The sequence below is a fragment of the Cyphomyrmex costatus genome, unplaced genomic scaffold (assembly GCF_001594065.2).
Source record: "Cyphomyrmex costatus isolate MS0001 unplaced genomic scaffold, Ccosl1.0 scaffold21, whole genome shotgun sequence".
In the NCBI taxonomy this organism is placed as follows: Eukaryota; Metazoa; Arthropoda; class Insecta; order Hymenoptera; family Formicidae; genus Cyphomyrmex; species Cyphomyrmex costatus.
Window position 1 is genome coordinate 697,448 of NW_017276147.1, and position 71,438 is coordinate 768,885.

Consider the following 71,438-nt stretch of genomic DNA (forward strand, 5'->3'; position numbering starts at 1 on the left):
GAAAGTATACGTACCGATTTCCAGGTACAGGAGAGTGCCGGATCTGCGAGACAAAACTATGTCTTTTTTCTTTTTTTTACAATTTTCTGCAAAACGAAGCAAAAATGAGTAAATCTCTCATTTTTCTTACAATTAGTTTATCAATCCCCTCTCGAACACGCTTCCAAAGTTTGGCCATTTAAATTCGAGACAGTCTACAATATATTCCACAAAAATTGAATTTTTCCAGAAATTCCAAGTTCAGTGTTGGATCGTCCCTGAATTACTGTTTAAACAAAATTTTACTATGAAAAACATTTTATGTGCTTTCACCTTGCAGCCTAAATTTGCAGCTCAATCACTTCACAGACGAAATGCTGCGCTCCTTATATTTTTTCCCAGATAATTCTTGAAACCTACGAATGCCTACGAATAAATGTTCGTCGCGGCCCTCTCGTTTTCGGAGATGTGTATTGCTCGCTCGCTCGCAATTTTCGTGATATATATATGTACAAGGCGTATTCATACAATATTCTGAATATTTCATCGGCATTTGCGTATTCTGTGATAATTCTTTTACTGTTCCGGAACTGTTCAGCACACTGGGAACATGAATCAAACTTTCGATCTATGAATACTCAATATTAGTTGAGCTAAAATTAAAGCACGGTTATGATAAAATTCATTCACATAGGGACACAGTCTAAAGTATTAAAAATAAAGATAAATAAAAATAAAGTGAAAAAATAAAGATAATAATGAGAAGATAAGAGCGTGCTGGTTTCTTATTTTCTAGATTCTCTGATGAAAAGTTTCTTACATTGTTTGTCAAATCTTTCAAACAATATGAATATATTTTCTTCTTATATTAAACGATATCTTAAAATTTATGTAAAATTAAGATCTGAAAAAAGTAAATCGTAATTTTAGAATTAATGTGTTTTTTATAAATATATATAGGTAATTAAAAAATTATTTATTTTCATTCCAATTCTCAAAAGATAAAATAAGTATAAGAACCAAGTATAACATTCTTTCAAAATCTATAATGTTTATTTAAGACGCTGTAATACAGTATTTGTAAATTTAAATACTGAGTATTTAAATATTGTACAAAACAGTTTCTTATAATAAATCAAATAGTACAGGACGGATATTGATGATAAATGATGATTCCTTCTGTTTCCACAAACGTTTAAACGTTCAATTTATCGACTTATTTTCTTCATTGGATCCCCTCATTAAGTACGCACTTCTGCAAATTATTTCAATACAATTTAACAATCTAATTGACGAACAGTATAACAAATTATGAAAGAAAATGAGAACATACATTTCAAATCGAGTGTACTTTTTTCTAGAATATCCTGGATCAATTTTGAAAACGGAAATAAGTCTACCAGATCACGGTAGACAAAAAACTAAGGGCTCTCGAAGCGAATAAGATCGGATACGTCTGGATGTGGACAGATGCCGCACGTCGCCCAAGGATCTTCCAGCTCCCAAAGATCCGGCGGCAGGTGCTCGCGACCTGGTGGTGGTCCACGTGGTGGACTTAGTGGATACTGTTCCACATCGAAGAATCTCTCCAGTTCCTCTGGATCGAATGTGGGATACTCATAAGGTGCCTCGCGTCTTGGTACGTCGCGCATCGTGGCTTTTATTCTGGACACAATTGGCACGTCCTCTTCCTCTTCCCAAGATATATCGCCCTCACGTAAGAACTCCTCCTCGAACGGCACATCAAAGCGCAGATCCTCCGGTAACGGCTCCTGAGCTAGCCTCTCGAATTCCCGTTTGGTTCGGCGAGCTGCCTCACGTGCTCTGATTCCGGCCATGCTCCTTTGGGCGAATTCGCGTGCCGCCACGACAGATGGATGTTCTCGACCGTATTCGACACGGAACATCTCGCTCTCGATGTCAGGAACTCTGTATTAAATATTGATAATTTTTCCAACTAACTGATATGTAAAAATGATGAAACTTCATCGGAAAGCTCTTCTCTTGTTTCTCGCTCAGCAATTTGTTATTTATTGGTGTTACATACATATATAACAATGCGAAGAAAAGGAAAAGTTCTAATGTTATTCTAAAATTTATTCATTTAAAAACAAGTAAATTTGCAATACATCATGGCTTTATAGATACGTGAATTATAATTTTTTTCTTATTATTATAATTATAATTTCGTTCTTTCTTGTATTAAATGGTTAAATTTTATTGATTTTGAATTTTTATTTATATTTTAATACTTAATTAATTAACTTTCGATTGTAACGTGACTGAAAATATTTGCATATTGATCAAATAACATGTTTTGACTTAGAAAACTTTAACTCTTTATTTTCTTTCTTTTTTCTGATATTCTTACTTGTAAATGTATCTAGGTCTTTCTTCCTCTGTGAGTCTTACGGCGTTACCGCCGACATTCGCTACAGACATCACAAAGTCTCGTCTCGCTTGCTGCAAGTCCTCCAACTTGCCCTGCACTGTGACCGCTTCAGCAGCATCTTGCTCATCGAGAGTCTCACTACCAAACAATGTCCACGATTCACAAGTCATTTAAACATTGCAATTATTAATCTGAGAAATGAACGGATTAAAAAAAAGTTCTTTGAAATTATTTATTTCACGAACAATGAAATTCCCAATTTCGTCATAAAATAGTTGTGGATTCATAAAGTTTACTGTAACGTGCTCCTATTAGAAAATTCAGGAGTTTTAAATACACGATATCGGTTTACACGTTGAAGTAACATCTTTTTTTATATTTTCTTTGCTTTAAAGACAAAAAGGAGTAAAGGAGATCCACAACTTTCCAACTTCCATGTCGATTTCTTTCGATCTAGTTTTATTCATCTACTTTTCCAGTATATCATCATCCGGATAATTTCAAGTTTCACCTGATCACTTGAATCGAGCGATTCGCCACTTCAGATGTCGCCGCCTCAACGCCGACCGCAGGTGGTTGAGGGATGCTGACGATAGTGGTACGATTCTCGTTCACCGATCTCGGGGGTATCACGATGCTATCAATTGGGCCCTCGCCTACCGGCTCGGCTTGGATGACCTGAGCATTCATAGATCTCGCTAAATCTCTGGTTCTCTCTGGGATAACCGGAAGCGGTTCCGGCGCTCTTCTCTCTGATATCATTCGTCTTTCTGGCCTTCTCACTGGTCTAGGAGGCGAAATCGGCGGGGACACTGTTGGAGCGCGTCTGGTAGGTGGTAGTCTCTCTCTACCAAATCTACAGATGTCAGAAAATTGTAAAATATATTTACAATGCGTTTTAGGAAAAAATTTTGTATTATACTTAAGAAGTGACGTTCAGCATGCAAAATGTTTTAGAGATTCCCGGCTGAAATAATGTAACAAAGCTGTATATAATTTTCGAAGTTTACCTAGGATCACCACCGATCGGTGCAGCAGTCCTTCTTGGCCTCCTTCGTGGCATGGATTCTTCTCGTTTACGTTCAAATTCTTGCTTGAACTTTTCCGCATGCTTTACTCGGGCCATCATCGCCTTTGTCATAGTTGGTCTGGCAAAATCGACTCTTCTTGGCTCGGCTGGAGTATATTGCCGCCTTCTGGTAGGATCTATCAAGGCCGGCTGTGGTTGTCGTCCTGTTTCCTTCTGTTCATACTCTTTCACTATAGTGGCACTCCTTGCCTGTCGTAGTGCCTGCGTCTTTGTCAGACCAGGTTGAATTCGTAATTTTCGGCTCGCCATCGTTGATTGTTGTTAATATTAGGTGATTCTTGACATTAATGATTTAGATATAAATATATATATATATATATGTGTGTATGTATCATTAATATTATATTATTATAAAATATATATATATACACACAAACAATATTTTTATAATAAAATAATATTAAGTTTGTTTTAAAATTTTATTACAATATATAGTGATACAAATAAGACTGTTTTCACTTTTACCATCTAAAAATCTAATAAAAAATTCTGTTACTGAAATATAGATGCTTTCCATTTAGTGACACAAGATTTGACATCATTCTATCCTTTTTGACATTCTAATAAGTAACAAAAATAGAATAACACATGTATCGATTTGCATCACCATGGAAGATACAATCCTTTGTACTTGATTTTTTAAAATAAAAATATTAAAATATTTTTGCACTTAGATTGGTACACGCATCGACATAATGTCTTTATGAGAAATATGATATTGCGTTTACATTTTTATAACACTTTGCACTACGACTGCTTATTTAATGCTGTTCAGGAAAATGATACAAAATATGATTTAGGTTGAATAACTATTGAAACAGCATTTAGAAACCTTGTAAAAATATTTCTAGAGTCTCCAAAAGGTAAACTTCTCTGATTAGCGCGACGATTTTTCTTGGCGCTCAAATAATGGATCCAGTATTTTTTCATGTTGCGAAAGTTTACGATACGTTAACGGTCCATGCCGACAAGAATAACCGGCGCTTAATTAAGGCCGGATTGATCAATTTGTCATTCTGTACAGGAATTTTGTATTATGACAGGCCTGGAAGATTTATGTGATTTAGCATAAAGAAATCACTGGTGACAGACGCGGCAGCTTTTGTTTCGTTTTCGCAAAACGCATCTCTTAATCGAATTGACCTCGAACGTATCTCTGAAGTTGGCATAAATAAAAGAATCTTCTTGCTTTATGCGATTTTTATACTAAAATAAAATTTATTTATAGTGATATATATTATATAATATTAAAAAATATTTTATAATATTAAAGAATAAAAATAATGACTCTTCACAATTAAAATTAAAAAATTAAAAAAGACGTGCAATTAGTGCGCATTAACAAATCAAATGTAGCGAATTTAATAAAAATAAAAAATTAAATTACGTGTTTCGGCTTATTTTTATTGAATTTAATATATTTGTTTTCTTCTTTTTTTAATTGCACTTATTTTTAATCCATAAATATTAGCTGCACCATAAAAATTAAAAAATAAAAGACTCTAATAAGCTTTTTTAATTTTTTGAATATAACATGTTTAATACGAGAGGAGCTTCGTTCAATCGAACGTCATTACAATTGTATTGAATTATGTTAGCTTACATTCTTTTACATTATTTGGTAACTCATTGTTAGTGCAATACAATACATACACCCCGTCAGCCGTTATAAATATATTTATATTTGTTAATATATATATAAATTAACAAACTTATTTACGAAAAATATTATATCTGAAAATACTAGCAAAATCTATAAAATACATAACTATATAGTATTTTCGTATCTATTCGTATACGATATTTTTCAAAAATACGGCCTCTGATCCAACATTACCAGATTCTCACCGCATAGAAAAAGTGGGGACAACATATGAATTGAGAAGATCTGTAAATTGTCTCGTTTCTGGAAGCTTTTTAGTTTCATTTTAAAAAATTTTAATAAATATTTACAAATTATAATTAAAAATTAACGAATATAATAATATAAAATATATGATCTGAACAATATATATATATATAGAGAGGAGTTTGCGCCAGAATTAATTAGAGTAATAACTTTCGTACATTTCGACTCTCGTTTTGAGCCATCTTCAGCAATTAGATATCTTTTTTTTTGCCTCAGGACTTTTTTTCAGGTATAATTTTCTACGCCAAGCGAGGTTTATTTTTATTTCTAAACATGCATATACGAAATAACTTTTTTTAGTAATAATCGTCTAACAAAAGTAACAAACACCAAATAAAATATTTTGAAGATCATTCAGATCATGGCCTAACATGTGTGTGTCAAGATCAAGATCACACATCGGAATAGATCGCCTATTGTAAACCAAAATTATTTATCAAAATCTTTTTATGTGAGAACTAAAGATTAAAAACAGGATAATATATGCAATAAATAAACAATTGTATAAAGCATTTAAATATTTATTTTATTTTTTTTTACTATTGCTAAGATAATATTAATATTATCACAGAAATAGATTTACATATACAAGGTGAATAAAAAATCCCGCATCGGTGAAATATCCCATTTTAGAAAATGAATGTAATCCTGACCTGATTTTGGCAACGCCACCCAAAATTAAACAAATGTGATCAAAGTAAGTAGATCTTTTTTTAAACCCTACAACTTTTATCTGAATCATTTTTCCTAAAAATGATTTGTTTTCGAGATATTTCACCGATCCGAAACTTTTTATTCACCCTATATATACTGTACAATATTTACAATAAATACAATTTTAAAATGCATCACTTAATAATCGGCGGCGTTACTAGCCAGATAATCGCGACGTCCGATATTAGACGCCTGCTTGTTTTGCACAGCCTCCAATTTCGGACACTCTGTGATCCTATGTCCGAGTCCACCACAATAACTGCATCCGCGTTCGTCTGCAATAAAACAAGAAAGATATTTTTAGGTTTACAAGAAACAACAACATAAATTCATGATGAAAAAAAATGAAGAAAAAAAAATATAACATTCGCTATCCTACCTCCCAGATTAAGATATTTTTCATTCTCAGAGCAAAGTTCCAGCAAGAATGGTGGCACCTTTTGCTTTGCTTCCATTAGTAGATGTTTAAGATCGAGTAGTACTGATTCATCGGTTGCTTTATTAATGAAAGTCGTTGCTATACCAGTACGTCCGGAACGGCCAGTTCGTCCTATCCTATGCACTAAAAATTATAAAATTACGTCAATATCTTATCTCATGTTTTTTTTTGTTCAAAATTACTATTTTTCATTTATCACATATATATTACCGTAATTTTCTACGTCGTCCGGCATATCGTAATTAATAACATGTTGCACCTCGGCAAAATCGAGACCCTTTGATGCAACATCTGTCGCAACAAGTACATCCTTTCGACCCGCGCGAAACGCTTCCACCGAACGTGATCTTTCTTCCTGATCTGAAAAAATAAAATAAAATGAATGAATATATTTAATTTATATTACTATTTTAATTATGAAGAATTAACGCCATTGATCAATAATCTTGTGATAATTTTACATCAATATATTAAAGTTGAATAAAATGTAATTTATTTGAAATATCGTACCTATTCCTCCATGGATCGCAACAGCTTCCACTCCTTTTATGAGCAGATATTCATGGATGGCATCCACATCGCGTTTCTTCTCTGCAAATATTAAGACTGGTGGTGGAGTTTTCTGAAGACATTCTAAGAGATAAACAATCTTAGCTTCTTGCTTGACATATTCCACCTCTTGTATTACGTTCATTGAAGCTGCACCAGCACGGCCAACATTTATGGTTACAGGTTTCACCAATGCTGAACGCGCAAAATTTTGAATTCTTTTCGGCATAGTAGCTGAGAATAAAAGCGTTTGTCTCTGACCCTGTAAATTATTTTTATTAATTTTAATAAACATTTGATTTTCTGCCTTATATAAGATGCATGAGAAAATACAAAGTAATAGTTACCTTGAAAAATGAAAATATTGTTCGAACATCTTCTTCAAATCCCATATCTATCATGCGATCTGCTTCGTCCATGCAAAGGTAACGGCATACACTTAAAGTAACCATCTTTTTATGTAACATATCCATCAATCGTCCCGGTGTCGCTACCATTATATGTACACCTCTACGAATAATAATAAAAAATAAGTTGCAACATATTAAAGATAAAAATATGGAAAATGAACAATAATCACTAACTTGTTGATTACAGCTAACGATTCCGAAACTGGCACACCTCCAATTGCTAAGCAGCAGCGTATCTCTGGACAGTCCGTTTGTCTTAAGCTATTGGTATAGTGCCGAATTATGTCATAAGTTTGCTTAGCCAATTCTCTTGAAGGACATATTATCAAACCTATGAATCAGAAAATATTAATAGCGATGTACATATATTTATTAATCTATATTGTAAATAATTACCATACGGTCCTTCCTTTTTAATAAACGGCATTTCTATTTCCTGTTCCAGACAAAATTCAATGATAGGTAAAACAAACACCAATGTTTTACCACTACCAGTAGAAGCTATACCAATCATGTCACGACCAGACAATCTGCGAATATTTAACATTTGTATCATCGATTGAATGTATTGCGTAATTAATTATAACATCAATTGGAAACTCACACTGTGGGTATTCCTTGGACTTGAATTGGAGTTGGCTTGACGATACCCTTCTGTTCCAATCCATATAAGATTCCTTTATGAAATTTCATTTCCTTAAAAGTTTTCAAGGGTGGCGGTACTTCATCACCTTCCACAAGTATTCTGAGCTTCCTACGTACTCTCTCGTGACGCATCTCACCAAGATTAAGTATCATTCTTGGTGGTTGCCAATTGGTCTTGATAGAATCCTTATATTGAATGCCCTTAGCTAATTCAGCCACGCCCATTAAAGCTTTATTCTCAGCCACACTTTCTAGGATTTTCTCCTCCTCCTTCAATTGTTTTTCCATGGCACTTTCCTTCTTGGCTGTAACAGAATTTTATGAATAAATCTTAATTAAATTGTAACATATTTTCATTGTTTATCAAAATGCTATTCATAGAGATTTTGTACCTTCAGCTAATTTCTTTAATTCTGTGTGCTGATCAAGAAGAGAGATATTCGATTTTCTTCCCCAGACTTGTCCATCGTCATTGTCAGCATCATCTTTCTCATTCTCACTACTACTCTTCCCTATGCCATTAGTAGCTTCTTCTTTTAATTGTCCGAGTTTACCCAATTTCATGAGCAATTGCTTTTTACGATTCTTAACAGGTACATATGGTTCGTAATCATCATCCGTATCCGAAGAACTATCTTCTTCTTCTTTCCTTCTATATTTCTGCTTATTCAAAACAAATTAATATATCGTATAAAGAAATATACATTATACAATAAAACATTTTAAAAATACTGGAAGAAATTAAAGGAGACTTAATTACATTGTAAAATGCATATATTATAAAATTAAAAATCGAATCTGTAAACAAACATCTCTACATTAACTAACCTTTATTGGAGGTTCGTTGTTATCTCGATTATCCTGATTCATTGTAGAAATATTCTTGACTACAATGGATTTATTAGAAAAAGACTACTGCGATTTATTACAATAATAGAATTTAAAGAATTAATTATTTGTATATTAATTATTTGTATTCTATTATTATTCTATAGCTGCGTTCGGCAATACAAATCTGAGGTGTCGGAGTTGCTCTCAGGCTGGAGTCACATTGAGCGGAAATTACAGCGGAACGGAACAGTGAAACCAATCAGAACTCTACAATCATTCCGCTACTTTACTTTCTGCGATTATGATTGGTCTCGCTGTTCCGTTCCGCTGTAGATTTTCGCTCAATGGTCGCGTTCAGCGGGCTCAACAGTTGAGTGAGCGCTCACTATTATTGGTGTATTCTTTTAGATCATCCAATCAGAATTTTTAATCTAGAAGAATGCACCAGTAGTAGTGAGCGCTCACTCAACATTGTTGAACATATCGAAATGATAATTGGCGAGATTTTATTACTAGTCCATTTTTCAAGCAAATCAATATATTAATGTTATTCACATCTCATATATCAATGTCTCAATGTGTCTTACTTTTTTAATGTATTTGATATTTAATATTTATTTAATATGACTGCAATATCTACTAAAATTTTCCTATAATAATGTAGGTCGTAATTTCATTTTTATATTTATTGAAGATGATCCAACAATTACATACCCGTCTTTTTAATATCCAAACACCAAGAGTTAGGACAAATAATGCATGTATTAATATTATTTCCTCGTCATCCATTATCTAAAAACATAAATGGTAAATATTTAACATTAAAAATTATCAATATTAATTGGAAATAGATTAAATGAGATCTTTGTGCTTGCTTAATAATATTTCTTGTGAATTTATACAATTTTCAGTTCAAATTAATATTTTGCATTCTATTGCAAAAAATATCACCTCAGATGGGAATCAAATTCGGATTTTTCTTTTGCTGAGAGGATATCCTCACAATTAAAAGTAACATAGGCCTTAAAATAATTTATAAATTTTAAGATACTTTATATCAGGATCAAATTATTAATATATTTATATATATAATAAGTAAAATTTGTAAATATCGTTAATAATTTTATTAACTGTTCTATCCATATATATATAAATTTGAGATTATCTTTCATTGCGAAAGTCATAAAACAGATATAAGACAGACATTAAATGCCAGTAATACTTTCTATAACCATGCATTGCGTTGAATATAATATTTGGTTAAAAATAAATAATTACCTTGCATATAGAATAATTATTCTGAAAGATCGTCTTCGCCACGGTCTCTTTAGGCCTTTGCACTTAAAAAAGCGTTTAACCGTAACGTAAACTTTACCTTTTGTTGTTTGCTTAACGGAAATTAAACCGGAATGGAACAGTGATGGCTCCCACAGACAGAACACAGAACGCGAAAACGCTTGCCGCGCGGCGGAAGTTGGTACGATAACCAATCAATATCTTACCGGCAAGACGTTGATTGGCTATCGCAGCAACTTCCGCCGCGGGAGCCATGAAACCAATCACAATCGCAGAAAGGAAAGTAGAGTAATGATTGCAGAGATCTGATTGGTCTCACTGTTCCGTTCCGGTGTAATTGTGGTTACAGCCGTTACCGGTAAAATGCCTTTCATGTGTCCTCTCTCAGGTTTCTCTTTGCCCACGGAGCAAGGACTAATAGCGTTTTCTCTTGGCTGCACCAGTGCAACACTCAGCTGAACTTTTGCACTAGTTCATCTTTCTTCCTTTTCTCTCCAGGAGAAGGGAAAAGGAAAAAAGATGAATTGCACCAGTGTAGGGTGCAATCACCCTACACTGGTGCAGCCAAGAGAAAACGCTATAATAAAAACGAAGAAAATGAATAACAGGAATTCTAACCTAAACAGTAATGAACTTTAGCGATTAATATATCGATTTGCAGGGCAGAATGACTCTTTTACTTGTTAAATTCGTTTATTTCGCGCATTAGCGCTTGAAATAAATCTGATTTCATCAGATTGAAGCTAAGAAACTATACTGAATAATTATTCAACCTACAATTTGTATGTTTTTTATCACACATGATCGTGTAAAATAATTTTTGTTACATTTCGCTGACTATAAGTTGAAGTAAAATAAAAAGAAAAAAATGTCTGCGAGTGCGGAACGTCCGTCTTCGATGCTCTTTCAGGACAGTCAATATAACTGGACGGACGATCTACCAGTTTGCAAACAGTCCGGTATGTTTTTCTTTGTTATTCTAACATTATTGTGATTAAATATTTAACCATGACTATAGAAATAACAATAACTAACATTTTCAATATAAAACTAATTTTTGAAAGAGAACATTATTTTTATTATTAATACTTGTCATCTTTGGAATTATTATGAATAATAATCTATAAACTATGACTTAATTTTATTATACAAAAAATACATTTAATTATATTGCATTTATGTTTTGATACTTTATCTAAAAGGATTCCATTAGAGAGCACACAATGCAATAGCATATTCATATTAGTCTGTACACAGTAACTTTTCACTGCTTTACCAATATTTTAATTTAAATTGGCTAATTAGCAATATATACTATAAAAACTCTTTCCTTTATTACATAAAGATTAATAACTATAAAAATTATTATATTTAATTAATGATAAGTATTTTAGTTACACATCAAATCAAATAATAATTATATCAAACTTTATATAGTAGAATTATTAAAATGTGATAGAGTGGATTTTATATGATATTCCAGGAGTAGGTTTTTCTACGAATCAAATCTATCGAGAAGATGGATATCGACAAGAGGAACATCCATTTGAGGATCGTAGTTTTCATTGTAAATATGATGACTCTACATTCCTTTATGCTGTATTTGATGGTCATGAAGGTACTAAGGCAGCCAACTTTGCTATGCAAAGGATGGCTGCAGAGATCTTGCTTGGACAATTAAATGACAAATCAACGGACGAGGAAGTAAAGGAAGTTCTTCGGTAACAATTTCATTGATATGTAAAAAATTTAAATAAATAATTGAATAAACGTTTCAAACAACTTTAACATATATTTTGCTGAAATAATTTTAGTTTATCTTTTGTTGGATAAACTAATGTGTTACAGTTGCAACCAGAGATCTTCTATATGTAAAATATTTATTCTACAGACAAGCATTCATAGCAGTTGAGAAAGGATATCAGGAATCAATTGGTGATTTATTAGCAGAACGAGCTAGTCTGCAGTTTGATATACCTGATGGACTGACTCCTTATGAAACTTATCAAAAGTTTCCAGACTTGGTTAGTCATAATATTAAAATTACAGCTGTAATTTTTAATGTATTATTATAATTTATTTTTTGTAGGTTGATAAGTTAAATGCGCTAAATTGCGAGCTATCAGCTGGAACTAGTGCTGTGGTTGCTTTAGTCTACAGAGGGAAGCTTTACGTCGCAAATGTTGGAGATAGTAGAGCATTGTTATGCAAAACAGATAGCAATCAAGTTTTACGAGTAGTACAATTAAGCTTAGATCATGACTTGAGAAATGAAGATGAACTTTTGCGATTATCTCAACTAGGTTTGGATGTTGAATCAATCAGACAAGGTAAGTTTGACATACTTTATTCATTGGACATTTACTTTAATAAAAAAGGATTCTGATAAATAGAAGTATATATGGCAGGATCTCATCTTGGAAATCAGGAAAATACACGTTGCCTTGGTAATTATCTTGTTAAGGGAGGATACAGAGAGTTCGACGAACTAACAGCTTCTATGGCAGAGCCGATTATTGCCGAACCAGAAATCCACGGAAGTATCGAGCTCGACGAATCTTGTAGATTTTTATTACTTATGTCACGTGGCCTGTATAAATCATTAGAAGAAGCGACTGGAACAGATCAAGTCAATAAGGAATTAGCTTTGATAGCCGTCGAGCAGGTAGTTAACCTAAAGCCTAAATAAATCTTGATATAAATCTTAATTGAACAGTCAGTTAAAATTTTCTATAAATTTATTTTACAATATTTAGTTTCGAGTACAATCGACTTTAACTGGAGTCGCTCAGGCGGTAGTTGACAAGGTCGTAAGAATTCATCATGATATAAACATGAGCAACACACAGAATACCATGACCACTGGCAAGCGTGACGACATAACTCTTTTAGTGCGGAACTTTAACTTCCCTCTACCACATGCACTAAAGAGTCCGACGAGTCGACCCGATCAATCAGTCAGATTTAATCCCATGGTGCAAACTGCGCCAATTAATGTGCCGGATAATGAGGACTTATCGAGCACCAGCACAGGTGTTACAGATGAGAATGCCGATACATCGACAACTGAAACGTCAACGACATCAGATTTGTATTCGCCTGGTGCTAGAGTGGCTGAGCGAAATGCTAGAATTAAGCCTTATGTAGATTTTTCTGAATATTATGAGAACGTTGAAAAGAGAAGGAAAGAAGGAACTCTACCAGAAGATATAGACTTTTGACATTTTGTTTATTTTAAATGATCAAAAATATATTCAAATACTTCATTTATATAAATTATATATCAATAATTGAGATCAGCACATTATGACAGTGTTAATATATATGAATGTTCCTATCACAGCAATATAACTTTAAGATTGTATTTATATTTATTAACCAAAATATAAAATTTATTAATTTTCTAACACAGTATTATTGTATTCTTATCATCAAAATTTATTATCAGAATAGGACTTGGACATATATTACACGACTTGTATCTACATATCACAAGTATTACAAATATTTCGTTGGATTAGATTTCAAGCGCTCGAATGCAGCCTTTTCGAGACATTCTCTGTGATCTGGATGCGCTATTTGGATCAGTGCATTCGCCCTTTGTCGTAAAGTTTTACCGAAAAGATCTGCCACTCCGTGTTCCGTAACTATATAATGCGCGTGAGCTCTTGTTACCACTACTCCAGCCCCTGTATAAAAGACACATTACATATAATATCATAGATTTATTAAATAAATAAAACATTTATCTCTCTCAAAACATTCGTTTGCTGATCTCATACCAAGTTTCAGCACCGGTTGTATTTTACTCTCCCCTTGGCTGGTAACCGAGGGGAACGCGACAATAGCTTTTCCAAGGCCGTCTTGACTGATCGCTGCGCCTCGAAGAAAATCCAGTTGACCGCCGAAACCAGAATATATTTTACAACCCAAACTATCCGAGCACACCTGGCCAGTGAGGTCCATCTCGATACAAGAGTTAATAGCCGTCATTTTCGGCTGCATGGAGACAACTCGGGGATCGTTCACATAATTGATCGCTAGCATCTCTAGCATTGCGATAATTACAATTACAAAAGAACGCGGAAACATCCTTTTCCAAAGCCATCAAGGTAAACCAATTGATCATAATTACCGACGACCGGATTGTTGTGTAGGAAATCGTATAATCTTTTCGTGCCGACAGCGAAGGAGCTTACTATGCGTCCTCTGTGCTTGGTCTTACACCTATTCGTGATGTTACCATGCTGGACCAAGTCGACCATTGCATCGCAAATGTTTTCAGAATGTACGCCTAGGTCTTTGTGATTGATCAAAGCGCAGAGCACTGCGTCAGGGATGCAGCCGATGCCGAGCTGCAATGTTGCTCCATCTTCAATCAAACGTTGCGCGATAATTTTACCTATCTCTTGCTCAAGATCGTTAGGTGGTGGACAAGCTACGCAAGGCAGAGGACAGTCATATCTCACCGCCCAATCAAAATGACTCGAATGTATCACTGTGTCACCATACGACCTCGGCATGTGCTCATTTACTTGCGCTGAAAAAGAATACTTTCTTAATAATCTTAAATATTTATTTAAAGATATTAATATTATATCAACATACACAGGGTGCTCCAAATTTAAATGGTCAAACTTTAAGGACTTTTTTCCCTCAATTTAACAATTTCCTACACGCCCCCAAAGTTTAGCGAAACACTATATATTAGAATAGGTTTGTCTTGTTGTCATTATTATGATTATTATTGTCAACATCATAATTATTATTAATTCAAAACAAACCGATAAGAACTTTGCTTGTGCAAATAGCGGCACGGGTACAATCCGCGCTCACACCGAGCGAGCAGAATCCACGCGCGTCAGGCATGCTCACATGGATTAGCGCAATATCTGGCATAATCCTTTTTTCAAAGAACAATCTCGGTGCCTCGTGTAGAAATACCGGGATACAATCCGCTCGTCCCTCATTTATTGCCTCCCTAAGAGAAGCGCCCACATACAGACTGATGGATCTAAAGTGCTCTTAAATATCGTTGCAGATATCATTATGTGTTTCTCACTTCTCAGGCATTGTGTTATCAATAGGATTAATTAATGTAAATACTGTACTCTCAAATTCCGGATTGGCGAATGGTGTATCTCCTTCAAGACTCATATGTACTAATCTCACTCCACGCAAATTATTACACACTCCATGCTCGGTCATGGCACGCACTAATTCCGTTGGCGTAGCCGCACCACCTTGTATGAAAACTAAATGCTCTGGGAAAGAAAATAGTTTTTTTATAACAAACTTATCTATCTTGCAATAGCATTTATAACAATATTGAAAAGAAAAGTTTCAAATTACTATAGGTTTTATTCAGACAGAATTAAAAAAAATTGGAATTATGTTAAAAATTAAAACAATGTTCAAGAATTCAATGAATCTAAATAATTTCTGTATAATAAAATAAATATTGATCTCTACTAAAATGTAATGCGTATAAGTACCTGAATTTATGATTTTGACTGCATCTTCCACGCAAACCCATTTTGGACATCGTTTTAAAGGTTGGGAAGGTTCCCTCAAGCTTTGCAAGTATCGCCATCCGCATAATTGGAAAGGTTTCGCGTGCTGAATTTTTCCAAATACTGATCTTAGATTTCGGAACATTTTCTCATCGTCTTAGAACCGATAAGGCTAGATCTCCAAGCTCTCGTTAATAACACGACAAAATGTTATATAAAAATTGGTTTGAAACATAATCTAAAAAATCTCGCTGTTCACAAATGTCTAGCAAAGCGAATTCATTGACATTTTTATAAATCACTATTTGAACATATGATTGGCGGCGTTCGATTTTGCGACAACTTCACAATCCATAAACGAATTACTGATGTGAATGTCGCGTATTTAATTTGAATATAAACATACGCAAATATAATTTCATTATTTTATTTTTTAATGTAAAAAATATACAGGAGAGATATAATAAAGTACTAACGGTAGATCGAAGTTCTAATCATATAATTTGTTCCTGCGTACTATTTCAACTTTTTCACATTACAATGTGTGATAACACGAAAAATTATACAAAGGAACGTTGACAATTTAATATAAAAATGTTTTACATCTAGAAACGGCATTTAAGAGTTGTGCCATTTTCTATTTAAATCGTGTTCCAAGGCACAAGAACACGTTTTTTTCGCGATATAAAATACACGTGACTTAAATCTTATATTGATATATCTATGTATATATATGGAAACGAGGTGCAACTTCGCATTACAAATTCTTACATACATAATGATACAATTTAGCGCATTTTTCGGTCTAGTACATGTTCCTCTCTCTCTTTTTCCCTTATTCTAGAAGGCCGGTAAATTCTTCTAGTAAGAGAGCACATACAATGTCATACATCATATAAGAAGACACTTCGCGACACTTTGATGGCTGTTGTGCGTGGTTAAAATACACAGGAGACCGATTGTAAAATGCTATTAAATAAGTTTCCTACATTATATGTTTTTAAATTTATGGAGCGGGCATCACTTTTAGGCGTTCGAACGCGGCTTTCTCGAGCGTTTCTCTGTGATCGGGATGAGCCACCTGAATTAATTCATATGCACGTTGCTGAAGACTCTTACCAAATAGACTGGCAATTCCCTGCTCTGTTACTACGTATCGTACCACTGCTCTGTTGGTGACTACTCCAGCACCTGTTAGCATAGCATGATTGATTACAATTTATTTTATTTTGCAGCTATTAAACCTAACTAAGGTTAAACATTCACGTTTTAATTAATAAGGTGATTTTATTTACTTACCTGAGGATAGAACTGGTTGTATTTTACTTTGGCCTTTAGAGGTGACTGATTGAAGCGCTATAATCGGTTTTCCTTGTCGGTCTTCGCTCATCGCGGCACCCGTGATAAAATCTAGCTGTCCACCGAAACCGGAATACATTCTCGTACCAATACTGTCCGCACAGATCTGACCGGTGATATCCACTTCGATACACGAATTAATGGCCGTCATCTTCGGTTGTTTGGCAACCATTCTGGGATCATTGACGTAATCCACCGCCAGCATCTCTGTAAGAGACAAAAACTATCAAATATGTCATTTCGAAAACTAACAATAATTATAAACGAAAGACGAACCAACCTATGAAAGGATTGTTGTCCATAAAGTCATAGAGCTTCTCCGAACCCACGCAAAATGAGCCGACAATTCGGCCCTGGTGTAACGTCTTCTTATTGTTCGTGATGCAGCCCTTATTCACAAGATCAACTACACCATCGCTGAACATCTCACTGTGAATACCCAAGTCCTTGTGATTACCTAGTAACGACAATACAGCGTCAGGTATGCTGCCAATACCCAGCTGCAACGTAGCACCGTTCACCACCAAATTCTCAGCGATATATTTGCCGATCATCTGTTCAGCCTTGGAAGGCGCCTTCACCGGATGAACAGGCAGCGGTTTGTGATGTTCCACGGCAAAATCCAAATGACTTTCGTGAATGAGAGCGTCGCCGAAGGTCCTAGGCATGTATTTATTGACTAAACCTGCGAAAAATTTAAATTTCCTTTAAATTCTGTTATCAAAAGAGACTAATCTTGTAAAATGTTCCGAGATTTACCTACGACACGTTTGGAATGACTCACAGCGGACCGAGCACAGTCTATACTGGTGCCGAAGGAGCAGTAACCCTTTTCATCCGGAGGAGATACATGAATAAGAGAGATGTCAGGCTTTAGATAGCCCTCTTTGAAGAGACGCGGAATCTCGTGCAGGAAAATGGGAATGCAGTCGGCGTTGCCTGCGTTCACCGCGGGTCGCACGTTACCACCGATGAATAAGCTAATGGATCTAAAATGCTCTAAACATATGTAAAATGCATTAGATTTCTAAAAATAAATTTATTACACAAAGATTTTATTCTTAAAGTCTTTGAATTAATTCAGATTTTTTTCAGCAAAAATCTAATTTCTTTTTCTAAACTTTTTTTTGAAGTTAATTGTTAAAAATTCCTCATCTCTCTTAAAAATAAAAGTATATTTATAAATTTCAAAAGACATTTAAAAAAAAACTAAAATTTTACGTACAAACTTGTTCAGGCAAAAAATTATGCAAAGTAGAGTTAAAAGAGACAAAAGTCAGCCGTGCAGAGTCAGCTGTGCGGCGCAAAAGTATGAAGAACAAAACAACGCGTTAAATGCGAGTTGTTATTGAGATATTACAAGGAAAATAGCAAGAGATTACGTATGTGCACGAATGTAACATACTTGCGTTTTCTGGCTTAGCAAACGGGGCTGGTCCCTCGAGATGCATGTGATATAAACGGACATTTCTTACATCACAGCGTACCCCATAGTCGGTCATCGCTCTCAGTAATTCAACGGGTGTCGCCGCGGCGCCCTGAACATACACCATCTGATCTGCAAATAAAACAAAATTGAGAAACATTCTTTCTATGCGCAAGTTCCATCAAAGCAAAATTCATCGAAATTAAATCGGCACTGATGTGAAATCGAATAGTAAGATTTTGTAATCTATTTTTTCGCATTACGGTATTTAAACGCAACTTTTCATGCCCTAAAACTGTATCAGAGTAATGACATTTCTTATCATTTTTCCATTTTGCACTTTAATTTTATCTTATCATATGTATATAAATTTCGATGAACAATTTAATATTTATATGGATAAGATTTGCATTTACGTAATTTAACATTATATGGTTTTATCGTAATGCAATTTGTAATAAGAATTTATCGGTACATTTTTGCAGTAAATCTTATGATGAACGACACAATCAATCTTTTTCAGGATATTATAACATATGTGTGTATTATACTATTGACAAATGTTATTGCAATATAGCCTTTGTAATCATATTCAATTACAAAGGTTAACAAAGAAAAAAATTATTCTACGCTAAACTGATATGAAGCTAACTAAACGTTCCAGAACTTTTGTACTTTGGATTCCAACACAGATTATAGTACGTTATAGTTTAATATTTACACGCCGCGGTTTATCGTAATAATGACAAATCTCTTAGTAAATATTTAAGTGTTATATATTTATCAGATTGATTACTGATCTATTTTCTATAGCTGTGTGAACTAATATAAATTTTTTTAGAATTTAAATAAAATATTGTAGGTATATCTATACGATATATTTTTTTGATTAAAGCAAGAAAAAGTTCTAGTATATAATCTAATGCATAAATTAAGAAACAGATTTTATTTTATTAAATCCAAGTATGTCTAGAATATTAGTAACAATTTTTGTAGGGTATTACTTATCGAGACTGCAAACCGAGCTGCAAACTAATTGACAATTCTACACACATTCCACTATTATGAAATATTAATTTTATCTATAGTATGAAAAAGTATGTCTATTACCAAATTGACTTTTTAATAATAAACAGATATTCGACAGAAGTTTTTATCACACATATCTTATCGAAATTCTTGTTAAGTATAGGAATATGAATTCCTATATTTACTTTAAAATGCATCGGCATTATATTATTCAATGTGTTTATAAAAAATACGATTCATTCATTCAATACATACATAATTCATTGAATTAATTTAAAAAACAGTTTTAAATTCAGACAGTCTTTAAAGATACATAATAATGCAAATATTATTACAAGAGGGAATTTTTAATTTTCCCGTACAATAAGTAATATTATTATACTTTGATCTCAAGTCTTATCAGTTATTATATACGTATATATCGGTAATATGTTTTACGCCTATGACTCTCGTACCTACGTCATATAACTACAATACATAGACGTGTTTTCTTATTGAGAGATACCGTTAATAATCCTGAAAATTCTAGATATTGAGATAGATTTAAGAGACTACAAAAATAAATTCATATAAAATGCATTTCTTTAAAATGTAGATAAAACGAGCATGATCGCACGGAAAGAGAATCGATATATAGATTACTGCACATATTGTTTACGTTACGGATAATCTGATTTACTAACGGTAAAATGCTAGTTAACGAAACTTTGGTTGACGATTGCAGGCTATTTTTAAACAAGAACTCTCGACTTTGATATTTATATATACATATAAATGCATATTTGCATATTTGCATATTTGCATATTAAAGTCAATATTGGTAATGGTAATTCATTTTTCTAGTATCATTTACACAATTGTCAATGTTTTTTTTTCATCGATTGAAAAATGAAAATGTGTTTATAAAACAAATAAAAGAACTGTGAGAATCATTTATAAATCACAAATATAAAATTTACAGAACTCATACGATTTAAATTATACACGGCATGGGAATAAATTAGAAATAGCAGTGAAAGTGTCAAGAACACCTTACGATAGAATAATTACATCATTTTAGACTATAAAGAATAAAAAAAAATAATGTACCGTGAATGTAATTCTAGAAACAAGCTCTGTACGGTTTACATTTATATCATTTGCATTATGGATATATATTTATACGAACTTTTTTATACATATATAAATTGCGAAATTATTTATGGACAAAATAGAGAATAAAATTAATTTTTCAATATTTTTACACAAGCAAATATATTACGAGTCAAATAAATACTAATAAATAAAGCTCTCGATGTTAAAACAAGAAAACGATAAAGTATAAAAGGGCAATTCGAGAGTCATTGATAATTATAAATAAAAAGTATCACATATAAAAATTTAGAAATATAATTAAGAAAAACTCAAAATGCATACATAACATTTTTCGACTCTTGGATTGAGCCTCCTTCAGATGTGAAACTTTATATTTCTAAATTTTTATACGTGATACTTTTTATTTATAATTATCAATGCATCTCGAATTGCCCTTTACTTTATCCTTTTATTATTACGAGTCAAGTTATTAATAATGGTAATGAACTATTTTTATATTATGATTGCTCAACATCGATCATCAGTAGTGTTTTCTTTATCTGCAGATATGTAAATGCTTCGTTTACGTCCTAACAAACTATCATTTTCTCAATAACTGGCATACCAAATCGATTTTATCGCAAATGCTTGAAAAATTTACGTAAGCACACTTCATATAAGCAACGTTAGCATTATTTTGTTCCAATTTTTATAATATATGAAACATGAATGAATATTGATATTCACTAATATAACAAAAATGTGATTTAGTTTTGAGAGTTTCGCAAGAGACGAAAATATATATTTTGATTAAGGTATTTATTATCTTGTTTAAATAAAAAAATCAGTTTTTGAAAAAAAATCCTCTCAAAACTAAATCACACAATTAATATAAGTTATTTAATTGGAAATACATAATATAGATAATCTATCTTATCTAAAATTTTCCTAATTAAATTTTAAGGATAATTTTTACTTTTCTACATAAATTTACTATATATAAATTTAAATGTTTACACATATTTGACTTATCAATATATGTATAAACATTTATTATATAAAAGAAATCTAAAGAGACATTCTGTCTAAAGTCTTATTGTTATCACAGCGCGCTTAGAAAATAATTCTTTTATGTTTTCTTAATTGTTATTGAACGTTAATTTACATAAAACACAAACAGATGTATACGATGAATATTAATCTTAATCTTAGTTTGCAAAGGAAACTAGTATCGAACGTAAGAAAATTAAAAATTACAACAATACAACACAATTATGAAAAAATAATTACATTACAGTTAGTCCATAGATGCGTTTATCTGTATTGTCTAGGCTAAGGTCGTATCAAAAATAATGCCGCGAATTCAAGGCGAAATGCTAAGAATATCTCGAGTTGGTACCAGCAATAGATTATCTCATAAGTAGGGACCTGTCATGGCGCAAAATTTGGCCAAACACAAATACGTGTAACATATCGAGCGATCAAATTTTACGGAGAGATAATATAGAAAAATTTATGCCGAATACGCTTGTGCTAACCTAAAAATATACAAGTCAATTTTGATTACTTACTCGAGTATCTGTGATGGAATTTAAAGTAATCTAGCTAGACGCATATGCGTTTTACAAAAATTATATAATGATAATTACAAATCATTTAAAACTCAAACGAGTACGATATGAAACGTTCTACATATATTTACTTTAAAAATTGATCTATATGTATAAGAACCGTAATGTTTAATTGTTTCGTTCATAATAGAATTTCTATAAACAAAAGTTTAAAAATACAAATATTTGTAAAGTTTAAATCACGTGATAACCTTCGCGGTGTATTACTGTCAATCTAATAGCATATGTTGCCTACAGTTTAATCCAATCACGAGGACGATAAGCGGCTCGTTAGGAAGGAAGTCCAATATATGTATATAATAGGCAGCTCTTGAAAATCGACGCTCAACTGCATATATTGTACATTCCGATCATCCATTCAGTTCTAGAATATCTCAGTCTAAAATATCTCAGGCTATTATATACCTCACTCTTGAATATTCGGAAGAACAATATGGACAAACAATATGGAAAGATTTGACATTAAAAAATAAATTTTATCAAAGTAAAGAAATAGCTGATATTGCACAACATGTCATAAGTGTCACGTAATCACAACTATTTTATAATTGAAAATTATAGAGTATTAATTTGCAATAAAAAAAAAAGTTCCAGATTAAAATATTTCTAAAACCTGTTAGCAGATGACGAACGCAGATCTATACGTCATCGAGACTGCATTTGAATACTTTATTATAACTGCGTCAACATTTCGTATGCCGTAAGCAAATCACTGTCTCAATTTTTACTCAGTCTCATCTATGATATAGGATGCTTTTTATATGGTAATACAAAGCAATCCAAAGGTCATTCCATCCTCCTTGATATTCCATGAATGATAAAGATAAAACGATACTAGTGTCGATCTATGCCACTAAATGGAAAACACCCATATAGAAAGAAAGTCGTCATTATAGAATCAGTTTTAGAAATAGAGTGGTGATCCAAGATTCGATTAATCGAGCCGAGAAATCCATACGACGCGCCTTTTTCGAGGTCAGCAAGGGATGAAAAATAATCGATTACCTGAGTCTAGTTCGGCCTGTTCGATGGCCTCGTCGGCGGTCTTCAGCCAACAGGGTTCCTTGCCGGGGATTGGCATCGAGGGTTCGTTCGCATATGTAAAGAAGGTCTTCCTCGTGGCATGCTGGAGGCAGGGCCGCGACGCGGACGTCATCGTCGCGAGTGCCCTTGTTAGGCTAGTGATTCGTTTAAGGGCCGCCATCACTTCGTCTCCGGTTACGTCGTCTACTGGTTGTCACCGTTGGTGCAATCGCTCCCGCGGGCACACCGTACACTCGACTGGTACTCGACTAACTCAGGACTTAACTCGCAAGCGCGTCGAGTGAGCATCAAGAACCCCTGACCCCTCCTATCCATACACCTCCGTGGGAAACGCGACGGCCACTACTCTACTGCCGCGGTGCCGCGCGCAATTCAATAAATGACAGATCGCATAGAGCTGAAACGTGAACGACGCGTAAACGGCGTAAACTACTAAACTGAATGCAGCGCCAGATTTGCGAGCCACACGCATGAATATAGCGCCGTATCGCTAGCCATATGAACGTAGGCGTCACGAGTTTCGGCTCTCGTTTTCTTGCACTTCTCGCTCTCGCCGGTACTGGGCTATGTTCGGAATCATCATCTGAGTGCACTCAGGTGTCGTGTTATCCTTGTTTATCATTCGTGAACAAGTCTGAGTGCATCCGTATGACGATTCTAAACGCACCCCTGGTTAAGTAGTTTAGCACTTACGGCTAACTTCGCAGCGTTGTTTTTTGCACGTCTCATTATCTAATACACACATATATATGTATATGATATACTATCAATACTGAAAAACTAATGTTAACAATAAGATAAGAAGCTTATTGTGGAACAAAAAATGTCAATGTTAGAAATGATATATATGTATGAAATATATAATACGTAAATTAATTAATTAATATTATTAATTGTTATAATATTTATTTGTTTTAAAATATTTAATGTCCATTTGATTCATGCAGAATGCAATCTGTTCCACTCATTTTAATGCAGCAGCGTACAAAGAATTGTCATGAATGCAATTTCTCTTAGGATATTCACTATAAAATATAGAAAAGAAAATTAAAATCTGATGCAGTGCCTACGCTGAATTATAAAATCATCAATATGCCAATGGTGTACAAGTGTATAAGTTTCTTTGCAGTGGTTAAGGAGTATTAGAAGGAGATTTTATTACATTTCAACTTTATAGCCAAGAAGGGGAGTATATTATTATTGTATATAATTTTTTATTGACTACTGCGTTGCATTTTGCCGAGCGGTAGACACAATATAAAATTTAATAATTTGTTCACTCTCAGGTCATATAATAATAAAATCTGCAATAATACTGCGACAATGATACTGCTTGAAGAGTGAATTTAAGAAACTGATCCAACTTCAAGGCGCTCATTAAATTTGTGTAAGCAAATTACATCACCAATCATGTTTATTTGCTCAGCAAACAAGCTAGTTACTTTGTCAACTTTTTTTCCATTATGCAATATTCGCAAAATGCTTATTTCTTGGAAATGTTACAGAAAATTGTGCATCTCTCTCTTGCGACAGCCATATAAATTGCTTCGTAAACTTTCCAATTGTATTCTGAGAGTCGTTTATAATTTATATTATCATTTTATGTGGAATGATCGATAAAAGTGCCTAATCGTCAAATTAAAGGTTCCGCTAGATAAAGAAATAAAACTGATTTTACGTACATTTTGTAATTTATATTATCGTGAAAAATATTTTTTCAAATTTGTTGTTATCTGAATTAATTCGAAATGCATGCTCGCGTGATAAATCGTCGATACCGCGATGCGATTACAATGCAGACGCGCAATCGTCATAGAGCGCATTGAAGAAACCGCCATTTTCGTCACTTGACGAATAATCAGGAGAAACGTCGAGGAATCGTATGGACCGATCCCTTCATTCGTGGACCTTACGAATAATTGCATCGATGTTCCTCTTAATTTTCCATGCCTCTCTTTCATATGAAATAATTGACATTTCCTTGAACTTGGTTCGAAGGAAACGTTCAACGATTCACTCAGTCCGAGCCACGTGATTGCACGTGCCTCGTCTTCCATCCTTTTCTCATTTCCCCCACCTCCGCGACTATTATTCTTTCTCATTTCTAAAGCATATATTTATGTCGTCTTTCACGATTTATTCTAAGGGACGCGACTCATTATAAAACACAAGACTGGGAGACGTCAAAATTTCGAGCCCTCCTCCCGCAATTTCAGTGTATTTATCTTTCTTCTTTCTTTCCCCCCTTCTGCAGTCACGTCAATCCGTCCTTCTTTCTCTCGAGACGCAGCCAAGCAGCGAAGCAGTATCTTCTGCTGTTCGTCGGAGTGAACAGTGGTGGATCGGATAACGCGCGAGTGTGAAACGTTCTGAGAAGAAGTCTCCACCAAGATGTATTCCAAAACCATCAGCAATCATCAGGCGAACAAGGAGCACGTGCTCGCCGTGTCCCGGGATTTCGTCGCGCAGCCTCGTCTCAGTAAGTATCCACGTCGTCAGTGACGCTCGGGTACATAAGGCATCCGCGATTGGGCGTAGCATCTGATCGAGTCCCCAACCTGCGGTCAGCTGATCTCACTTGAAATTCTGCATCTCGCCAATTTCTCGCACGTAATCCCGAAAGATTAGATCGCCCGTCGATCTCCCTCAGAGGAGTTTGCGAACCTGCGAAGAGGACAGGGTGGAGGACGGTTCCTCGAGGACGCTCGCGGGTTTTATCGTTCTCGAAGTTCTCGAGCTGCCAGTGTCATGTGACTATGAGTAACAACTCGTGTTTGCTTGAGCGGCCTTCGTAGCTGTGTACTTTTAATTGCTCCTTTTAAGCTTTTGAAAAGTCTGGAGTCTGAAGACAGTTCTTTGATCTGTCTGAGGATATAAGAAAATAATTTACCAAATTGTTGTTTTCTTTAACTCAAAGGTACTTAAATGCTCTGTGATATTTTCACCTATGGGCGTAACTTTATTAGTACTGACAGTATCCATGAAATTATGATATAGTACAGTATGGAGATGTAGGTAGAATTATTCTTAAAAAAATTTTAGTTTATTAATATAATCAAAATGTTTATTGCCATATTTACGTTGTATTTTTATTTATTGCACTTATATAAATTTATATACAAGTATCAATTTATACATCAATTTTATATATTCAAGATAAATATAAAGTTAATAATAATTTTGTTTTTTTCTTCTAGCTTATAAAACAGTATCTGGAGTAAATGGTCCATTAGTGATATTGGATGAAGTGAAATTTCCAAAGTTTGCTGAAATCGTACAATTGAAGCTCGCCGATGGCTCTCTACGTTCCGGTCAAGTTTTGGAAGTTTCTGGCTCCAAAGCAGTGGTCCAAGTTTTTGAGGGCACATCTGGTATTGATGCAAAGAACACTCACTGCGAATTCACCGGTGACATCCTACGGACTCCTGTGTCCGAGGACATGTTGGGCCGTGTCTTCAATGGCTCGGGAAAACCGATTGACAAGGGACCGCCAATTCTTGCAGAGGATTTTTTGGACATTCAAGGACAGCCTATTAATCCGTGGTCTCGCATCTATCCAGAGGAAATGATTCAAACTGGAATATCAGCCATCGACGTTATGAACTCTATCGCTCGCGGTCAGAAGATTCCTATCTTTTCTGCTGCTGGTTTGCCGCATAACGAAGTATATCTTTTTATTATTTGCTTTTAATTATTTGCACAGGAATATATATATATATATATCCTAAAATTGAATTCAGTTTTCTTATGATACAAATTTTGTGACTTTGACATTCTGAATCAAGAAGATTTCACCCTTTAATTCTTACTTTATAGATTGCCGCGCAAATCTGTCGTCAAGCAGGTCTCGTAAAATTGCCCGGTAAATCGGTTCTTGATTCTCACGAGGACAACTTTGCCATCGTGTTCGCGGCTATGGGTGTCAACATGGAGACTGCACGTTTCTTCAAACAGGACTTCGAGGAGAATGGCTCTATGGAGAATGTGTGCTTGTTTTTGAATCTGGCTAACGATCCGACAATCGAGAGAATCATCACGCCTCGTCTCGCCCTAACGGCGGCCGAATTTTTGGCCTATCAATGCGAGAAACACGTGCTGGTTATTCTCACAGACATGTCCTCGTATGCTGAGGCGTTGCGTGAGGTCTCGGCCGCTCGTGAAGAGGTACCAGGTAGACGTGGTTTCCCTGGCTATATGTACACTGATCTCGCCACTATATACGAGCGTGCTGGTCGTGTGGAAGGACGCAACGGCTCCATCACGCAGATCCCAATTCTCACTATGCCGAACGATGATATCACTCATCCAATTCCCGATCTTACTGGATATATCACTGAGGGCCAGATCTACGTCGATCGTCAGCTGTACAATAGGCAAATCTATCCACCCGTGAATGTGTTGCCATCTTTGTCACGTCTCATGAAGTCCGCCATTGGCGAGGGTATGACGCGAAAGGATCACTCCGATGTGTCCAACCAATTGGTGAGTCGTCGTAAATTAGGAAAAAAATTATAAGCATATGTTAGTATATGAAATACAATTATAATGTACTTTTTCTCTTACAGTTCTCTTTTCTATAAGTATTCTATAGATATTTTTCCATAATTATTTTTTTATAATTCTAAATGTATCTTTCAGTATGCGTGTTACGCCATTGGAAAAGACGTCCAGGCGATGAAAGCCGTCGTAGGAGAAGAGGCGCTGACGCCAGACGATCTATTATACTTGGAATTTCTATCCAAGTTTGAGAAAAATTTTATCTCGCAGGGCAGCTACGAAAATCGCACGGTCTTTGAATCGTTGGACATCGGCTGGCAGCTTTTGCGAATCTTCCCCAAAGAAATGCTTAAGCGAATCCCAGCCAGCACCCTCGCGGAATTTTATCCGAGAGATTCCCGTCATTAATCGTTTTATTTGCCTTATGCGTAAGCTTATTTTAATGGAATTGCGCGTACAAATCCGATTTATCTTCTCTTCGACATTAAAATACTCCTGTATCTACAAGAAAGATTGATGTAACGTGATAAGGAAATGATTAAAGAAAATAGTTTGACGGTGTGTATACGTTATCGAAGCATAAAAGAAAATAAGGAGTAACGCGCTTTTGTTGCAGGCTAAAAAATATTAACGTTACAAGCTTACAGGATTGTATATCGTTTTTGATGTTGTGCAATGAGAGTATAAAATGGATAGTAATGATATTAATATATAAAGTAAATTGAAAAATTGCAAACAATTTATGAGCTTGCATAAAAGTTGTAAATTGCAGATTTGAGACATAATATGTTATCTCTATCATGAAAATAATAAACACTGGATATAATATTGTTTTAATATTTGAGGGTGTGTTTTACTTCAGAGCTATTGCTCACTCACGCCAAGCGGTTATTGTAAAGTGTAATATATTTTTCAGTATTAACGTAGATGAAAAGCATAGAGAAATTCATGATCACGTTGTATTTGTGCGTTCCCAACATTCCACAGCGAAATTCACATATATAAGATTCTTTGCTTTAAACCAGTCTGAAGGAGAGATGTTTAACACAATGTACAGTTATCTGTAGAGAATGTTTTGAGCGAAATATCATCATGTATCGTCTTGTAAAAGACAGAACTGTATATGTTAGAAATAGAGAATTAAAGGAGAATTGTTGTCTTTGAAGCGCCGTTTATTTAATTTTTTTTACAATACCAAAATTTCCTTGTTTTATATACATTCGTAATTTGTGAGCATTGTTTTTTTGAATTACAAATTTTGGCGGAGTAGTATTCAGAGTGAAATTTAAAAGCGTTCAGATCGGAACTTAAAAGTTTCAGAAAAGCATCTTTAACAATAACTATAATTTAACAATAACTACAATTCTCGTTTAATATTGTCTCGTTATCGATTAAAATCGAGCAAAAGAGAAATTATAAAAAAAATATCTAAATTAATAATGAGAAAGGATAAATTTTAATTTTTTTAGATTTAAATTTGCCGCCTAAACTACGATGAAAAATGGAACTTGTGTACCATATTACAGCACTATTTTTTGAAAACGCTAATTGGTTATCCGGATATTGGATAGCCAATTGGCGAAAACCTGTATGGGCATAGGTGTAAATCCTATAGCTTATTCACCAAGCAAATGAACATAATTGGTTGGTACTTGTAGATCCAACCAATCATATTCAATCGCTCAGTAAGCATGCCTAGCCGCTTTGCCATCTTGAATTCGCCCAATTGATTGAATTTGAAATGATTTGAAAGAGATCTTATTTTCAATCTTGTTTACCGGTTCGCGCCATTCTATCATTGGCAATAAATAATGGAATAAGCGAGCTGATTTTCAAATATAATGAGTGCTTGAATTTATGAGATGGTAATAATTTATAGAATACTTCTATTTTATTTACTTATTAACGTGCTATTTCTGAAAATTTCGATTCAGTATATAGGAAATAGGGTTATGTGAACTATGTTATATGTTTGCAACTTGTAATTTGTTGTTGATAAAACAATTTAGAATGAAAGAAAGAAAGCTAAGTGTGTCTATATATCCAATCAATTAAATTAAAGTATCCAGTCATCTGATCAAAATCCATATTTTTTAATGACTTGATAAAATTGTTAAGTAACAATTGATGAAGTAGATCATATATTTGCATCTTATACTTATATATCTTTCTTTGTATATATGCAAGATTCGATCATCGGCTCCTAGTCAAAGAGGAAAACGGCCTTTGCTCTTGGATATACCACATGACATTGTAGAATTATCTCATTCTGAAAATTGTATACAAGAGTCAAAAAGAAGAACTACCAAGAATGTCAAAGATATACAAATACCTGAACGCAAAGCTGTTCCTCTTTCTGATAATGGTATCTGCACGATGCAAAAAATAGTATCCGAGCATGTAAGTTTATTTATAAACTATATTATAAGTTACAATCTTTATTTTATACCTTTATTAATTTTATTGCTGTAATAAAGTAACATATGATATTGATTAGGAAGAGAGAGTAAGAAAACTTCTCAGTAAACCCTTTCAAATACCAATACCTGGTTACAAATTATCTGGACGAGTTCTTGGATTACGTCTGCCAGGACCACGTAGACCATTACATGATCCTAACGAAGCCAATGCCTTAATTGTTTATTCACCACCAGAATTATCAGAACATGATAGACTGAAAGTAGATCTGTATGTATTAATATATTTCTAAATATATGCATATATATATATATATATATATATACTTTTCATAGTATAGTGTTATTGCAGTTTATGTTTAAAACTATATATTTTAAGATCAAGTTATGTGTATTTAATTTTTGCAGATGCAAGCAGCTTGTACACGTAGTTGTAGATCCTATATTGTGCAATGTATTACGACCGCATCAGCGTGAAGGTGTAAAATTTATGTATGAATGTGTAACAGGGAAACGTATAGACAATGCATATGGCTGCATCATGGCAGATGAAATGGGTCTTGGTAAAACACTACAATGTATAACTTTGTTATGGACATTGTTGAAGCAGGGTAAAGTGTTTAAAGTTATTGATAAAATTAGAAAATAGAGGGAATGATATAATCGAAAAATATTTGTGTTGTGTATAGGTCCAGAGGCTAAACCGCTAATAGACAAAGCAATTATAGTTGCGCCTAGCTCTTTGGTGAAGAATTGGTACAATGAAATTAATAAATGGTTGAATAATATGGTCAACACTCTTGCTATAGATGGAGGGAAGAAAGCAGACATTGACACTCAACTCATCCGTTTTATGAAAACTTATGGCAGATGCGTAACTCCCATTCTCATTATAAGTTATGAAACATTTCGTTTACATGCACACGTCCTGCATCAAGATGAAGTAGGCCTTGTATTATGTGATGAAGGTCACCGCTTAAAGAATTCTGAAAACCAGACGTATCAATCCTTGATGGGTTTGAAAGCTAAAAGAAGGGTGTTACTTAGTGGAACGCCCATACAAAATGATCTTTTGGAATACTTTTCCCTCGTACACTTTGTTAATCAAGGATTATTAGGAACTGCACAGGTTTAATAACATTTATCATTGTCTATTATCATATTATATTAGCATATTATTATTTTAATACACATTATGTGTAAACATACATTACTGAAACTATTCTTTCAGGAATTTCGAAGGAAATATGAGACGCCCATATTACGTGGCCAAGACGCGGCTGCAACAGACGCAGAACGTAAACTCGCTCAAGAGCGTTTATCTGATTTAGTATCCATTGTTAATAAATGTCTGATTAGACGTACTAGCGCTTTACTTTCGAAATATTTACCACTAAAATACGAACTCGTGGTATGCATAAAAATGGGAGAGCTGCAAACACGGCTGTATAAGAATTTTATACAAAGCGATAGTATAAAAAGATCTATGGAAGGTGTGGGTTTAAGTCACTTTAAATAACAATCTTTAAAATATAAAAAATAATGCCTCAACAGTATTATATAATGGGGATTTATGAAATATATATATTTTATTTCTTATATAGAGAATGATAATCCAAAGAAAACTGGCAGTCTATCTGCTTTAGCTGCCATAACTCTTTTAAAGAAGCTATGCAATCATCCTGACTTGATATATGATAAAATCATGGAAAAGGCAGATGGATTCGAAAAAGCTGCATTATTGTTACCACCAAAATACTCTACAAAGTAAGATTACATAAGATTAAGTAAGAATGTGTGTGCATCACTTAATAAACGAGAAATCTTTGTTTTAGAGAGCTAATGCCAGAATTGTCGGGCAAACTGATGGTTCTAGATTGTCTTCTAGCGTCTATTAAAACTACAACCAACGACAAAATAGTACTTGTATCCAATTACACGCAGACTCTCGATTTGTTTGAGAAACTGTGCCATAAACGTTCCTATAATTATGTGAGGCTTGACGGGTCGATGACGATTAAGAAAAGAGCGAAAGTAGTCGACAATTTTAACAGTAGCAACAGCAACGATTTCATCTTTATGCTCAGTTCGAAAGCTGGTGGATGTGGGTTAAATCTTATAGGTGCAAATCGTCTCGTCATGTTCGATCCAGATTGGAATCCTGCAAACGATGACCAAGCGATGGCCAGAGTGTGGAGAGACGGTCAGAAGAAACCATGCTTCGTTTATCGCTTTCTTTCTGTTAGTATTAGAATAATAGTATTTTTATCAAACAATAAGTAATGAAAATATTTTCTTAGTAATATAAAAGTTGTATACTTATTTATAAATTGAATCAATAATACATATAAAGCAATATAATATGTTTTATTTGTATTTCCAGACTGGAACGATAGAAGAGAAAATTTTTCAGAGACAAGCCCATAAAAAAGCATTGAGTTCCACGGTGGTTGATCAAGAGGACGACGTGGCGAGACATTTTACCATAAATGATTTGCGCGATTTATTCAAATTGGAGGAGAATACTGTTTCTGATACACATGCAAAGTATAAAATCGCTAAAACTTATTTTAAAATTGTATATAAATCTGGAAGAGTAATACTATTATTCTTATTTAGATTCAAATGCAAACGTTGTATTAATGGCATCGAGGTGAAAGGTCCTTCAGAGCAATCCGATTGCAATTCCGATCTGTCTGACTGGCGACATTCGCATAATTCACGGCATTTACCGGATATACCGTTACGACAATGTTGGGCTAGCGGTATTTCGTTTGTTTTTCATCATCGTTCCCATGAACAAGTAAAATGATTCTTGTCTAATGACAATTTGTTATTGTTTGTTTCAAAATTTTACATGTAATTATTAGAATTAGATATTGATAAGAACATTAATAAGAAATATTGTAACTGCAACAAATTAGCTTGTTACGAAATTTATTTAAAAATAGTTTTTCTTTCTTAAAGATAAAAACGTAACAACCTGGAATTTTACTTTAATACATATATTTTTTTATTACACGCTTATTGTGTGTGTAATTCAGTTGGTTTTGTAAAAGATCGCAAAATATGTTTTGCAAAAACGCAGTTGCAATTTATATCAATATAAATGTGCCTTGCATTTTGTATAAATAAGTTAGTTGTGTTTATAGAAAAAGATAAATTTTGGATAAAAATAAGGAATGTGTGTATTTGTGGTATCTCTCTCCAAATGTAAATATAAACTTTGAAACAATACAATACTTAACGCGTTACAATAAGAAATATTTCATTTATGTATAATTAAAAATATTTTTATTATAAATATTTGTGTAATATATATATTTTTACCAAAGTGAATAAAAGAGTGAATATAAAATGTTCACAATAATTTTAAAGGAAATTTGTTGAAAATTGATATAGAAAAAGATATATTTTCGATCATTTAATAAAATTAATTATTCTCTAAAGTTGTGAATTTTTAATTTTTAAGTTTATGATTTCCACAAATATAAAATGTTTAAAAATATTCAAATAAATAAACATAATTATAAAAAATAAACTCTTGATACGGAGTGTCAATTGATTATTATTGCTATTTAAAATTTGAGATACCCTAAAAGGATAAATTGATACGTGGTTGGATCTATAATATTTACAGATATCCTTCGAAGCAAAATTCGTGTTTCAGTATATTTTCCTTGTAAATTCAATCGATTGTATTTCGATCGATTATATTTCTCTCTTTATCAATTTTATATTCTCTGATAATCTTGTTATGTACGTTTTAATTTAATCTAATCAAATAAGAAACAGACTTTTTTAATCGTTCGGATAACGCTGCATTTACTAATCGTTGTAAAAACAAAATCGTTTGAAGAACATGCTCGCGTAACATAATCATGTGCAAGTATCGAAAAATGATGTCAGCGATAAGCTGGTTGTACGATTGTAACATAATCTTTCATTATCATTCCCCATGCTCGTTTCGCAAGGCCCGTGGATCCCGTGATTGTGCGCGCTCGGGAGATACGCCGAGTCACGCACCTGCGTTTTACGAGGCCGAATGTTTTCGGAACGCGCAATAGATCGCGTCCACGCCTTTTTGCAGCAGTTCCGTATGCAGGACAACACAGCGGTATCGAGGAATTCTGTCTCGCGCGGTGAGAGATCGGCCGCGCTGCTTGGGTTGGGGACCGTGAGAATCATGAGAAAGAGGTAGAATTGAGGCGGGACGGGACGGGGCAAGACGGGTCGAGGCTGGTCGAGGACGCGGGAGGCGAGCGGGGGGGCGGGGCGCGACCACGTGATCGACGGACGCGGCAGGCGATTGGCCGAGCTGCGCGTCGCTTTCCCTCCTGACCTGCTGCTCGTTTGTTCCGCCACCGCCGCCATCCGACGGTTTCCGCAACGGGCGTCTGGCTAGGAGGCTCAGAATAGTTCCAGATGTGGCCATGTTTAGTTTCGATCTCCGAAGTTTTGCGCTCATCGTCATATAAACCGCTACATTTTTATACTGACTGCTGAAAGAGTAAATAATACGCATCTGTCCGACCGATCTCGTACTCTTCGTCTTTGCCTGCGACTCATTTATTCGCTGCATCCACATGCTGTTTTAACGCCCTTGCTGAGAGATCCGAACGACGCAGAGACGCGAACGAAAGAAAGACGAAGAGAGAGAGAAAGAGACATTTTGTTTGTCGTCGCGTTTGACCGTCGTTCCGCCGATCTCGTTCCGAGACGGAACGTCGGAGCGACGCGAATCCGTGACACCTTTGGATTCTCCAACTCCAAGAGAACGCGAGATTTTTCGTTCTCCTTCGTCCCGTATATGTTCTTCAATCTCTCGGCAAGAGTCGCGAAACATTGCGAAAAAAAATCCGCTCCGTCGTTCCCTATCTCTGTTGCTCTCGGGGATACTAAAAACGTTCGTCGTTATTTGGAGAAAGAGAGAGAGAGAGAAAGGAAAGAAAGAGAACCAACGTTATTGTCGTAAAAGAGAATCGTGCCTTCGTACGGTTAAAATCGCAGAAGTGAAAGCATCGTTAAATTTTCGGGGAAAGGGGTGAAAAAAAAGACTTCTCGCCCGAGAGAAAGAGCCGCTTTCTTCTTCTTTCTCTCGATCCCCTCCTCCTCTTCCTCCGCTCTTCTTCCCTTCTTTTCGTCTCATTTTCCGGCGAGTTTTCGAGTACGCAAGCGCGAGCGCGTTCTCATTTTCAGCGCGTCGCACTTCCGTTTCGGGCACGTCGCGCGCGCAACGACGTCACACTCAGGCACACAAAACGGACGACGGCGGGGGGCAAGGCAGACAGGCAGGCGAGCAAGGCAGAAAGAGAGAGAGAGAGAGAGAGAGACAGGGTGGGTAGGTAAAAAGATAATCGCTTCGGGAGAGAGAGACGCCCACGACGATCGCTGGGTCAGCCGTATGCCACGTCAGCCAGAATGACGTCGTTCTCGCGACTGCGAGAAAAGGAGGCTCGTGCGATCTGACGGTACTCCAATTTTCCACGCGCGACACATTGATCCAGAGAGAGAGAGAGAGAGAGAGAAAGAGAAAGAGAGGGCCACGCGAGGGGGCGAAACGATATCGCTAGTGAAAACAAAAAAATAAAGGGAGATCGGTATCATCCCGTCTTCGATGAGAGGGCGACAGAGAAAGGGAGGAAACCGAGGGTAGGAAAGCCAGCCGAGAAAAGTGTACAGTATATCCGCGTTTATTCAGTTCGAATAAGGAGAGAGAGGCTCGCTCTTTAAAAAAAAAAAAAAAACACAAGTCCGCCGAGCCTGTCAATAATATTCGCGAAAAGTCTTTTGTGATGAAAATGCATAACAAAGCGAGCCCCCTGTAGAGACAGAGAAAAAGGGAAGAGAGAACGCATTATATAAGTGTCCGCGGTGACACACAAAGTATCGTTTTTGAAAAAGAGAGAGAGAGAAAGAGAGAAAGATAGAGATAGAGATACGACGGAGAAAGGGAGAAAGAAAGACAAAATAGTTTCTTTTCCAGTTTCATATGTGGAGCGCTTATTAAGCTCTCCCAAATGCTAGCATTCGGTCGACGCGATTATATTCCGTCAGAGCAAAGACCTGTCGAGTGTGGTCGGGCAAATCGATCGTATGATCCGCCGATCGGACGGCCGCAGTGCTGATATATAGGAATTTCGGTACTTCACTCCGGGGTACCACCGAGAGCGCATACGCACAGATCGAGACTCGATCTGCGAAAATGGCAGTAGAGAGTGTTTCCGCGGCTGAGACTCTGATCCAAAGGTTTGCCACCTAAACTATATACTATTCCGTACTCTTCCGCGCGGTTAAAATATATTCTCATTTTAATTCGACCGCCGAATGTGGGCTACATTACGTACATAGAAGCGAAGGAAAATTTCTCGCGAGTGACATTGTAATCATCGTTCACACATACACACACACACACACACACACCTGTCCATACACACGTATACCCTACAATCACGTATCTCCGTCTCACCCCCCCCCCCCCCCCCCCCTCCACCCTCCCTCTGTAGTGACGCATTCCCTCTCCTCTATTTTCGTTCCGCCAGAGCGCGACGAAAAAACGAGCGATATCGTTCAATTTCGACGCATCTCATGTTTCCTCTTCCGTAGAAAATATGCTTCGCATCGCGTCTCGTTTATACCGCAGCCTTCGTAGCTTTCTTCCTCCCGATTGAAAAACAGCATCCGCAGATCTATTCTTGAATCTATGTCTCTCGTACGAAAAAAAAAAAAAAAAAACATCTACTCTCTAAATTCTTTTAACGTCGAATTTCACTCTTGCCAGTGTAAAAAATTGAGCCAGTCTCCTGAAGAAGAGTGACTCGATTTTCAATCCCCAAGAATGAGATTTCATTCTTCAAGAGTGACAATTCGCTCTAAACGATTCAGAGAGTACGTGATTATGTACATACATTGTAGGAGTTTCGTGTGCGATATTTTTCAGGAGCAAGGCCCCTTTACCGATCGCTCCATTTCCTCTCTCGGGATACCACGAATCGATTTCGAGTGAAGAAGCGGGGTGGACAGGAGGTCAAGGCCGTTCCTGTAATTCTCGTTGAAATGGCGGCGTAATTATTCTCGAGAGTCGATTGCGATCCCGCGGGTGTCCCGGCGGATTATTTTCAGAATTGGGTCGGAGTGCAGTTCTGACGAAATAGAGGGAGGGGAGGGGAGGGAAGGGGAGAGAGAAGATACGAGGGAGAATCGCGTTGCGGCGAACCCCGGCTTATTTTTATTTATAGAAGATACACCGGCGATTGTAAAACTGACAGTAATATTTTGATTCATTCGGAATATCAACGTAAAAATAAAATAAATATCCTAAATTTCCAATCTCTCTCGGAAAGTAAATGTGCGCAGTTTTTTTGTAGTAGAAATGATTTAATCAATACGAAACTGAGTTTATTCGAACCAATTCCGATTCGTGAATAATACCCGTTTCCAATGTAGTTAAACTTTAATCTCAATTCACAATTGACTCTTTATCTTTTTCTAATTCTAAGAGTTCGAAAAAAAATGAAGCGTAAGTTGAATTGAGATTAAAGTTAATCTAATCTGATAGAAACAGAGGCATAAATCCAAGTTGAGACTGTAAACGCTTAGAAATTACGGATCGATCGTTTCCGGGTCACTTCCGGTCAACCGCTTAGATTCTTCAGCTTTTTTTCACTCTTTACAAAAGATCGATTACACTCGCTCATACAATGACGGTATAAGTAGAATAAAAGGAGAAACCCATTAAATTTTTCCTCCTACGACACATGCAATATATCAAGTGTCTCGAATGTATCGCATTTTAGGTTTTTATGAAATTTCTATAATTTTTCTGATTATAGTCTTATTTTTTAGTAAAAATGTGGGACCGATCTGGTTATGAATATTAAACCGTATGGCAGTAAAAGATAATTCGGTTGAGAACGTCATTACAAGTATATGTAAGTTTATAATTAGAATTTCATAGAAAGAACGATTTTGATGAAGTATCTAAAAATTTAGCTGGATACATATCTGAAAATAATTTTTGGAAGGAAAAATTACATCAAAATAAATTACATATAGGAAACTCAAGCATGGTGAGCAACGCTGCGATATATGTATCAGTCTTAACATAATTATTTTGATGGACAAAATTATTTTCAGATCTAGCAAAATTTTTAGATATTTTCTGTTATTACAAGAGCGATTGTTATTCCAAGGGAACTTTATTTTATCGATTTGCGATCATCGAGGCGTTCAAAATCAATTTGAATTTTGATTAAAGAGAAATCGCGCGCGGTCAATTATGCAAAATTGAAGGAAAAAACGGCCTTGTCCGTTCTATGGAAAAGATCATCTCAAAATTCATAAATGAAGACGGAGAAAGAGAGCGATAGATCCGAGTCACTCTATATACACATGCTCTTCCAAGCCAGAACAATCGAACACTCGTCCAAAGACCTTTAGTTTCTACCCCCTTAACACACACGAGACACGTCCATACGTAAATACGCACGCAACACTCAGCAGGCAGAAACAGATAAAGACACAGAGAAACTCTTCAATGAACGAGAATCGACACGCGAAGAGCTTTTGGGCGTAATATCTCTTTTGGCGTCATCCACTTTAATGTCACCCTTAAATCGACAATATTGCAACGACGACAATGTTTAAAATGTGGTGGTTCCTTCGACGGTTACGTCACTATAACTATATGATTATGACAATTCGTCGTAATGATAATGATGAAAATGATGATGATCTGATGACAATAATGATCTGATGATAATGCAGATGATAATGATGATGAATTGATGATAACCCGATGAGAGCGGTAAGGCAACTCCAATCTTCTATTTCCGTTTGGTAATCATGCTCCTGCGTGACAACCTATATACATTTCGGTAATCGATCGATGGGATAAATTTTTTTAATTGGAAATAAGTTTAATGTCTCATTTCTACCAATGTAGAATAACTTTAATTCGAGTTTATTATTTTACTCTTTATCCTTTTCTAATTCTTACAAATAGGAGAAGTAAAAAGTAAATTATATCTAGACAAAATTAAAATACGTTGAAACTCAACGAATAAGAAACAGTCAAAACAATCTTTTCAAATAATTGCTTTCTTAAAAAATGCTTTTTAAATCATTTAATGTGAATTATGTATATATTATATATACGTATTGCAAACAACACTTGCATATATATCATATTCGTAGTCTTACCTGTTTTTTCAAGTCCGGACGAATTTCAACGTGTAGTTTTCAATGACTACAAATATAATATATATGCAAGTACATATGTAGATATATACATAACTCACTTTTAATTATTTAAAACGTTAAAGATCGAGCTTCGATCGTTATGGCCAGTATCCATATTCTATTTCTTATTTGTTGAGTTTCAAATATACGGTCCAATAAGATTCCTATATTGTTTAAAATACATTGGTAGCTAGAAATGGGCTTAAGAGAAGAATGTCGGGAAGCGATTTAATCTCCGGTAAGTTCGACCTTCGGAAAACATGTGAAAAAGACCTTGTGCCAATTGACATCCGCAAGTCTTCGTGGACTATTTATAAACATTCTAACGTATTTGTTTTTCGAATTTTTCAGATTTATTAATATCCGATTTCCAAATTCGAGCAGCGGACTTTTCACGCCTTTTCACGTTCTTTACGATATTTCCGCAAGAACGCGTGTTCGTTCCCCCGCTAATAAAGCGAATTGCTTTTCCTTTGTTTTTTCTCGCAGAGTCTCAATCATGTAACTTCTTCTCTATAGTACAAACATGAAAAGTGAACATTTTTACGTATGTATGTACATATATATACACACATAAGAAAAAAGGTAAAAGAATTTTTTGCTATTTATTTGCGCTAATTTTCTTTATGGCTTATTTAAGTATAAAAACACACTGATAGACAGACACAGTAATATGTACTGTTATCCCAGCTCATTTGAGAAATTTTAAATAGAATGTATCGAAAAGACCAAATGTGAAATTTTTTTTTGTCGATACATTGTTGTGTAAACATAAATGTAACATATTTGCAGTGTGTATAATACAGCCGAAGTATTAGCGGTATTTTGGTGTACGTAAATATACCGATGAATATCAAATTTAAGAAACACGCGATAATACATTGGATAATACAAATGACATCATAACGCCTTTTACACGACAAGAGCTGAACATGGTTTGACCTGAAAGGCGAGAAACCTCGGTATGTTTGGTTTTCTATTATGTTTGCGAAAAAATCATCAGGATTTTATTGCCTACCAAAAGACCTCGTTCAAAAGTTTCTCTCGAGTGCACTCAGGTATTATTTTACCCTTGTTTAAGTTGAGGAGCAAGAATAAAATGGTATCTGAATGCATCTTGAGTGAAATTTCTGAACGCAGCTGTATAGGATGCGTTTTCTACTCAATCGATCACAAGGGTGCGTTCAGGAATTATGCTCAGATAACTCTTGGGTGCAGTTTTGATATAATATATGTAACGTAAACTATAGCCTAGAGTTATCTAGGCGTAATTCCTGAACACAACCCAAGTAACCTGTTTCTAAACTTTAATTTCGGTTTAACTTTTTTAGTTCTAATTCTTAGAACAAGTAAAAGATGAAGACTGAGTGGAAAACGCGTTATAAAAATTATATACACGTGTTATAAAAATTAAAGAATTTTTTCGTAATTATAATAGAAAGCCGAAATCTCGTCCTTCAGATTCGGAAGGTGAAAGGGAAAAGCAATGGCTGCGTTTATCATAGAAAACTAATTAGTTAGCATACTTGATTCTTTAATAATTAATTCCTACACATATGTCTAAATTTAGCATAGAATCGTATAAGGCGTGTAACATATTTCTGTAAAACTTATATAAGAATTTTTAAATGCTTATACTTTTATACGATATCTTTACAGACAGTTTCTTACTAACCGTAAAATTTTACAAAAAATCCTAGATATTTCATAACAATCGTACATATTTACTAATAATCGTATCTTACGATACATATGCATAAAATTAGAATACTAGTCATAAGTTCTTACAAGTTTTATGAGAACAAATTATACGAGTCTTACAATTCTGCTTAGAATTGACTCATTAGATCAAGTGAGGACTAAAAGCAAGAACCAATCGTATTAAATAATGACTAAGCGCAAATTGATTAGCGCTCCTCAGATTCTGTGTACATTGTAATGTACATTAAAGACATTACATTTAATTTTATCAACATCATCTGAGATCTGATGTCGATAATAAATGTATATATGTGTTTAAAGAATAGTCAAAATTCTGAAAAAAAAATCAATTATTTAGTATGAATTATTTATTAAAGTACGCGTGAATTCAATTAAAAAATTTCATTTTAATATAGTTTCAAAAAATCTGAAGAGGTTTTATTTGCTGAACGTAGCCAAGGAGAAAAGCAGCTTTGCAACTGTTGTAAAAATCTTTCATATGGTCTTATCTTTAGTTCCTCATCGGATCTAAATGTATTAAACCAATCATATCAAAAAATTGTCCAAAAGTTTCAAAATCTAGATTTTTTTTCTGCTAAACGCAATTTGCTAAATTAGCGCGATTGTGGACAAGAGGAACAGATAACACAGTGAATCATTTTATCTCTAGCATTGGCAAACGAGTATGTAATGATTCACTGTGTCTCTCATTGGGGAAACCATTATCTCTTATTAGCGGACACAGTATATTGATCGAAAACACTTCCGCGAAAATTAGACTCGTACATATAAAATTCTTTCGTTTCTTCTTTCATGTGTCTGTACACGGCTGGAGTGTATGCGTGCGTGTTTACAGCAGATAGCCGTGACTCTCAGCCGTCATCTTTGGTAGTCGCACGCGCACCTGCTCGTTTTCCCGCCGGATCTCGTCCATCGATCGGTTTCTACGTCATCCGAATGTGCAACCCCTGTCTCGCGCCATAAGCCGTCCCCTTCTCGTTGTTCTTCTGGCTCTCCGTTAACGCGGTGTGAATCGATGTTTTCGGCACGGTCAGTAGCTACGGTGCCGCCACGTTACAGACCGTGCAATCTGGATTTTCCCCCTGCAGGAGAGAGCGTCTCCTTCGCGATACGTATATAGTCTGTCGACCTGTTCAATGACTGCTTGCGCTATCAATTTGACCTTGGCGACAATCGCGAGTCCGTCTTCATGAATTTGCCTCGGCGTCATTTTTAGCTCGCCGCGGCGCACGCAGGCACGCACGCACGCACGCACGAAACGCACGCACAACAACAACCACCACCATCACCACCATCACCATACACTCGTGATAGATTCCGAGACAGGCTATTATGAATTATGATGAGGTGATAACATAAATCGAGAGATGCGCTTTCTTGTAGAAATTTATGAGCACCGTCATTTCCGATGAGAAATGTTCGCGTGCGATCTATCACAATTTTCATGCCGATTAATTTTCGAAACGATCGAAAAATGCGTTTCGTCAATGTGCTTCGATGTACATAACGCCGAAATGTATTTTGAGTAACAAACGTCATCAGATCTTGCTCATTTTCGTCATGTATTAGCAGTAATGTATGAACGATACACTAACGAATTAAAATGAAAACGCAAATATATATATCTTATCCTGTTCAAGTTTATGTTATTTAATAATTTTTCGTGCACGAAGGAAGTCACAATTGTGTCGTAATTACCGTGTATATCTATATATTGCAGAAACATATATATTTCATTAAAATAATTCGTCATTTTACGTATAAAGTATTCTATTATTTCATATACAAGGAAGGATAATATTCCTCAGAAACATTAAAAATAGAAATTCTGCAATTAAAACGCTGAAGTGAATAAATATTCTATTCTATTTTAGAAACTCTGCAATTGTCATCGTTGCAATTTCTATTGAATTAGAACATCTTGTCTTAATTAAAAAGTTTATAGCTATATGATTATACACAATTTAATTATTTTACTCTTCATGTATTGTATTAAAAAATATAAATGTCTATTTAAACAAATATGATGTATAAGAAGTAAACTAGTTATTATTAATGCGATAAATAATACTTGAAGAGTAGTTTACGAATCTCAAGGATTACTTATACGAAAAGCATCTGTATTGTGGATCTTTCACATAATTCTCATAATATTCTTTTTTTTAATGTGCAGCAACGATAACGATTTGGAAGATGGAGAAATTCCATCAGATGAAGATGATGAACCAGTTAACTCTGCAACAAATGATGTGCCAGCAGAGGTTGCCAAGCCAACACCAAAGCCAGATACTGCAAAAACTAAGAATTTTGATGCAAAATTCAACAAGAACAAAAAATCGCAAGGTGCACAAGCAGCTGGTAAGCATGAGCGATTTTTGAAATATAAGGGACCGACTGAAGACTGGGCTGGAGATGTGGAAAAAGCTATTAAAGCTGCGATGGAGGAGGATGGAGGAAAGAGTCAAGAATCGAAGCCGAAAAGCAAAAACAACAGAAACAAAGTCAGGAAAAGAATGCGCGATGAGAGAGAAGAAGATCGTGCTAAAGATCAGAAGGTATGTAAAATTCACAATCATAGATTTCGTTTACGCAAGTGCATCAAATATTATGTTTTCTGTATTAAATATTCTTTTGAAAACCAAAGTTGTCTTTGTTTTATGATTAAATTTTTATGATATTGTATGATATAGAAACGAAAATTGAGTGATGATGAGAACACGAATGAGGATGAAGATGAAATGCTGTTTGTACGAGGAGCTTCGCCCATCAGGAAGGATTCTCAAGAGAATAATTCTCCCAGGCGTACAAATGAGCATGAGAATTTTGACAACAATTCGGATTATGAGGAAAGACCCAATATAAATCGACATAGAGAAAATGACAGCAAACGCAGCGCTGGACGTGGAGGAGGAGGTGGAGGAGGTGGTGGTGGAGGTGGAGGAGGTAGAGATATTTTTATTTTTAATTGCGATAATATAATTAAAGTATTATATGTATAATTTTATCATCATTATGTAATTAAAATTGTTCAAATTATAATTTATCAACTATATTTCATTATGTTAACGCTTTTATGTATTTAGGACGTCGTGGTGGCAAAAACGAACGTGGTAAGAATAAGACGCGGGGTCAAACGCGAAATGATCGAAATAATCGTCGTCAGCAGAACAATGATCATGGACAAGATCAATCGGACACAATTTGCGTATATTACATGCAAGGAAAGTGTCACAGAGGAGATGATTGTCCATATTCACATAACGCTTTGCCACCCAGAAAGATGGAATTGTGCAAATTCTACCTTATGGATTGTTGTGCAAAACGAGACAAGTGCCTCTATATGCATCATGATTTTCCTTGCAAGTTCTTCCACACAGGTTTAAAGTGCAGTCAGGGTGATAATTGTAAATTTTCTCATCAGCCTTTAAACGAACAGGTATATATCGTAATTTTATAATATCATAATATTGTTAGTTTACAGCAAAATATTATAGTGTCAATATGTGAGTTACAAATAAAAAATATTTGATACTGATAAAAAAGAAACGAAATGAATTATATTAAATTTGTTAGTTTACTGAAAGTAATTCTATTTTTGAATTATTTTGTTTCAGATAAAAGGTATTCTTTTGAAACATTTGGAAACTGCACCAAAGGAAATTCTTGGTGATTTTCCAAGATTAAGTAGAGAAGGTGCAGTAATAATGATAAATAATACAGCACGTTCTCTAGCACAAGGACAAGATGTAACAAATCAAAAGATTCCTAGTCTCTTTGAATTGAATTTATCAGCACCCGTGGAAAAGGCTGATGAAAAAGATGAAAAAGGTAAATTCTCTCTTTTAATAAATGGAAATTGATCAGTTTTTACAAAATATTGTGATATTTTTTTATTTGTTTCAATTATACTAAAATCATAATTATTTAATTATTAAATAGAAGAACAAATAAATCAGCAAAAAACTAATATGAGGGATAGAAAACCTTCTGGAAAAAAGACGCGATGGGGATCAGATGAAGACAGAGTTCCTTACGAGCAAATTATGCTAATGCAGTCAGCTAATGAACTTGGTCTTCAACTTCCGAACGCGGCATTAGGTTTAGCCACTCAACAAACACAAATTGCTGCACCGCCTGTAGATTTCTATAGCGAAAGAACTGCAGAATCAAATAAAACTGTTGAAAAAACAAAAGAAGATCATGTGAAGACCGTAGAAGAAACAAATATATCAGATGAGGTATACATATAGTTTAAATTTATTACTGCACAAATTTATATTATAATTTATATTGTTGTGAATTACGTTTACAGCTAAATTTGCATTAAAAAATATAACATTGATACAGTTATTATAAAACTTATATCTATATTATTATATCTATATTTATAGTTGAGAAAGAGGAAAGATATTGACTTGAGGCAGTTATTGAATGCAAAAAAACCGCCACCACTTGTATATAGTATAGCTGATAAAGTGGCAAATCTTACTAAAAATAAACTTGACGACGAAAGTGATCAAGATGAGGAATCGGAGCTTATTATTGAAGTGCCAACTGAAGATGAGGATAAAGAAAAGGGAAAGCTCCATAGTAGCGAACAAAGTAAGAATCTCTTATCTTATTTTTTAATTCTTTTCTTCAGCTATATTTAATATATTATTAGATATTTAATAATGTTTACCTATACTTATTATGTGTGTGCGTTTTTTTTTATTTTTTACTAAAATTGGTATTTTGTACTATATATTGCTCTCAATTTTTATCGTTATTAATATTATTCATATCAAATATTATGCACACATATGGATAATTGGAAAAAAATATATAATTATAACTGTGTTTAACAGGCGAACATCTCATTTCTTCATGTATAGAAGTTCACGAAGCAATGCCGCCCCGCTTACCAAAGAAGGCGCAAGAATTGTTTATGCGGATACAGCAGCAGCAACGCGCGGCTCAGGACAGTTTAAAAAACATGGATAATGATTCCGATGCACTTAATACCGATCAAATAATCGAAGATTGGTATTCGGATGACGAAGATGACGACGACGATGACGACGAGGGAGGTAATCTTACCATAGTGGATAGTTCGAAAGACGATATTGAATCCATCGAGAAGACTCAGAATGTCGTTATCAAAGAGAACTTCCAATCTGCGACATCCAACATACCTCAGCCGGCCGCTATTGTGGACAAATTAGGTGACTTGAGCAAGATTGACATCAGTGCCGAGGTATCCAAGTTGCTATCTACTCTGAAGGCTCAGAGCTCCACGAACAACAAGACGCAACAAGCGGCAAACTCGAATCAAGACGCGAAGGTTAAATCGGTGCAAGATACAAAGACAGATAACGAGACATCATCGAGTCCGAGGCGGTCACCGGGCCCGAGTTCATTAACAATGTCTGTATCTAGAGATCCACGAATGTCTCGGGATCCCAGACAACGTCGAGAAGTTGAGCAGAAACCGAGCAGCCCTAGCATATCTTCTGATGTGAAGAGAGAGCAGAAACCTCTTAGGCTAGAAACGAGCATCTACAGTTCCGGTATTACTTCGGTGGACGCTAACATGGATACCGATCTTCGCACGAGAGCAGATCAAGATCTCAGACGACAAGACATGGATTTCCGACAACGTTTCCAGTCTGGTGATTTTGGTGATACAGATTTGCGTGTTAAATCCGATGTTGATCTGCGGCAGATACTGAGCCTGCCGTTCAAACCGGCACCTGCGCATATACCATGCACTGAGATCGACGCAAGTATCGCTTCGCATCCACCGATGGCATACAAAGTCTATATAGTCGATATACCCAGACCGGATTACACTGGCCTCAAGCTAACGAGGAATGATGCACAGGTCAAATATGATCCGCGCCTCCGTAAAATCTTCCGTATCACCAAGCCTGAGCAACTAGCCGACTCGCCAATGTCGCCACCGCCACAGGCTAAGCAAGAGACACCAAAATCGCCGCCACAATGTGTTCGTTCAGATCCACGACGAAAAACTCTCGAAGCAGCAGCTTCCAATCAACAATCTTCGCAGAATGCGACCAATGCTGCGATGATGGCTAAAGGGATGCAACCAATGGAGACAATGGGAGCCAACATGGGTCTTGGTCCCGCCAGCATGCAAGTAAGACCTGGTATGTCTGGCGGTCCACTACCTGGTGGCATTCCAGGTCCACCTCAAAGTATGATAGGTCCGATGGGCCCAAACCATCCAATGAGCATGGGCAACATGGGTCCAATGAGGCCTATGATGAACGCTGGGCCGATGCCACCGCAAAACATACCGCCAATGGGCATGCCACATGGTCCGTCGATGGGTATGAATGGACCTGTTCCGATGCCACCTCAAAGTCAGATGAATTTCGATCCACGTTTCAACGCGCAGCGTAATAATGGGGCTGGATTGTTGGGTCCTGGGCCGGGTACCTTTGGACCGGATAATTATGAAGGAGGACCGCCTTATCCTTGCAGTGGCAATTTCAATAATTTTGGAGGTCCCAGTGGTGGTAGCAGTGATCCGTTCGGTCCGAATGGATCAAATGGACCCAATTTTGGTCCGATGAGTAGTGACGACTGGGGCAGTAGGCAACGCGGTGGCCGTGTTCGCCGGAGAAATCGCAGTAGGACAAATATGGTGACCAATAATTAAAAGATGTATTAGGAAAAATAGATTGTGAATACCTTTCATTATAATTCTCATAAGCGAAAGAATTCGTGTATGTGTGTGTGTGTGTGTGTGGGTGTGTGTGTATATGTGTGTGTGTAACACTCGAAAGCACATTTTAAAGTCTTTCCAATTTATGTATTGGAAAATACATCAAAGTACTTTCTTGCGTAGTTCTACAGATTTATTTCTTACAAATCTGAAAAATATTTATGTAAATATTTATAAATATTATTTACAAATAATTATCAATGAATATGTACACACATCTTTGATTTACATAAAATTAAATCTGTAGATTTACTCTAGAGAAATATTTAATGACGTAATAAATATTCGGATGAATGGATAATTATGAACGATAAATTGGGAATTATCGAGTGATAGCTCATGGTACGTAAATTTTAAATTATAATGAGAAACTATATCACAATGCTCATACATGTGCAATTTTCCTTTGGAACATCACATGAAAGTCGGTATATTCCAACACTCAGACTATACTGAGTTCATCACTCTTATTTATAAATCGTTGCATAATTTTCAAGAACATTAAGTAGACATGTAAGTTTATAATATAAGAGATATTTATACGTAGACAAATACGAATATGTATCGGATCGTCTACAATAAATAGATTCTACGAAAAGACACTTAGCACACGTAAATCGCGCCGAAATAATTGATTAAAATACACGAACGTTTAAAATGTTAAGCGAAGATTGATAAAGATGCTTGAATCGATAATTAACGTCTTCCACAAAAGACACGCGAATACCTGTGGTCTGTAAAATTCATGTTACTTTTCACGATTAGCATCCACGATTCGTAAATCGACATGCATGATTTCACGTATCATGGAGATAATATAGGGATTCTAAGATAAACTGCAATATTTTGTAAAAAAAATTAATGTATATCGATTTTGCAAAATATGTAACTTATAGCGTTTTTATTAACAGAATTAGTGCGCATTCAGTGCACTTTAAAGTCGTACGTAAATCGATGAAAAGGTATATGTTTAATGAAAATATAGAAACAAATTAAACCGCTCAATTCTTACATTTTATTGTATTCCTTGATAAAATATACATTGATAAAAATATATTTTATCAATTGAGATATCTTATACACATTCAAATTAGAGTAGTATAACAACTTAAATGTGCACTGAATGCACGCCAGTGAAAACGCTATTAGTATTTTTTTACGCTTTCAAGAAGAAGGTAGATGAGTATGTGTAGATTCCAAACGCTCCAATTAGAAACATGTAAATCATATGTCGAAATATCATGATTTTTATATCGCACATTTCCGATGCAGGTTAATTATTTAGCGCCTTTATTGATTCTTTTTTGTAGTACAGACTTGCGTGTCTGAACTTTAATGTTAATATTGCGATAAAAAGGCAGAAATTTCTAGTTGTATGTATCTTCTTTGAAATTAATCTAAGAATAGATACAAGATATTGACTTTCATTGAATTATAGACCTTAATCAATGTTAATCTATATATTTTTGTTTATTATTATTGCTATATTATATAAACGCAGAGCGAAGTTACATTTATAAAGAAAATACATTTGTAAAGTTTACTATTATTATATATAGCAAGATTTTTGTACAGACGAGAGTTGTTGATGCAAACGAAAGTTTCCGATTTGTTTCAATGATGTAAATACCGCTGTATTAATTCTGTGCACTTTTTAAAATACAATTATTAATGCTAAACGTGTCTACATATGATAAATGGAAGATTTTTGTACAACATACAACCTAGGTGAAAAGTTGTATTATTTTTTTTCTAATGCGCGATTGTTCTTATTTTAAATTTAGATGAGAATAGACGACGATTCCAAACTGCAATTTCAAATACATTTGTTAATGTGTGATAGAACTTAGGGGGTCAGCTCTTATTGTTGATAGATCCAATCTCGCGTCCATTTCGTCGTCTATCTCTCCTACTATCGCTCTAAAAAAGAAGTAAACCATAAGCAATGCGTATTCTTTATGAATATTTATGTTAGATATTTATTTTCATATAAATGTTAGTGCAAAGTGAAATTATTTTTCTATATTTTTCTAGTGATAAATACTAATGTAATAAAAGAAACAATTATTATATGATTATTAAAACTACTTTGTATGTACACAGTTTGTATCTCAAGAAACTATACTAACACGTTATCTCCTCTAATAATGTGCAAACCCAAGACAACCTGCTCCACTCCCTGTGTTGTACTGTATACACGCTCGTGTGATTCATCCAGAATCAAATTGATAGTCTGATCAAAACCTTTCAGCGTACCCTGAAACAAAAACTTAGTTTTTGAAGATAAGTTGAATCATTATAGGGATATTGAACGTATAACTTTTCTCAAAACACACACACACACACACACACACACATATATGTAGCTTTAGATATTAACATTTTATTTTTTTAGCAGAATGCAATTATATACATAGCCAAAGTTTTGAAATGTCAATCATTTGTGAGAAACATTTTCAAAGAATTATGTAGCTTTATTTTTGAAATATTTATAAGACACTAAAGAGAATTAGAATGATCTGATAATGCTATCTGAATATTTCATATTTAAAAAATTTAGTTACATTATTACATTCTGCTAATGAATAAAATTTTAATATCAAAAAACATGCATAAATATAGGAATATTAAAAATTTAATAATCATGAGTTAGAAAATCATGTAAACATAATATTGTATTCTACTGTAATTATATTTTTGAGCAGAGTACAAAGTAATTACAAACTGTGTATGTATGTAAATCGGATATTCATAATTTTTGCCAATAATTTGTGTACTCACGATAAAATTCCTACCGTCCGACGTGATAATGGAAACCGTATCTAAGTAAATTTATCGAAGTTAAAGGTTAATACATTTATTATGTTTGTCACAACTCTGTTGAATAATAAATTATATAAAAAGGATACGATTCACATAACTCTCTAATCCCGACGCCATTATTTATTGTCACACACAACTGCCTAAAAATCACATAAATACGTTAACGAGTCATTAGTTTCTACGAATATAGGTTAGGTTAGCAATTCTGGAGAAGTAATGTCAGGAATGCTAAAGTGAGGATATTGAAGAATATGTAATACAAATATAGCAATAGCGAACGCGTCACCACAATTATTCTCTTTTATAGCACACCTGCTTTCAAATTAAGTCAATGTTGACACAGTCAGGACAGCAGAAATACGTTACTACAAATAAACTGAATGACTTCCATCATCCATGCCGACTGACATATATAAACTGATGCCGAAATGCCGAGTGCCGATTATTTAAAAGCAAATAGAATACAAATAGAACGAGATTCACACGAACATGATTGTTCAAAAACTTCACGAGTCGGTGTCGGTTGATTGAATCGTATACATGTTTTATTTTTGTACTTTTAATTTTTTGACCATTTTTTATTCATTTTTTAATTTAATTTCACAACACACACAAACACACACCAATGGATTCTTATAATTATCTCATTAATACACACTAACTGATTGCAATTTACTGTTCAAAAATGTATAACTTTATTGTACAAAAATTTGTTAAAAAAAAATTTTTTTGTTCAACGTTATATTGTGCGAAACATAATTATAGAGTGCTTGCTTGATTATCGAATTTATAAACATTTGATTTGCCAATCTTTTGTGAGCGCGAGTTCGTTTATTCGGTGAATCATTCATTAGGCATCGCAGGAGTATAATTTTATTTTGTCACTATGATACAATGATAAATCACATGGTGATATTTTCTATTAATTATTTAAAATTCAATAACTATTAAATTATATGATAGATGAAATTATTTCTAATATCATGTGATTTTTCAAATTACGTGATTTAAAAAATCACGTATGTACTCGATGTGGAGTAATCCGTTATTTAATTTGTTTTAATTACACGATATTTCGTTATGTAACTTTTTTGTGACGTAATTTCAGTAGGGACTTATACTTTATTTTTGAACTATATATATTTCTTAAAAACACAAGAAAGTAAAACTTTAGAAACATAAAAATACAATTTAGAAAATATCTTGGAGATATAACATTTTTTGTAATACTATTTGCAATCTTGCAATAATATAATCTTTTTCATATTAGATAAGAAAAAATGAGCATCTGACAAAATGGGTTCCAAAAAACTGATCGACATAATATTACATATATTTTTATTTTTTTTCTTCTACTTGCAGGAGTTATATATCAGTACAAAATACGATTAAGTAAATATGCATGAGAATTTATAAAAACCTCTTTCACTTTAATATAAAACGTTTGTTGATTTATATGCGTTGTCTACAAATAACGCAACAGTTATTATTTTGTGCTCATAAATAAAGATTGTCTTTAGTCCTGATAGATATTTGACACATATTACTCGCAACATTATACAGTACAGAAATTATTGGATTAGTTTATAGATTGAGTGTATTTTGTTATCAGGAATGCCATTGTTTACGCATTGCACTGCGATTTTATGTTTAAAATATAGCTCTTCGGTAAAGTACCGAAGTTTGGGGTGTCCCGTCGGGGCCCATCCAAAATTACGAATATCTGTATAATTTGAACAAGATTTTAAAACTATATGTATATCTTAATAAAATAAAAATTATTAATCTATCATTTAATAAATAGCAATAAGTCAATAAAGATAGAACGACATTTGTGTCTCCTAAAAGAAAACAGCTTTTAGGCGATGGAACGCAAAAAAGACACTTGAAATCTGGTAATCCTGTTACGCACCTGTGTCATCCTAATCGATAAAACAGCGATCCATTCGAAGGTCGACCGTTGGTAAGACAGGAAAGTAAGAACAGTTAATCGCCATTTGCTCCGCGGTGCCGACGCAGGATGTCGCCACTATGAAGTTGGCGCGCGCCAAAACGGTGTGCGAAGCGCGACTCGCGACAATATTCAGCGCAATCGAGACGGTTTTCGAACGCGCTCGACCGTCTATCGGAGATTTCGTTGAGTCAACGGGGACGGGGTGATAATCCTTTTAATCTAACGGATTAAAAACCGCATCGATCGCGTTCGTTGCGGCTTTTATCACGGTCGGTTGCCGGCTATCACGAATGCGCTTATGCTCCGGCACACGAATACTAATTCAGGTCTGAATTTGCATCCGTTTCAACGCGGTCCAGGATATCGACTCGCGCCGGGGGCTTTCACTGGCTTTCACCGTGGCTACAGGTAAATTGTTTTCTTTTCATTTCGTATTGGTGTTTTAATATTTGCCGAGTATGCCGGGAGCATCTCGGCGCTGTCCACGATCGGACATAATCCGGTATTTTTCGCTCCGCTCCTCCTCTATCGTGATTCAACTCGATTGTCTTCGTTTCGGAATTCGATACGAAAAAAATTTCGCGAGATTTCCACGGACGCATAAATTTTGTCGGGATCGGATAACCACACACGGATCCGCGTTCGGAAAAGAAATACGAAAAAATAAAAGTGCTAACAAAATATGAATGACAGTCAGAAGTTTCGTAACTTTCGAAATAATATTTCATCCAAGTGAATCAAAGTTGTATTTATCGGCACGATCGACGATAGTCGAGACTGTCGAGAGAAGCGAAAATAACGTCATTCACAAACTGGCTATTTTGTTTTATTTTCTGTAATTTACGACTTTACGAGATTTTAGCGCGACTCAATGAGTCGCTATACTGACTGTATATATTGATTCTATTAATGAAATCGATATTTTTAACGGATGACACTGGCATATCGTAGAAATTGGTTGAATATTGTTATCATTATCACCGAAGTGTGTATATGCATGTCCAATTAAATTATATAATAGGAAAAACATGTTTCGCTATAGATACAAAAAAATGTTCTATTGCTAAAAAAGTGATTACTCATGAATTTACTCTATCCTTTTTAAATAACGCTTATCTTAATATATTTTAATATTTTCTTGATAATAATCTTAAAATGTACTTACTATTACAAATTTCAAAAAACTCATTTTTATGTACTCCAAACAAAAATTTATTTTCCTTTGAAGAATATTACAAAAGTGATCGAATTTACAAGCAAATCGAATCTGCTTCAATTTAATAATCTTGATTGAAGTGTAATATTAAACTTGGGATTTTTTTTCTGAATATATCTTGATGGATTTATGATTTGTGTGTGTATATATGAACTTTTAAAATACTTGAAACAAGTAATTATTACTTACGTATAGTACGTGTTTATTTATGGCAAAAGGCCGAACTCATGCCATGATATATCGCTGCGCTTATCTTAGCGCCGATTTCTTGATTTTAAACAAGCACAACCGGTCGCTATCAGTGGATGCAAATTGAATTTATTATAAATTTGATAACTTGACTTGATAACAAAAATTTTTTTGAGGTTTTCATGGGTATTTTCTTCAGAGATACAAAAGGATTTACGGGTTATCGTCATATCGTGATTCATTGTTAGTGCCAACTTTTTGTGAACCTTGCCTCTTTATTAGAGAAAGGAGCGCACTGAAACTGAGCTGCTCTTCCGGATATAACGCGACTTTAATTTCCTGAATTTTACTTTAATCAGAAATGTAAAATAAGGCACGTCATATCACCAAATATCAGTCGATTTATTAGTCGATATTGTATAAAATATGTAATACTTATAATGTTTAAATAAAACTCAAATTTTATTTTTAAAGATTGCTGAGAGTGAAGTCAGAAAATACTTTAATTTTAAGAAGAACTATTTGAATACGTATGCTATTTATGTGAGATAGAAACGAAAATTATATCCTTTTTTTTTACAATAGTATCCGTAATATTAAAAAACGGAAATTTAATTTGTGCTAAAAATGGAAATATTAAATCATTGAAGATATAATGAGACAAATGATTTTGAAATAGCAGTTTTAAAAGAAGCGCATTGAAAATTTTCAGAAAAATATTGGTGAATTAACATTTCTTTTTATCATATACTGCGATTTAAGAAAGATGAGATACAAGGATAAATGACATGTAATAATTGGTATATCATTGGCAAACAAATTTGTAGCTAACAGCTTGAATAAATTTGAATCTTTCAAAGTGTTATTTTAATAATGCGCATGGCAATTTTTGGTAAAAGCGCTTATGAATAATAAATTTGACAACGTCGCTCAATGATTCGAAATTCTCGTGGTAAATATTGGCAGTTAGCTCCCGTACCCTATAAATACACAATACATACAGTAAACGTGAATATTCTGCCAAATTTTGATTCTCCGTGTATATATATATATATATATACAATATGATTTTTTTGCGAAACAGGATTTGCGCGAGAATACGAATGCAGCGCGAGATGAGTATTACAGAGTATACATCGTAATACGTTAAAAAATGGGTTAATTAAAGTACACGAATCTATATTGCACATTTTTAATTTGTTACTCTTTTAATAGTGGATTTGATTATCTTTTGTTCAAATTGCCAATATGGATGTCGTGAGATTTTCTACCTGGGAAGTATTTCAATCTTAATAGAGACGTAGCATTTTTCAACAAATTTTTGCAATGATAATGCAATCCATACTGTTTTTTAATATTTGAAAAGTAGATTAGAAATTTGTGATTTTAGAATCTATTATATTTAGAAATTTTAAAAATATAAAAGCGCATAATATAAAAATAGTATACATTATCAAAATATATATGTATATGTAATTGACAGATGATGGGAGTGTAAAAAATATTCGTGCAATTTATTAGAAATTTTTATAGAAATTTTGTTGTATTTTTAGAAATGGCACACTTATATTAGTATTTATTATTAATTTTTTGTAAGTATCAGCAATAATTGGCATAAATAAACTTTCAATATTGAAAGCACATTATAGTGTAGATATTTATATATATGTATATGTTGTTGAATGTATCGTATATAAATTATAATTACAAAAAAGATTATGAGATACAAATTTGTAGACGCGTGTGGAATATAATTTTATTAAGAATCTTATTGGACGGTACATTTGAAAATTCAACAAATAGGAAATAGGATATACTGGTCATAACGAATATATTATATATATTAGTATTTGCATATATATCATGTTTAGTCATTTGAACTGTGCGATGAAAGATTAAAAATGCTGTTAAACTACTGAAATAATATCACAATAAATTTTGATGCTCAACAGGCATCTATTAAAGAGATCTTAATATGATAGAAATTTGTAAAGAAAATTTATTTCGTAAAATATTATCTCGGTCGGGAGTTAAACCTGAATCTCTTGCATTCCGTGCGAGCGTCCTAATATGTAATATATACAAGTACATGTCATGTATATATAATATATATATAATTGACATTGAATTATTTAAAGCGTTAAAGATCCAGCACTGATTGTTATGGTTAGTATATCCTATAATATACAATACTATATTTCTTATTTAGATAATTTTATTATATGTAATATTTGCAGTACTCTTAATTTATTTTAGAAATTATTAATTTTGACAAATTAGATCTCTAAAAACGTATACATACAAATATATTTAATAGATACATTTTACATTTGCGTGAAGGCAAGATAATTTATGCGCTAAATTTTTTTAAGTCAAATAACTACAATACAAGATAGCTACATTGTTAAATAATGGAAATAAGTTAGAAAATAATGAATCTTTTGAATTCTCACTCTGGTCGTGATGAAAGGTTTTTTTGTAGATACATAGTGCATTCAATCAATACATACTCAGTATTCCTAAGTTCAATTTTCAAGAAATCTTTTATTCTCGAATTGTTATTCTATTGAAATATAACAGATTACACTTTTGCTTCGCTTTTCGACGAAGTTGCCGCGGAAATATAGAGAAAGTTCGACAAAAATATTGTTGATGATCTGCAAAGAAATTCCTCGCTAGTTCTTTATTCTTGTCGCGAGATGCGATGATAGAGATTGAGTTCGCCTGCTTCGAGACAGATCTTCGTTTCTTGGATTGGTATGTCTTTTGCGAAAAGATTCGATCTCATGCGCACGTGCGTTTGTATTCGAGTCGTGATTTAGACGGACGAATAAGAGAACGGGCGAAATTTCCTGCGAGTATTCTTCGAACGAGTTTTCCGACAAACTCGATCGCCAAGGAATAAGAAGACTCGTGCGTTTCTGTGCACATTACCCTCGAATGCTGATTATTACGATCACGTTCGAGCACCCAGTGTGATAAACGTATCGCGTTTCCCTCTGTTTATAGTTTCTCAATTGGAACATTCTCATTTTAGAGTCACTATACGGATATTTTCTTACAGATTCGATACGTTTGTGGAAACAATAAATAGTAAAATGTATAAATAACTATATCACATGCACATGAAGTGATGCAATTATTTATACTTTATTGCGTTAATCAAAAATTATTATAATTCAATCAAAATGCATTATGTCAATCAACAGTTCTATTGAAGCTATTCTTATTTTGATGTCACGAATTAATTATGTGCAAAACATCTTTCTTAGATCTTGACAGACTTCGCTAAATGTTTTAATATCGTACGATCTTATTTATCAACTATGAATAGACTCTTCTTATGCATTATAAAGCGGTATGTCAGAATAATTTTTCAGATTGCAGTCTTTTAAGAGCCAATTTCTAAGTTATATTTTTGCTTATTAGCTGTACATGAAAAATGTATTGTGATGCTATTCTTTAACAACAAATAATTAACAAAATTATCGACTATAACATCTAGTTGCATAGCTCTTTGAAGTCTATCGCATGTCTAAATGAGATAGATAGGAAAAATGTGAAAAGAATTTATGAAACGAGAGAACGTAGTTCTGCATCGCTTTGTCGAATATTGCTATGATATAATTTTATTAATTGATATAATGTAGTTAATTCTCCCGAAACGTTTTTACATTTAAATATTCCTCTTGATAAACTTTTATACGATGATCTTTGAATTCTTGTGCATGCGACGTACTACATGCGGAATTATCTATAGAGCAAGTAATATGTTCGTCTATTTTTTACGACGTAATTTGGTTGTTGAAATTATATATAATATAATATATAATATATAATAGTATATACATAATAGTATATACTATTTTGAAAAATGTAATCCTTTGTGTCGTTATTTTTTATCTCTTTTATTTAAATTGTCTCTCGTATCCTCTTGCTTTTATTTATTTATTTTTTCGTTATTGTACTTCATCGTGGTGTATATGTATACATCACAAAATTTTTTTGATTTTCCGCGGCTTGTTTTACTGTTTGGGCGCATAAAAGCGCCGTTAGTATCTTGCTTCTCAAACGAATGAAGTAAAACCTGCAGAGCATCGAATGCAATTTATTTTCCGGGAGATAATGTTCGTATTAGACGTCTTTTTTCGCGCGAGGCCAGGAAGGCGTGCAACCGAGACAAAGTGACAAAGCAACAGGACGAAAGAAGAAAGGAAAGAGGCGGAGATGAAGAGAAAGGACGATAGACAGAAAATTGAATTTTCTACACACGCAAGTAGAGGTTCTGAATAAATAGGATGCTGAAAGCAGTTTGAAACGCGAAGATTTTCATTTGGCTTCCTCAAAAAGCTGGTTTAACAGCACTTTTTTTTCTTAATGGTTAAAGAGCATCGACATAAATACGATAGTCGACTTTGAAGCTCACATTAGTGTAGGTATCGTTAGCTCACAACTGTTATTTTTAAATGAGATTTTTATTAAGATTGCATTAAGTTTTACTTTAATGGGAACGTAATCCCTGATCTTTAGCATTAGTTTATGATATACCTTTAATTTCTATTATTTTTTCTTATTATTTGTAAAAATATATTTTGTATAGTATTTTTAAATATTAAATCGTATTGAAGAACTGCTCTGTGAAGTCGGCACCCCTAAATGCGAATTTTGGTAAAATCATTATTGCATTCGTTTGTCCACTGTTTGTCCACGTTTGTCCAACCATTATTTTCGTTCGTCCACCATATTATTATTATATTTTTCATAATAATGAAAAATAATCACTTGGAGTACTACAATTTCTTTTTGTGTATAACTTTTTTTTGGAGGGTGGACAAATGAAAATAACGGGTGGACAAACGTGGACAAACAGTGGACAAACGAATGCAATAATGATTTTATCAAAATTCGCATTTAGGTGTGCCGACTTCTTAGAGCTGCTCTGAGAAGTCAGCATCCCTAAATGTGAATTTTGGTAAAATCATTATTGCATTCGTTTATCCACTGTTTGTCCACGTTTGTCCACCCATTATTTTCGTTTGTCCACCCTATTTTTATTATATTTTTCATTATTATGAAAAATAATCACTTGGGAGTACTACAATTTTTTTTTGTGTACAACTTTTTTTTGGAGGGTTCTTTAAAAAATTAATAATTTTTTACATTAAATTAAAAAAAAAATTAAAAAACAATTTTGAAACTTTTCTTGATATTTTTTTTGAAATCTAGAGAACAAAACACACAATTTAAAAAAAAAAAACGTTTTACTTGTATTAATTTTCGCAAAGTTATAAGCATTTAAATATTGCGAATTTTGAAAAAAAATTCATATCTCATGACTAAGTTGATAAAAAAATTCGAAAAAAATCATGGTAGTTTCTTGGGTACTATAATATATCAAAATTTCAGCCAAATAAAAAATCCGAAAGTTTTCGAGTGACACACTTGGGATGGAATGCCCCATATATAGTATATGTAATATACTACTATAGACACATATTTTTTCGCACATTACGTTACTTAGAGTACTTACTGGACTATCGATAAGAAATCTTGTTCTCCGATCCAACATATTTGGCGGCTTCCACTCTTTGGTGTCCGAACTACGAGCAGCCAGTTAAATTTATTGGTGACAGGAAAATGGATGAAGCGCTTCAAGAGAATTTTCCAATAAACGAACAGAAAAATATGAGAAAATATGATTTAGTACGAAAATAAGAATTTGATCGGTTCACCTACTCTCAGTTTATGTCTATCACTTACAAATTATTTAAAAATATTATTCCTCGACATTCATACGACCGGCAAAAATATACGATATCGTTTCAACATAAGTATCATATCTTGTATTATCTGGAACATTTTATTAACATTGTAGTTCAGTGGATAGACTCTCATATTATTTCAGTATTATTTCTGCAGATATATTAAACTTTGTGAAAATATTTAAAGAATTATCATATTGTGTGAAATTGTATTTACAATTATTAGATCAGACGCGATTCAATAGAAAAAATGTAACTGCATATAGAATATCCACAAGCATGTATATTTACATAATCTGAATTTACAGTTTTACATAAAATGTATGGATATAAAACAAAATAGATTTTTGATCTAATGTATAATGAAATTTTTATAGCAAAAAGTGTTTGACGCCTTAAAATCCTTTGCTTATCCTTGAAAGTCCATAAACTGCTTATTGTTTCATGAAACTTTGAAATGCGGTTCGGATGCCTATAGAAAAGGATACACGAGGATGCGATATTTATTTATGCAACTTGACGTATTCTTGTGATTTTTTGTGTACGTAATGCGAGTACACGTGTACAACGAAGACGAAGTCGGTAGTCGCGCGTGTATAACGCGGAATAATAAATGGAGAATCCCGAAGGGGATTTGTTTGACACGCTGCAAGGTACCGCACGGTCACCCCCGTAGTACTATCCATAAATCATAATTCGCCCGACAAAGTATAAGGCTTGAACATCGTTACCACGGACAGTGATGGAGCTTTTATAGTACTTTGCGCTACTTTTATTATCTACATGGTATCGCAAGATTACTCAATGTCTTCCGCCATTCCTCTAATTGTCTTCGAGGAAGGAGGACAAAGTAAAAGCCATTGCGATCAAACGAGAAGACCGCATTAATTGATGCTTAGAAATATATTTGTTCGATATGCCTGTCATTGTAAAAGAAATTTAAGTGCGTTAGTATGCGTCATCAATACACGCACATGTCCTCCTCGTGTTGTTTTTAAAAGTAATATTTTGAGTAACAGTTGTATGTGTATAAATATTTAACGTTGTCTGATATTGTTCATATAATAATATCAAAAACGGAAATAACTGTTGCACGTAGATACAAAATGTATGTGCATATAAATACTCATATAAATAAAATATATCGATACAGGCAAAATGTTATAAGTACCTGATCGGGTGACTGTATAACTGAAGTGAATTGTAATTTATAAGCGTCAAATATCGCATATAGAAACAATTTTATCAACGGATTTATATATATATATATATATCGGTTTAGCGATAAAAATGGATAACGTCATTGCACCACAAAAATAGGAAAAATATTCTATTCGCGATTGAGTTCACTGTTGAGTCACAGGACCAAATATACGATAGATCGATTAACTCCACGTGCAAACTTTCACGAAATGGAGATTACGTTCAATCACTAAAATATGTAACTGCCATCGAAAACTGAAAAGTTCTAGTGGTTGGACGGATATCGAAGTATATACACTGCCGATGTGTAATTCCTTTGGGAACAAAGTTTCGTTATCGACATGCGTTCTCTCCGTGAGACATGTGCCTAGGAAGAAAAGGAAAACAAACGTATAAGACGTGGAACGTGGAACGATCTCGCCGCTATATTCGAGATGATCTCATAAGTATGCATGAAGCATAACGAGTGTCGAACTGAGCCAATTACAGTCCATAATTACGGGATTGGTCATGCGGTGCTAGTCGTGTCTCATTAGCTCGGTTCTTCCTTGCAACTAACTTGCCCGTTGGTCGTCTAATTTGGAAAGTTGTTTAACCGAAAGCGCTTACCCACCCAGATTGGGGACACACCGCTCGATGTGGATATACGTATATGCTGGAGGGCTCAGGACGGAGATATCCCTCGGGAGACTACTACGTCTGATATTCAACGTTGCAGAACGGAACTGCTTCGGTCTGAGTTCACCGAACATATATTTATAATTTTGTTTGCAAGCTACACTTTTTTTTTTCCTTTACAATGTCATACCAGTTTTCTGCAGTTCGCTATCTCATTTTTCGATAAATGTTTATTAGTTCAATATTCATCAAATTTGATAAGGTAACACGCTATGGTAATTTCCATTAAGTGAAATGAATGAGCAATTTCTAGTATTCGATAATCTAGCCTTAATAAAAGATCGACAATAATTTACCCGATATCCGATTTCGGACATCGTCCTCCAGCTCTTGGATTTCACCACCGGGCGCTGGGACGGACGTAGGATATTTTTGATCGCTCGAATGGCGCTCGCCATTCGATTGTGTTTGCACCTTTACTTTTTGTTTTGTAACGATTCGACATACGTTTATAATTTTCGGTCACATGTATATACGAGTGATCGTCAATTGTTTCGCTCCAAGAACGATCCAAACTTCAATCACATGATATCCGAGTATTGTCTGTTATGTAAACTGTCAATTTCAAACATCACACATTAACAGATGAATCAGAAAATTTTGATTTGTTCCATTTGCCAGTTAGAATTCCAATTAATGCAATCAGACACTGCTTTCAGTGTTTCTTTCAAACGTCACATTCTTCTTCAGTGCAATGTATTCCGAAAAAATGACAAGTGAACACACTGGTCTCTACATTTCTGAAATGCTCCACCCTATGACGTAAAAAATAAAATTAAGAATTCCAGGACTTAATTGTGAAACGTTTAACTAGTTACGAATTTATCACGGAGGTAACATCGGGCTAAACAATAGCGCGTCTATTTAACTTGCTTCTGTGCTTGTGCGGAAAATGGAAAGATAAGCGCGTAGGATTTATACGTCAACGGCGTTTCAGCGATGACCGACACGCATATGTATGACCATGATACCACACATGTCATGCTGTCCGTTAAATTGACATGTTTCGATCGTGCATGTTTTCTCACATTTTAGAATTGGAATTGATTCGATTTTTTTTCATTTCCCGCGTGTTGAAATAAGAATCTCGTGCATATTAAAGTAATGGTATAAGCGAACATATTGATACCTCGGCGATTAGTTACCGCGATGTCGCGTCGGCGAATTGCGCTGCGGTAAATAGTGCTTGCAGGCCATTCGATGGCACATTGCGGTCCCCATATGCAAATCAAAATAGGTCCGGAACCGCTTCCGAACGTAATTTACGGCAGCGAAATGCCCGGTCGTGCTATCCACCGGATTCTGCTGCCAGAAAATGCATTCCGACTTGAATAGTCCGATCGTTTGTTTTTCGATGTCGCGTAATTTGTTAGTGGTTAAAGCAACATTAGGAAGCTATTACGATGAAAACTGCAATTAGTATGGAACGAATCGAGCCGCTGTATTCTGGAAAACGCGATGGGCGCTTTGATTGGGCATTTTTCATCTGTTTTTAAATTATTTTCCATTGGTAATATTTTATCTTTATTTTCGTGAAATTATCTGTTTTCGACACGTATTTTAATTACATTTATATAATTTCTTCGTTATACGTTATTAAACGCATTAAATACTTTGTAAAATATGTATTTATAATTTAATGTAATTTTTATCATAAGCTTTTACAAAAATCGTACTGATCCTACGATTAAAATAACTGAACTTTTGGCGATTCTGTTGATTGTTGAATAATATAGAAAATTCAGAGAATAGAGATCGATGAGGTAGGATATCACAATTATACAATTTGTTACGTATAACGGTAATATATTTTGATACTTACACCTATATCATTTGCCATATGATGACCTAGTTTATGAGAGATGCGTAAATAATTTCGCTTGACTTTCATTCATATTGTCTAGATAAATGTTCAATTAATTTCATCACGCATTCAGTGGATACGTCGCGTGTTCAAACGTAAATAAGTAGATTAATATTACGATACATAGGCTTTACCACGCAAACGCTTAATTTTACATACACCTGTGTCATTTAGAAAAAATTCCAGAAAGAAAATAATGCGACGTGACAGGACGCTGTGGGAATTTGTTGGGTTGTAATGAATTTGTATATATGCCGTTTAATTCATTTTCTGCCGAGTAATAGGCGAACACTCGCGGGAATTATGCCTTATTATTTACGCGGCGTAAAAAGGCACAGTCTATTACCGAGGTCGCCTTAATGGCCGCTCGTAATATTCGCGTCAATTATTTCTTTCGATCGACTGCGACGCGTCGAGCAGGTTCTCTATTAGTTCGATTGTGACAATATTGATTCTCGCGCCTGCCGTAAGAGCCTGAGCCGGGCCGCGCGCGACTCGTGACGCAACGTTATATCGCCGTTTAAAAGCACCGCGCGACGTTCCGGTGACGGCAATATTTGTCAAGCACGCCAAAATGAAATATTCGCGATACTGAGATTTATTTCTTCGAAGCACTGTCTTGCAAATCGCGGCAAATGAACTGGAACAACCCGTTGCCTTATACTCGTTTACCTCACACGTGTCATTTTCGTCGGGATATCGTTACGATATCAGCTTTAAACTTCTTCGTCTACAAAATGCGTCACGTTGTGAGATGTTGCAACGATAAACGCGAACCGTTATTTATGGCACTGCTGCGCTACAGTGTTATACATCGTACGATTATTTATAGCAAATGCAGCACTACGATCTGATAAGAGTACGACACACGATGCAAAACCATCTATATAGACCACGATTTTTATGCTGGTCGATCTCGTATACGCTTAAAAATATATAACAATATCATTGAGAGTATTAATATGTCACTATTACGATACATATATGTTTCATAAATTATGACTGATCATGTTATATCGGCCACGGTAATTTACGTATGTTTACTTTCTATACCCTTTAAATAAAATTGAAGTAACGTGTCTGTAGCGATAGTATTTTTCACGACAAACAAAAACGCTAAGTGTATCCATAATCTTTTTACATTTATCAATGTGTAACGATATCAGAAAATTTAATTTTAAGATAAAAGAAGACTGAAAGAAAAATAATACTCGTCAATATGTTTTGTGTAATTTAACTCTATCATACACATTACTTTCAATGTTAAACAGAATTAGTATAAAAAGAATTATGTTTTAATAATTCATGTTATGTGCATAATTCGTGTTGCGTGAAATATGCTAAGTTATAATATTTTTTTTGGATTAAATCTTATGGCGAATTCGATTGGATTGCACCAGTGCAGTGTGATTGCACCAGTTCATCTTTTTTCCTTTTCCCTTCTCCTGGAAAGAAAAGGAAGAAAGATGAACTCAGGTGCACTCAGTGCGCACTAGTGCGCACTAGTGCATCCAATCGAATTCGCCATTATATTATGCAAAATTAAAATTTTTTTGATTAATTTTTTCACTTAATTGTAGTGCTGAAACAAACCGTCGTTTTATACAGTTGAGAAAAATATCCAATTTCAACGAAATGTTCGTCTAGTATTTTTACGAAAAATGTAAATAGTCATCTGCATGTTGCATATGTTTTATTGACTAAAAATTGCAAATAAAATATTGTAGAACGTAAGAATGACTGTCACAATCAAGACGCGTGAGTTTAGTTAATAAGAGCGAAAAATAAACAAATGCAAGCAATTTAGCAAATATCAAATATATTGTATATGTAGGACATGTAAGTATATCATACATATGATTAGATCTTATTATATATTTACACGAAATCATTGAGATATGACTGCAATTTCACTTAAATACTGCAGTGAATGCGCCTGCGGCGGCATTCATACACGCGGGTGCTGTCGATTGAGCGAAAATCGCGAAATATTTAAAGTTCAATTCCCATCAGCATCGCGATTAGCAAATTGCATTTTCGCTACTTCTCCCTGCGTGTATATCACGACAATTTCATGCAAAGTAAATACATCACATTTCAAAAATGCATATGTAAAGTTGAATCCTTCCAGTGTTTTTCACAAATACTGTATAAATTTGGTTTCTTATATTTTCATAATAATACCTTAGCTTTTTTTAAATTGTGAATATCAAGTGAAGAAATGATTTTGCATAGCGATTTTGTGTATCAATTTTCCACGTTTATTTCTTGTAATACAATTAAACCATTAAGAGAATTAGATTCTCTATAACTGATTGCCATAATAATTGCGATGATTATCGAAAACACGCACATTTAATTAAATGGAACAATAATAATAATACAGGACCACAAAAAAGATTTTTGTAAAGAAACACAAAGTATAGACGTTTCTTAGATTTTAGGTCACTGAATCCGAATTTGTATATTAAATTACTTTTGCGACTACATTTTAATGCCATATTTACTTTTGCTTTTTTCTCAAATGTTTCATGTTTCACAGATTCTCCATAATTTTTTTCAATTATCTATTTCAAAAATATTGAAAACGCGATGAAACAAAACGACCAACAAATTCGGATTCAATGACCCAATATTTATAAGAAACACCTACTCTGGTTTGTATTTCTTTTCAGAACTTTTTTATATTTTTGTATAATAAATAAAAACTGAAACTTATGATGCACCATCACAATCAAAGTGATTAAGCATGTTACGAGGAGTTTATGATGAAGATCGATTTAACGGAAAGTGAAAAACACTTTTTGAATCGTTCGATTGTTTGTTGGCCCATCGATGACGGGTGTTAAATATAACACCGATATATACGTGGAATTGACAAAAAAGTTCTCTAATACCCGACGAGCAACTAGGACAATTGCTGGCATGAGTGGTTTGTGCAACGAACGTTAGATTGTCGAAAATTATTGTCCGCCTGGCAGCTTTAGTAACTTTTTTCAGTTTTTATCGCTTTTTTTTTTGTTTATTGTACGTCGTTTTTCGTTTATCGTACGTGGAATGTTTTGCTGCACGTCTTGGTAAATGACCGTTCACATTCGTGCGCGCGACGATGATTTAACGGATAGTTAAATAGAATTAATTATAATTCCGTGAGAACGTGGCAATTAGCAGCCGCGAAAACGATATATCACGATTCGCTGTGCCGCACACTCTCTTTGTGAAATTTCAAACTATTACTCGCCATTTGATGGAAAAGCTATACGTTTCTCTTTATGAGGTACGCGTGATATGTTAATTCTCTTCCTCAAAAATGTCCTTTATTAATGGAGAAGCATACCGGGAAAGTTATCCGCAAATCTACGCTTTAGTCATTTCTCGCCGTTATCCGTTAAAAATTGAAAAAAATTTTCCACGACATAAATAACGAATTTTGCACAAATCACTCAAACGAGGAGTTTTGTTTTTGTTTTCACACCAGACATTTTTATTCCGTTTAACCGATTAGAAGATTACTTCTGTGGCTATATATGGTCGCAGCAACAGGTAGACATTCCCTAAAAAAGAAACTTCTTGAAAAGTTTCGTATAAGATAAGACAACCCTTAAGCTTCTTATCCAACGAAACTTCTTTGTCGTGTGACATTATGAAACCGCTGGAGATTTATACACCATATTTATATCTACTGTGATATATTATTCTCGTATATTAAAAGTTTCTTTTAACATTGTACAGTTTATGAATAGTACCGAATATTGCATAAATATGTTATCAATGCGCGCGCGTTATCACTATCATATATTTACGTTCTCACTTTATATAGTAGTTTTGTCACATGTTTTGCAGCAATAATACACACACAAATACCGATCATCTTTTACATTAATATAACGTTCTTTACTTGTTATAAATAGTTTTCTTATCCTACATTTGTCATTTGGCTTATCCGCTACCAATTCGGTTTGAATCAGTCCTAAGGGATTCTCTCGTGATCATCGCCTTTAATGAATCCGATTTAAGGACGCCGAGGGATTCAATTAGACAATGTCCAAAGAGATTCAAATGACCGCGGCTCTGAGATTCGGGACAACCGCAAGGGTCAATTGAATAATCTGACATTGTAGCAGGCATGCTTGATCCATTCGTCCTCTCGCATGGCGAGACATCATTCCTCGAGGAAGATACGCGGGCGACAGAATCTAATTTCGTTATACACCGTAAATATTCTTTGTTCGAGAAAATTATTCGCTTAAACTGGTCTTCTCCGGTCTAATTGTTCGCGAACGGATTGTTGAGAAGTTTAATTGCAGGTACGCTATATACCGAGACTTCCCGCGAGGAAATGCGCGAAATTGAATTTTACAGAATGCCCTAGGGTGAACTGTATTTTCTGTTACCTTTGATTCTCCGATCCTTCGTGATCTGGTCATAAAACTAAAAATAAAGGCAGAAAAGTGCCGGGTAAACCTCTAATTCGGTAGAGAACCGCGATAATTACGGCAATTCGTCGCGAATAAACGTGCACTGCATGCGACACCAAATGACCATGGTGTCATTAGTGGCGCTTATCTATGTAACAATGTCCGTATTTTCTTAACAGAGAGCATTGTGGAAGCATAGCGTATTAATAATGAACACACACGTTAAATTTTCCAATGGAATTGAAGACAATTTTCCAGATGAGCGAAGCGCTCTAAATTAGTCTCTGGCGTCACAATCCACATTAGTTTAGGGACACTCATTTGTGAAATGTATGGTAAAACGATGTTATAGAGTAACCCGGTGTATTTATTGTAGTAGAGGCAATTTTCCTCAGCATGTATAGATCTAGCATCATTATTCATTTAGTTACCTATCATAATTATTATACACGACAATATAATTGAAAATTGTTATTTTTCCTATAAGACCGTGTATCACATTTATTTCACCGTAACAATAAATTTAATCATTTCGATTAAATTTATTCTCTCTATTCATGTAATTGCGTAATATTTGCACGTCTCTTGCAATTCCATTTAATATATAATTTTCGTAGTAGACACACGCGTGTCTATACAGTTGAGTTTCGCAGACTACATGACTGTTGAATCTGCAGTATATTACTTCCCATGTAAGGAGTCTGAACTGTAATTGAGATTCCGAGATACAAGTCTCGATACAAATCACGAATCGGCCTGCGAATAACATTGTATAATTGTGGAGTGATCATGGAGATGTCTCTCTCGAAACGATGATGTATCGAGATACAGTGGACGAGGTTAATAACAACAATGCCGTATCTCCCGTATGTATGATATATTCGGAATAATAGCAATTGAATCGGTTGCAAAACACGTTAGTTAAATTGTAGGAGTAATATAACAATGACATAGCTTTATGATAATCTCTTTCGTTTTGTAGTGACAATAAAGTTAATCTATCTATCAAGAGGTATAATACACGTTTTATGTTGATGAATACGCGAGAAGTATATCTGCGTATGTATGTATAATTACATACATAAATGAAGTTACGTGTAGTAATGAGTATCTATACATGTATGTATACATTAAAACGCATTTATGCAATATTTAGTAAAATATATGATGCTTATTACGATGGATGCATTTTTCACATGTTTTTTTATTAAAATAATTACGCGTTAACAAATTGCGAATAAAGATTTTAATTGCAGGCGATGTACGCGGAATACCAGATGCATATATTGCATTCATTTTCATTAATTTTTTGCGTATACAGATAAACAACTATACATATACTCGTGTAATTATTGAAATACAGTAATGCATGATCTGTATCTCGCATTTACAACTTGGAATATATAAAAACAAAATTATTCTTGTAATTTTTTTAAGTGTAGTAATAGGAAACGTGTCATGTGTTGCGTAAATTCGCGTGAAACATTAAACTTTTTCAAGCTGTAGATCGCATACATATGCTTCATAATATAAAGAAACTCTTAATATCGATTTATAATGTACAATAAAATTGGGTTAATTGCAGTGAGTTTATCCCTGTGTTCTTGATCAATTAATACTTTAAATCTTTTTTCGTAAGAGTAATTTCTTTTTATTCCTCCGAACTTTATTTATAGGACTTACGTATATTTGAATATTTTTATATTCGATACATACGTTGTTACTCTTCTAGAAAAGTTTAAAAAAAAAATCTTTTACTTCTTTTATTTAATAAATTATTATTATCTCAAAATAAATGACTATTGATCAAAAATATTAAAATTTAAAAAAGTGCGTTTAATTATTTAATATTCTTATTTCATTTTAATTGTTAACATTTTTTTTTACATTAATATGTATACCTATTATTAGTAAAATATCCAGAATGATAATATTGCAACGGTTACAAAATTGTGTTATATTAAATTATATATTTAACATATATTATTACATATTGTATACTATATACTATGTATTTCATGTGCATTACATTATATATTAAATATATGTATTTTTCAGTTTATTTTATATACACCTTTTACAATTGTATTTGTCTGTAAAAAGGAAATTACGTACAGTTCATGCTCCTGTTTTTCTTTTTTAGATCAAACGAGAAGAGAAGCGGGCACAAAGCATGGTTTATGCATCCCTGGAGGAAGATCAACAAGTAGCACGGACTAGTGGGGGCGATCGCTGTTTGTACGTCGTCGGTGAGGAAGGGGTCGACGTCGTGGCCTGGCGCGGGTAGAGTGAGACCGAGAGGTGGGGGTACGGGCGGAGGGGGAGGATTCCGAGCGGCCAGGCAAGCGAGTGAGCGCGAGCAGACAGGGTGAAGCTGAAGCGAGCGCGTCGTGTCCGTGTCCTCCTCGTAACGTTCAGTCGGGTAGGCGCGTTTGCACGGCGTCGTTCTCGGTCTTTCGGTGATATCGCTGCCGTTTCGCGGGACGTCTCCCGACGCGGCACCGTTTACAGTTGTATACATGAGCGCGTGTGCGACGTGTGCCTAGTATACGTTCCATTCGATATTTGTCGGAACGTAAAATAAAGGTGGGACACGATGAGAGGCGCATGTGGAAATAGTGTGCAGTGACCGTTGAAACGTGGGACCTACCCGAAGTACGCGGACCGAAAGAGAGGGGACGAGGTGGACAGCGACGTGGACAAAGGAGTGGATACGACGCCGAGGACGCTAGGACGCTGGACCGCCATCAGAAGTGGAGGTGGGATTCGGGGACCGTTGACGATGCTGAGAAAATACGTCACGCGGTGGTCCGGGGCGAGGCCGCGACTTCTCATCGCGTCACCTACGTTGCTCATCTTCGTGCTGCTATTCTGCGGAACTCTCGGTGAGTAGATCATACCTTACTCGAGGTTACGCGCGTTCTCTACGATAGGCGCGTCAGTGTGTTTGAATCTGTAACTTTTACTGCGCATGCGCGAGTGTGATTTGCACGCGTGTGTGTGTGTGTGTGAGTGTACCGGCGTGACCGCGGCGTAGTGGGGAGAGAGCTGCTTCTCACAGCGGGGCCTTACCTCAACTTGCGTTCTGGGACCTAGCGAGCCAGTACTACCGTCGTCGTTACTGTCCATTAAAAGCAGGAGTCCTGGACATGTGAAAGCATCATTTTTGATTGATGTTTTAATAATTTTTGAGGGTGAAAGATTTTTACACTATAAATACAAAACAGCTCCAGATTCTTATTAAGATAAACGTTCTCTTTATTTATTGTTATTAATTTCAAATGTTATTGTTATTAATCTCAAATCTTATAATTTATAATTATAAGATGCTTTTTAATATACTGTATTATGATTTAATTTTTAAATATACAATTAAATTATAATATTAATATTTA

At 34.6% G+C, this 71,438-nt stretch overlaps 9 protein-coding genes across 9 annotated transcripts; 4 read left to right on the top strand and 5 right to left on the bottom strand.

Moving 5' to 3' along the window:
* Positions 1-1,132: 1,132 nt before the first annotated feature.
* Positions 1,133-4,543, bottom strand: LOC108773473 (uncharacterized). The gene is made up of 6 exons (XM_018539292.1): positions 4,294-4,543; positions 3,382-3,738; positions 2,883-3,227; positions 2,351-2,509; positions 1,313-1,908; positions 1,133-1,234 (listed from the first exon to the last, which is right to left on the bottom strand). Exons 2-5 carry the CDS (start codon positions 3,708-3,710, stop codon positions 1,401-1,403), a joined length of 1,341 nt encoding a protein of 446 aa, XP_018394794.1. The 5' UTR covers positions 3,711-3,738; positions 4,294-4,543; the 3' UTR covers positions 1,133-1,234; positions 1,313-1,400.
* Positions 4,544-5,974: 1,431 nt separating this feature from the next.
* abs (ATP-dependent RNA helicase abstrakt) lies at positions 5,975-9,235 on the bottom strand. The gene is made up of 10 exons (XM_018539285.1): positions 8,956-9,235; positions 8,520-8,787; positions 8,087-8,432; positions 7,879-8,012; positions 7,657-7,813; positions 7,420-7,582; positions 7,034-7,334; positions 6,734-6,883; positions 6,464-6,646; positions 5,975-6,359 (listed from the first exon to the last, which is right to left on the bottom strand). Exons 1-10 carry the CDS (start codon positions 8,995-8,997, stop codon positions 6,223-6,225), a joined length of 1,881 nt encoding a protein of 626 aa, XP_018394787.1. The 5' UTR covers positions 8,998-9,235; the 3' UTR covers positions 5,975-6,222.
* A 1,616-nt stretch (positions 9,236-10,851) lies between these two features.
* Positions 10,852-13,592, top strand: LOC108773461 (TGF-beta-activated kinase 1 and MAP3K7-binding protein 1). The gene is made up of 7 exons (XM_018539276.1): positions 10,852-10,879; positions 11,099-11,213; positions 11,738-11,975; positions 12,146-12,278; positions 12,344-12,584; positions 12,663-12,919; positions 13,011-13,592. The coding sequence occupies exons 2-7, from the start codon at positions 11,123-11,125 to the stop codon at positions 13,473-13,475; spliced, it is 1,425 nt and encodes a 474-aa protein (XP_018394778.1). The 5' UTR covers positions 10,852-10,879; positions 11,099-11,122; the 3' UTR covers positions 13,476-13,592.
* Positions 13,593-13,752: 160 nt separating this feature from the next.
* Positions 13,753-16,075, bottom strand: LOC108773462 (4-hydroxybutyrate coenzyme A transferase). Its single transcript, XM_018539277.1, has 6 exons — positions 15,750-16,075; positions 15,366-15,518; positions 15,039-15,278; positions 14,390-14,794; positions 14,037-14,303; positions 13,753-13,943 (listed from the first exon to the last, which is right to left on the bottom strand). Exons 1-6 carry the CDS (start codon positions 15,910-15,912, stop codon positions 13,753-13,755), a joined length of 1,419 nt encoding a protein of 472 aa, XP_018394779.1. The 5' UTR covers positions 15,913-16,075.
* A 306-nt stretch (positions 16,076-16,381) lies between these two features.
* On the bottom strand, positions 16,382-23,692 carry LOC108773465 (4-hydroxybutyrate coenzyme A transferase). Its single transcript, XM_018539281.1, has 6 exons — positions 23,292-23,692; positions 18,532-18,684; positions 17,886-18,125; positions 17,407-17,811; positions 17,067-17,333; positions 16,382-16,958 (listed from the first exon to the last, which is right to left on the bottom strand). The coding sequence occupies exons 1-6, from the start codon at positions 23,488-23,490 to the stop codon at positions 16,774-16,776; spliced, it is 1,449 nt and encodes a 482-aa protein (XP_018394783.1). The 5' UTR covers positions 23,491-23,692; the 3' UTR covers positions 16,382-16,773.
* Positions 23,693-25,623: 1,931 nt separating this feature from the next.
* On the top strand, positions 25,624-28,992 carry Vha55 (V-type proton ATPase subunit Vha55). The gene is made up of 4 exons (XM_018539325.1): positions 25,624-25,809; positions 26,528-26,994; positions 27,147-27,812; positions 27,969-28,992. Exons 1-4 carry the CDS (start codon positions 25,722-25,724, stop codon positions 28,233-28,235), a joined length of 1,488 nt encoding a protein of 495 aa, XP_018394827.1. The 5' UTR covers positions 25,624-25,721; the 3' UTR covers positions 28,236-28,992.
* Positions 28,993-30,016: 1,024 nt separating this feature from the next.
* On the top strand, positions 30,017-33,056 carry okr (DNA repair and recombination protein RAD54-like okr). The gene is made up of 9 exons (XM_018539324.1): positions 30,017-30,227; positions 30,325-30,515; positions 30,653-30,855; positions 30,934-31,373; positions 31,476-31,737; positions 31,849-32,011; positions 32,080-32,485; positions 32,628-32,791; positions 32,864-33,056. Exons 1-9 carry the CDS (start codon positions 30,204-30,206, stop codon positions 33,054-33,056), a joined length of 2,046 nt encoding a protein of 681 aa, XP_018394826.1. The 5' UTR covers positions 30,017-30,203.
* A 1,618-nt stretch (positions 33,057-34,674) lies between these two features.
* Positions 34,675-47,879, top strand: su(sable) (suppressor of sable). Its single transcript, XM_018539326.1, has 8 exons — positions 34,675-36,493; positions 43,380-43,761; positions 43,897-44,149; positions 44,290-44,642; positions 44,821-45,034; positions 45,146-45,444; positions 45,598-45,808; positions 46,054-47,879. The coding sequence occupies exons 1-8, from the start codon at positions 36,450-36,452 to the stop codon at positions 47,868-47,870; spliced, it is 3,573 nt and encodes a 1,190-aa protein (XP_018394828.1). The 5' UTR covers positions 34,675-36,449; the 3' UTR covers positions 47,871-47,879.
* Positions 47,880-49,621: 1,742 nt separating this feature from the next.
* LOC108773478 (U6 snRNA-associated Sm-like protein LSm8) lies at positions 49,622-51,249 on the bottom strand. Its single transcript, XM_018539298.1, has 5 exons — positions 51,072-51,249; positions 50,846-50,899; positions 50,718-50,758; positions 50,066-50,193; positions 49,622-49,856 (listed from the first exon to the last, which is right to left on the bottom strand). The coding sequence occupies exons 2-5, from the start codon at positions 50,874-50,876 to the stop codon at positions 49,766-49,768; spliced, it is 291 nt and encodes a 96-aa protein (XP_018394800.1). The 5' UTR covers positions 50,877-50,899; positions 51,072-51,249; the 3' UTR covers positions 49,622-49,765.
* Positions 51,250-71,438: the final 20,189 nt, after the last annotated feature.

Coding starts and splice junctions, on each gene's coding strand:
- LOC108773473 (XM_018539292.1), bottom strand. CDS start 3,710: ATGGCGAGCCGAAAATTACGAATTCAACCTGGTCTGACAAAGACGCAG. Junction 2,510..2,882: donor CGCTCGATTCAAGTGATCAG/GTGAAACTTGAA, acceptor ATTGTTTGGTAG/TGAGACTCTCGATGAGCAAG. Junction 1,909..2,350: donor AGACCTAGATACATTTACAA/GTAAGAATATCA, acceptor TATTTAATACAG/AGTTCCTGACATCGAGAGCG.
- abs (XM_018539285.1), bottom strand. CDS start 8,997: ATGAATCAGGATAATCGAGATAACAACGAACCTCCAATAAAG. Junction 8,433..8,519: donor ATTAAAGAAATTAGCTGAAG/GTACAAAATCTC, acceptor ATTCTGTTACAG/CCAAGAAGGAAAGTGCCATG. Junction 6,884..7,033: donor TGCGATCCATGGAGGAATAG/GTACGATATTTC, acceptor TTATTTTTTCAG/ATCAGGAAGAAAGATCACGT.
- LOC108773461 (XM_018539276.1), top strand. CDS start 11,123: ATGTCTGCGAGTGCGGAACGTCCGTCTTCGATGCTCTTTCAGGACAGT. Junction 12,279..12,343: donor ATCAAAAGTTTCCAGACTTG/GTTAGTCATAAT, acceptor TATTTTTTGTAG/GTTGATAAGTTAAATGCGCT. Junction 12,920..13,010: donor CTTTGATAGCCGTCGAGCAG/GTAGTTAACCTA, acceptor TACAATATTTAG/TTTCGAGTACAATCGACTTT.
- LOC108773462 (XM_018539277.1), bottom strand. CDS start 15,912: ATGTTCCGAAATCTAAGATCAGTATTTGGAAAAATTCAGCACGCGAAA. Junction 14,304..14,389: donor ACACAACAATCCGGTCGTCG/GTAATTATGATC, acceptor TCGCAATGCTAG/AGATGCTAGCGATCAATTAT. Junction 13,944..14,036: donor ACAACCGGTGCTGAAACTTG/GTATGAGATCAG, acceptor TCTTTTATACAG/GGGCTGGAGTAGTGGTAACA.
- LOC108773465 (XM_018539281.1), bottom strand. CDS start 23,490: ATGGCGGCCCTTAAACGAATCACTAGCCTAACAAGGGCACTCGCGACG. Junction 18,126..18,531: donor TGCTAAGCCAGAAAACGCAA/GTATGTTACATT, acceptor ACATATGTTTAG/AGCATTTTAGATCCATTAGC. Junction 16,959..17,066: donor ACAACCAGTTCTATCCTCAG/GTAAGTAAATAA, acceptor CTATGCTAACAG/GTGCTGGAGTAGTCACCAAC.
- Vha55 (XM_018539325.1), top strand. CDS start 25,722: ATGTATTCCAAAACCATCAGCAATCATCAGGCGAACAAGGAGCACGTG. Junction 26,995..27,146: donor CTGGTTTGCCGCATAACGAA/GTATATCTTTTT, acceptor CTTACTTTATAG/ATTGCCGCGCAAATCTGTCG. Junction 27,813..27,968: donor CCGATGTGTCCAACCAATTG/GTGAGTCGTCGT, acceptor TGTATCTTTCAG/TATGCGTGTTACGCCATTGG.
- okr (XM_018539324.1), top strand. CDS start 30,204: ATGCAAAAAATAGTATCCGAGCAT. Junction 30,228..30,324: donor AAAAAATAGTATCCGAGCAT/GTAAGTTTATTT, acceptor GATATTGATTAG/GAAGAGAGAGTAAGAAAACT. Junction 30,856..30,933: donor ATGGACATTGTTGAAGCAGG/GTAAAGTGTTTA, acceptor TGTTGTGTATAG/GTCCAGAGGCTAAACCGCTA.
- LOC108773478 (XM_018539298.1), bottom strand. CDS start 50,876: ATGGCGTCGGGATTAGAGAGTTATGTGAATC. Junction 50,759..50,845: donor ATTAGAGAGTTATGTGAATC/GTATCCTTTTTA, acceptor AAATTTACTTAG/ATACGGTTTCCATTATCACG. Junction 49,857..50,065: donor ATTATTAGAGGAGATAACGT/GTTAGTATAGTT, acceptor CTTCTTTTTTAG/AGCGATAGTAGGAGAGATAG.